The 56,206-nt window shown below is 46.4% G+C and overlaps 4 protein-coding genes and 1 pseudogene across 6 annotated transcripts; 1 reads left to right on the top strand and 4 right to left on the bottom strand.

Moving 5' to 3' along the window:
- Positions 1-4,446: 4,446 nt before the first annotated feature.
- On the bottom strand, positions 4,447-5,330 carry S100A12 (S100 calcium binding protein A12). Its single transcript, XM_015152924.2, is given in 3 exon segments — positions 4,447-4,706; positions 5,195-5,279; positions 5,281-5,330. Coding segments are annotated over 3 exon segments (276 nt in total). The 3' UTR covers positions 4,447-4,565.
- A 4,801-nt stretch (positions 5,331-10,131) lies between these two features.
- LOC718138 (lysosomal-associated transmembrane protein 4B pseudogene) lies at positions 10,132-18,908 on the bottom strand (annotated as a pseudogene).
- A 939-nt stretch (positions 18,909-19,847) lies between these two features.
- On the bottom strand, positions 19,848-20,892 carry S100A8 (S100 calcium binding protein A8). 3 transcript variants are annotated; one of them, XM_015152474.2, is made up of 3 exons: positions 20,676-20,795; positions 20,210-20,372; positions 19,848-20,059 (listed from the first exon to the last, which is right to left on the bottom strand). In XM_015152474.2, the coding sequence occupies exons 2-3, from the start codon at positions 20,348-20,350 to the stop codon at positions 19,919-19,921; spliced, it is 282 nt and encodes a 93-aa protein (XP_015007960.1). In that variant the 5' UTR covers positions 20,351-20,372; positions 20,676-20,795; the 3' UTR covers positions 19,848-19,918.
- Positions 20,893-26,419: 5,527 nt separating this feature from the next.
- LOC718159 (protein S100-A15A) lies at positions 26,420-31,088 on the bottom strand. The gene is made up of 3 exons (XM_077984573.1): positions 30,581-31,088; positions 29,183-29,412; positions 26,420-26,734 (listed from the first exon to the last, which is right to left on the bottom strand). Exons 2-3 carry the CDS (start codon positions 29,330-29,332, stop codon positions 26,558-26,560), a joined length of 327 nt encoding a protein of 108 aa, XP_077840699.1. The 5' UTR covers positions 29,333-29,412; positions 30,581-31,088; the 3' UTR covers positions 26,420-26,557.
- Positions 31,089-42,262: 11,174 nt separating this feature from the next.
- On the top strand, positions 42,263-49,028 carry LOC714943 (protein S100-A7). Its single transcript, XM_028828825.2, has 3 exons — positions 42,263-42,306; positions 43,894-44,051; positions 44,966-49,028. Exons 2-3 carry the CDS (start codon positions 43,911-43,913, stop codon positions 45,128-45,130), a joined length of 306 nt encoding a protein of 101 aa, XP_028684658.2. The 5' UTR covers positions 42,263-42,306; positions 43,894-43,910; the 3' UTR covers positions 45,131-49,028.
- Positions 49,029-56,206: the final 7,178 nt, after the last annotated feature.

Here is a 56,206-nt window from a genome sequence, read left to right as displayed (position 1 = left end):
GTGCTATGAGATGACCTAATCCTCTCACCAACTCTGGGAGAGGGGTGCTATGGTTATCCCCATGCTACTGATGGGGAAATTGAGGTTTAAAGATTCTAAGTAACTTGTTCAAGGTCTCACAATTAGTAAGTGGCAATGCTAGGATTTGAACACAGAAGTATAAGTTCTAACCTCACACTCTTGACTGCTACTCTTTAGCACCAAGGGACATCCTCCTTCCTACCCTCTCACTAAGTGGCGTTCTCCTTCTAGACCCTGTGCAATGTTCCTCTCTATCCAACTGAAGTCTCTCAGAGTACTAACACTGGGTGGCACCTGAGTATTCACCTAGTCTAAAACTTTTCAAAACAAATGTTTAAAATACCTTTGAATTCTTCAAAAATAAAGAAAACAAAGACCCAGAGAGGCAAAGTGATTTGGCCAAGGTTGTGCCGTGAGGGAGGGTTTTCCCCAAATGCTCTCACATTCTCATTCACATTTGGTGATGGAAGCCTTCCAGGCTTGGACCATTCCAGGACTCCCTTCCCTGGGTCACACACTCCTTCCTCTTCTGTCAATCCGACTTCACCCCCATCTTTAGCCTCTCCCCTCAGCCCCATCCACAGGCTTCTACTTTCTCGCACACTTTCCATGCAACTGCATCTCACAGATGCAGTTGTTTCCTCTGGTGGGGGTGGTCAGCAAACCTCCACCCCAAGCCTATGTGCCCAGGAATCATCATTTGTCACTTGTCCTGAATCCCAGCTTCCCATACACTGTCTCCGCATGGCTTTACAGTAAATAAGCCAAAAGCCAAATCCACCCTCCTGCAGTAAAAAGCCTCCCTTCCCACTTTTCCTCACATCTGTCATGTCCGACCTCCAGCAGGGTATCTAATCTTTCTAAAATTCTTTAATTTTGCCACCTGGCCTGCCCCTGCTGCTGAAGAAGATCCAGAGGTGGAACAGGAATTCAAAGAAATTAAAGAATGTGTAAGCAGAAACTCAGTTGTATGTAAGAAAACCCAGTTCCCCCGAGAAAGACAAAGAGCTGGAGTCCTTTAAAAATTAACTGCCTGTTTTTCTGTGGCTAGTGAGCCTTATCTCTCCTCCTTTCCCAGGCATTGTGAAGACCCTGTTTCTCTAGCTGTGCAGCTGCAAGGTCACTAGACAGATAAACTCAAGTTGTAAAACACGTTTTTCCTTGAAAAGTAAGAAACGATATAATGCATGTCTCAATTAATTGAAATCCAGTGTATTACAATTCTAGCTCATCTCACACATATGACCATTTTTCAAGCACTCAGTAGTCATGTATAGATCATGGCAACCATATTGGACCCTGAAGCCCTAGATCATTTCAGAGATGGAATGGGGCTGGACTAGGGTGGTGATAATGGTGATGACAAGGGGTGGTCCAATTATCAATACATTTTGAAGGTGGAAATGACTTTCAAGTGACTTCCGCTGATTTCATAGTTCAGGGCTCAGTCCTTTGGATGTTAATCCAACTGGACCAGTGCACCTAAATAATTAATAAATATCCTCCTCAACCCCATTGGTCTCTCCTATTTTTAAAAACATCCTTCTATGGAGGGAGCAGCCACAGGAGGGTCTACCAGACCCCAAAGCTATGCCCCTGCTGCCTCTTCTGTGGGTATCTTGATGGTCCCACTAAACAGAGACTGGGGCTGACTTCTGATTTCATGCTCCCCATCAGTGCCAGACCTGATTTTAGTGGTTGGTTGGAGGAGTCAGGGTTTGGAGGACAGGGAGGTTTCCAGTGACCCGCTGGTCAAATTGAATTGCACTCCTCACCAGGGCACAACACCTATCCCTGAGGCCATACTTCTTTGTATTTTCCCTGGGGCCATTTATAGAGAGTTAAGCCTACAGACTTACTGATTTCCACACATTTATTCATTTAAGAAATGTTTCTCAAACATTGTCCTAGTGTCCTCATGCCACTATAACAAAATATCATAGAATGGATAATTTACAAACAACACAAATTTATTTCCCACAGTTCTGGAGGCTGAGAAGTCCAAGATCAAGGTACTGGCAGGTTCAGGTGCCTGGTGAGGGCTGCTCTCTGCTTCCAAAATGGCACCTTTTTGCTGCTTCCTCCAGAGGGGAGGAACACTGTGTCCTCACGTGGTGGAAGGTTTAAAAGGGGAAAACTTGCCTCCTCAAACCCTTTCATAATGCACCAACCCATTCAAAAGGGTGGAAGCCTCATGACCTAATCGCCCCCTAAACCCCAACCTCTTAATACTCGCATTGGGGATTAAGTTTCAACATGAATCTCAGAAGGAACACAAATATTCAATCCATAACAAACAACCACCTCTTTCCAGGCACTATGCTTGTGCTAGTGATTCATAGTGATTCACCACCTGCTCTTTAACAACCTAGTCCATCAGAGAAGATGAATATTAAACAAATAATCATGGCCATGGATCCAGAATCACAAAAGAAGACAAGAGCACCAAAGGAGAGCAGCATGGTCCTTTTGGAGTGTTGAACAAAGAACCTGGCCTAGACTAGTGTGGAGAGTCTAGTCAGGGAAGTCTCCCCCGACCCTATGTTGGATAGGACATAATACTCTTCTCCCTGGTCTCTTGTTCCTTGTTCTTCCCAGCTCCTTTCCATCCCTTTCCTTCTTTAAGAAGACCAAAGACAGTGTTTCTTACTATCCCATGCCCACAGACATGCAAATTCTATATCATCTCCCCCGTTTCAAAGTTCTGCCCCAAATTTTATGACCATGTGTCCACTCTTTCAGGTACCCTAATGGGCCCCAGCCTGCCCCCAAAGCTGGGTCAGTCTCTATTCTCCCACGAAATCCTATACTTACTTCTGCCAAAACATAGATGACATGGCATGGGGATTCCTCCTGATTCAGGCCTTCCCCAACCAAAGATGAACATCTAAGGCAAGGACTTGTTCTTTCATCTCTGTATCCCTAGCATCCAGCCCAGTGTCTTAGGGGAAAACCTTTGGAGTAACCCTTGATTTTTCAATTTCCACCTTTGAAATGTATTGATAATCTGACCACCCCTTGTCACTACCATTATCACCACCCTAGTCCAGCCCCATTCCGTCTCTGAAACGATCTAGGGCTTCAGGATCCAATATGGTTGCCATGATCTATACATGACTACTGAGCACTTAAAACATGGTCATATGTGAATCTTTGGATTTCAAAGTCTTAAAATGAAAGAAAAGAATGTAAACTATCTCAACAATAGTTTTATATAGCTGAAGAGATAATATTTTGGATCTATTAGGCTAACAAAATATGTTATTAAAATTAATTTCCCCTTTATTTTTACCTTTTTAAATATAGTTTCTAGTAAAGTTTAAGTTACACATATTATATTTCACTTGAACAGGGTTGCCCTGGGGAGTCTCTTCTTAGCTGCTTAGCTTCCACGCTTGTCTGTGCCCTACAATCTGTTCTCCGCAGAAGCAGCCAAAGTAATCCTTCAAAGCATAAATGGAATCATTTCGCTCCCCTGGTCAGAATCCCTCAGTGTCTCCTTAGCACATTTAGAATAAAGTCCAAAGTCCTTCCCATGATCTACAAGCTGCTGTTATCTGCTTCCTGATACTTAAAGGCCCATATTCCCCACCACTCCCCATTTCAGTCACTGTACTCCAGGTATACTGGCTTCTGTGCTACTCTTTGAGCAGGTCAGGTATGTGCCCACCAAGGGCCTTGGCTACTCACTGCCAGGAACTCTTGGCCCCTAGACATATGCAAGTCACTCTTCTTCATTTCTTTCAGATTTCTGCTCAGATGTACACCCTGACCACTCCATCTAAACCTACATCCCCTTCCTTCCCTTTCCTCCGCAACTCTACTTCTCTACATTAGTTTTTTTCATATAACTTATCATTAACTACTATTGTATCATACGATCACATCATGTCATATGATATCATGTCATATTATATTTTATATATATATATATGTATATATGTTTAAAGACAAGATCTTGCTATGTTGCCCAGGCTGGAATTCAATAGCTATTCACAAGCGCAATCATAGCACACTACAGCCTCAAACTCTCGGACTCAAGCAATCCTCTCACTCCAGCCTCCTGAGTACTGGAACTACAGGCACACGCCACAAGGGCCAGCCATACAATGTATCTTTATTTGCTTGTCTATTCATTTATTTTCTATCCTCTCCCCAATAATATACAAGCTCTAAGAAGACAAGGACTTTGTATCTTTGGTCTCTGATGCTCAGTGAACATTTGTTGAGTGAATGAATAAATGAATGAATGAATAGTGGACATTCAACAAATAATTCAATCAATAAATAATTGGTTATCAAATGAACAAATGGAGCGGGAGTTCTAAGGGATCTAGATTAGGCTGCCAGAAGAGCAGGCGTAAGGTGTGATCAAGTCTGGGAACCACAGGCATGGAAAGAAAAAAGTGCACAGACACTATTCAAAACTTTTCATGAGTGTATTTATTAACTCTCACTCCCCACAGGCAAGGCTGGGTTTTGGTGAGGGAAAAGAAAGACCCTCACTGATGACATTGCTGGGTAAAAGGCCTTCAGAGAGCTACCTACTCTTTGTGGGTATGGTCATGGGCAGCCTTCAGTGCAATGGCTGACAGGGATATGAATTCCTGAAAGTCGACCTGTTCATCTTGATTAGCATCCAGGCCTTGGAATATTTTGTTAATGACAGCTTTGTCCCTGGCATTCTAGGAAAAAAAGGATAACAGAGACCTTGAGTTCAGAACCTCCACACAAGACCCTTTCTTAGGCCTCTTATCCCTCAGAGCTCAAGTTAGGGAGGCCCAGGCGCATTAACTCATCAGCCAACACTGTGTTGGAGAATCCAATGTAACAAAACAGAGGACACAATGGTCATGAACCACCCGGGAATTAACAAGTCTTGACCTGGAAGGTACTCTTCTGCTCACTCATTCAACCCCTCCCGTGCCCTGCCTCTCTCCATTTTACATATAAGGAAACAGACTCAGAGAGAGGAACTGAGTAGAGCCTTAAGTGAGTTATTGAGAGAGGGAAGCAAAGGCCCTCTCCCACAGCAGTGGGGAAAGCATCCTTTGGGAGCTCAAACTGGGGCCAACTCCACCCCAGTCCTTGTCCCACCATCCTCTGCCAGGCCTTGCCACTCTCCTCAGTGCAGGAGTGTGGGCAAGTTTGCAGTGAGAGGGGCAAAACCTACCTTGATGGTGTTTGCAAGCTCCTTTGGCAGCAGCTGCTTCAGCTCACCCTTAGAGAGGGTGTCAAAATGCCCCATCCAAACTGAGATTGTGGAAGATATTGACAATTCCCTCCAGGTACTCTTCAAGTTTTGTCATCTTCCCAGCCTAACGTTAACCTTCAAGGAAACAAGAGAGATCTAGAGCCAGTTTCTCCCCCACCCCTCAACATCCACTCTCCCCTTTCTTTCTGAATCAAGGGCCTAAAGAAAACATAACATCCACCATATCTATTTGTGGTCTCTCTGCTCTGTCTTATCCATGGTGAACTTCTCATGTATGAATAGGATGAGGAGGAGAAAACATATAATACTGTCTAATGTCTAAAAGAATCAGCCTCAGTTGCCTATGTTCCATACCACCTCATCCACCGGAGAGTATAACTTGGAGAGTATTGCTTACTCAAGAGCCCTTGGGAAGGGTTCTGTGATTGGCCAGGCTGTTTGCTTTCCTCAGGTGATAGCACTATGGCCACATGTCCCCTACAAATGGTCCATAGCTCACCCCTCTTTAGCCATTCTTAAGTCATGGGACTGAGTCTACCTAGCACAGGAGCTGATCTACTTGGGTCTAAAATGCAATGTCACCCCAGAGGTGCTCAGGCAAGTGGAGGGTTGTGGCTTCCAACACCTTGTGATTTCACTGCAGTCACTACCCTGTGGACCACCTAAGAACCCATCCAAGGAAAAGGCACTTACCCCTCAATACACAGGAATGTGGAGCTACAGCAAAAAGCCATCAGTGGTGAAGGGCACTGAGCCAAGGAAGGTTTTATCATCAGTGCAGGCTTCATCTTCGCCCTTGGGTGAAGAAATCTCTGATTCATCTTGAGGCAATTTATGTAAAGTACTCTGTTGCTCAACAGAAGCTTCAAACCTGTGGCTTTGGCTGCCACAGGAGCAGCCCAGATTGTACCCAGCTCGAATTTTACCCTCCTGCTCAGCCTGAAACAAAATCACCCCCACCCCACCCACCCGCACATGGGTGCCCTGCACGTTTTTTAGCACTGAACCAGGGCCCAGCCTTCAGGTTTAGCTCTACTCTGCTTCTCCCTAATTAAAGACCAGGAGAACAAACTTTACAGCATGGGTGTCTTGTTTTAACAGATGAGGTTACCAGCTCCTTTTGGCAAATGGAATATCAACTTAAAGATCTGTATGCAGCTAAGGAGACAGGAAGGGAGATCTCCTCCTAAGTCATTCTGGGATGCAAAGCTCATCACTGGAGCAGAGGATAAATTTTCAAAAAAGATTCCAAGGTTTTCAAAAAAGGAGAGAGCAATACTACTATGCCTTCCTTTTGCGTTCCCAACACACTTTCCAACTTGGCTGTTACAAAGACCTAGAAAGCTGGAGTAGGGTAATCACTGTGTGTGAGGGAAGTTCGCCATGCCTGGGTTACTTTACCATGTTCATGAGTTCAGTAAGACAGAACATTCACGTGAGTTTTAGTAAAGCAACTTTATTATTCACAGAGAGGCAGCAAGGGACAACAGATGCCCAGGATTCATGGAGAGGTGGTCCTTCAAGACTCAGAAACCTGCCCAAAATGGATTAAGTCTCATCTGTACATTACCCATGTCACACCAAAGCTGAGGGACATCCAAAAGCACTCTGCCCTTGGTTTATGCCTAGAGGTCAATAAGATTGCTGAGCAGCCAAGGCCATGCGAGAACCTGTGCTGCCATCTGCCCCACAACCCATATATCCCCCTTAGCAAAGCTAGTTCATTTCATGTGCCCACCGACCTCCCTGGATCTGGAGGCAAAAGTTTGTCTCTCAGATCCGTGTGACACCTTGACTGACACAATCTCAGTGCAACATTGTTGAGCCACTGACAGTATTTGTTTCACTAGGCCCAGGAGGACACCACCACAGCAGGATGATCAGGCCTGTGTAAATCAATGAAAGTGACCAAGGCGAGTCTCAATCATTTTAGGTTTATTTGGCCAAAGTTAAGGATGCGTGCCCAGGAAGTAGATCTATGCCTTTCTCCAAAGATTATCTTGAGGGCTTCAATATTTGAAGGAGAAACAGTGGATATTGGGAGAAGAGGAAGAAATACTTTTTATATGTGTCAGTAGATAAGAGACAAGTGATTGCATCCTTTTGAGTCTTTGATCGATCTTTCACTGAATACACAATTTTCATGTGGGAGGGGAGTAGAAGAAATAGTCACTTATGCCTTCATCTGGCTCAGTGAATCTGCATTTTTACATAAGATCACAAAAATAGGGCAGAGGAAGCAATCAGATATGGATTTGTCTTGGGTGAGCAGAGGGATGACTTTATGTTCTGTTATTTTTCCCATACCTGTGAAGATAAGCTATCAATTACACTGCCAGGGTGAAATTCAATAGAACTGTTTTAGGGTAAGGATCTTGAGGCTCACAAGGAATTTCCTTGTGGGCAAATTGTGAGGATGGTATATGGCTTTTTATCTTTGTAGCTATCTTATTTAGAAACAAACCTCAGGGGGCAGGTTTGCATGACCCATTTCCCAGCTTGATATTTCCCTCTGGCTTAGTAAGTTAGGAGTCCTGAGATTTTTTTTTTCACATATGCCTGGAGAAGGGACTAGCCCAGGATCCCAATCATCCAGGCAAGAGGTTGCTAAAGGCAGATCACGAGATCAGGAGATCAAGACCATCCTGGCTAACATGGTGAAACCCATCTCTACTAAAAATACAAAAAATTAGCCAGGCATGGTGGCAGGTGCCTGTAGTCCCAGCTACTCAGGAGGCTGAGGCAGGAGAATGGCATGAACCCGGGAGGCAGAGTTTGCAGTGAGGCAAGATCTCGCCACTGCACTCCAGCCTAGGCGACAGAGCAAGACTCAAAAGAAAAAAAGAAATCAAACAAGCAGGAACACAGCCTCACACACAAATATTAACCTCCAATGTAAATGGCCTAAACCCTGCACTTAAAACACAAACAGTGGCAAATTCGATTTAACAAGACCCATCCTTCTGCTGTCTTCAAGACACCTGTCTCACATGTAATGACACTTGTTGGTTCAAAGTAAAGGGATGGAGAAAGATTTATCATGCAAACGGAAAACAAAAAAGAGCAGAAGTTGCTATTCTTGAATCAGATCCAATAGACTTTAAGCCAACAACAGTAGAAAAGGATAAAGAAGGGCATTACGTAGTGATAAAGGGTTCTATTTAACAAGAAAATTTAACCATCTTAAATAAATACACACCCAACATTGGAGCACCTAGATTTATAAAACAAGTACTTCTGGATCTAAGAAAAGATTTTGGCAGCCACACAATAATAGCAGGGGACAACACCCCACTGACATCAGCAGACAGATCATCAAGGCAGAAAACTAACAAAGAAATTATGGACTTAAATTTGACAGTTGACCAATTAGACCTAAGAGACATCTATAGAACAATGCACCCAACAACCATAGAATATATTATTTTCATCTGCACATGGAACATACTCTAAGATCAACCACATGCTCGGTCATAAGGTAAATCTCAATAAATTCAAAAACAAATCAAAATTATACCAAGAATCTTGGACCACAGTGGAATAAAAATAGAAATCAATACCAAGAGGAACTCTCAAAACCACACAAATAAATGGAAACTAAACAACTTGCTCCTGACTTTTGGTTAAACAACAAAATTAAGGCAGAAGTCAAAAAATTCTTTGACACATACAAAAATAGAGACATAACACAACATATCAAAACATCTGGAATGTAGCAAAAGTAGTGTTAAGAGGGATTTTCTTTTTCATCTTGGTTGTGGGCGAATCTCATTTTAATTGCAAAAGACTTCATTCACAGCACATTCAATAATGAACCAACAGGAGAGTTGCCGACTTTTGAACATATGAATATAGAAAAATCCCTTGCAATTTAGGTAGTTAAGATAATAAGCACATAAAAGGAAAGCAATCCTCATTTTTCTGAAGACTTTTACATTTTAAAAGGTGATTAGGCGTACTTGGAGTTCAAAGCAGTAGAATGTATTTTGCAGGGGAAGAAGGAGGAAAACATTTTCCATGTCATCAGGCAAATATACAACAAACATATCCCAATTCCACTTGATAAAGTCAGTTGGATGACTTCCTTGAACCAGGCTAGGGCGGAACACTCAGTAAAAGTGCGCCCTGAGTGAGGATGTGAATCCAGAAGAGGAGCACCAGATCCCATGCAGCGCCAAACACATCCGTTTCACCCTCTAACACAGGCGAGGCACACTGCCCCATGACCCTGGACGTGGTATGCAGGAGAACAGACATCAGGTGGTTACTGCTCCCCCTGCCTGGTGCTTTCCAATGGTCTTAAGTCAGGCCATGGAGAAAACCTTTACCACCAAATGCAAACTGTCAGTGAACTTAAGTCAAAAAGGATGTTATGGGGGAAATTCTTGAAACACATACATAAGGACTTCTATTTACCTAATTAGAACAACGATTACACAATTGGCATTCCTGTTTTCATAAGGTATTGTTCTCTACATTGGAATGGTTTAAGAAAAGTTGTCCATCTTTTTGTTTTATTTTACACTTTCAAAAGAGAGGGAACGAAGAGAAACGTGTGACTAATTGCCCAACTTTGGGGTCCCGCAGGTAGGAAAGCAGACTTCTCTGACTCTAGGTCCATCTAGATTTGGGGGAAGTTTCAATGCCTAAAGAAGGTTGGTGAAGCCCTTTACACCCCTAATCCTACAGGAAGTATTCTACAGCAAATCTATCACAGTGTTCTAGCAAAGCATATGTTGAGGAAAACTACAGGTTTCAACTTAGCTTCTAAATTTTTTAAAGTAGCATTTCAGCAACAAACACGCGCAGAGAGCTCACCTCAAGAGTGAAATAACAGAACTACTGCTCAGACTGAAAAGTCAAGCTGCTGCCCCCAGCTCCACCCACTCAAAGGCTTAGGCAGACACCTAGGGTGGTGGCGGCTCCTTGGCAGCACCATTCACAGTGGCATCATCATAGGGGGGTGGGAGCACCGTAGTGTCATTGCTGGTAACATAAACCAGGACATAGGAGGAACTCCTGCCATTGATGTATCGGCAGCAGTTCCAAACACAGCTAATCAAGTAACCCTTAATAGTTAAGATAATGCTAATAAACAGAAGAATAATAAGGACCAAACAGGTAGGATTCACTGACATGACATCATCTCTGCAGGGAAAATTAGGAGGCAGTTGTCGTATGTATTCCTACATGGAGTTTGGATAAACAAGCACAGTGATTGCAACCAAGGTGTTCAGAGAAAAATCAAAGATCTGGTAATAGAAGAATGGGATGATCCAGGTTGCGTTTTGCCTGTATGCTTCGTAATTAGCCATAGTGCATATCAGTATCATAAGAAGATAAATCACAATAGCAATGCACATATTGGCATCATCCATGAACTCAAAGTCGCCTCCCAGTTCAGAACTTGAAAAGTGATACTGATCCGGATCAGCCGGGCACTCAACAAAATCAACAGTACCACGGCATTGATGATCAGGTACCAGACACCGAGCTGGATGGTGCCGGCGCCGACATGGCGGCACAGGCAGCAGCTGTTGGAGTAGAACCGCATCCAGAGCGCCACCGGGGCGCGACAGTCTTCATCGCTCCTGGCGCGGAGGGGCGCCCAAGTTTCCAGGAGCGTTGACCTCCTTGCCCGGGTCCGCTGCGCTGCTGCTGCAGGCTCTTCGGCCACTCCCGGCCCGCTCGCCTGTGCGCCCGCCGGCCTCTCTAGTCTATCCCCACAAGAGGGAATTTTATAGTGCTAAATGCCTATATCAAGAAGATATTAATAAAAAGACCTCAAATTACCAACCCAACCTCACACCTAAAGTAAAAATTAAAAAATTAAAAAACAAGAAAATCAAGAACAACTAAACCAAAGCTAGCAGAAGAAAAGAAGTAACTAAAGTAAGAGCAGAACTAAATGAATTGAGACCCAAAAAGCCACACAAAGGATCAGTGAATGAAAACTTGCTTTTTTGAAAGGATAAACAAGATTGATAGACCATTACCTAGATTAACAAAGAAAATGAGAGAAGATCAAAATAAACACAATCAGAAATGACAAAGGTGATATTACAACAGATTCCACAGAAATACAAGAGATCCTCAGAGATATGAACCTCTCTATGCATACAAACTAGAAAATGTAGAGGAAATGGATACATTGGTGGAAGCCAGGAAGAAACAGAATTTCTGAACAGACCAATAACAAGTAATGAAATTGAATCAGTAATAAAAGACCTACCAACAATAACAACAACAACTATGAAAAAAACCTGTATCAGATGGATTCATAGCCAAATTCTACTAGATCTACAAAGAAAAGCTGGTATCAATCCTAAAGAAACTATTGCAAAAAATCAAGCAGGGGCTCTTCCCTAACTCATTCTATGAAACCAGTATCCTCATGACACCAAAATTCAGCAAAGGTACAACAAAAAAAAAACAAAACTACAGTCCAATATCCCTGATGAGCATAGATGCAAAACTCTTCAATAAAATACTAGAAAACCAAATACAGCAGCATATCAAAAAGTTAATTTCCCAAATAAGTGGACTTTATTCCTGGAATGCAGGGATGGTTCAACATATGCAAATAAATACCTGTGATTCACCACATAAACAGAATTAAAAACAAAAAACTATATGATCATCTCAATTGATGCAGAAAAGCATTCGATAAAAATTCAACATTTCTTCACAATAAAAGCTGTCGATAAACTGGACCTCAAAGAAACATACCTCAAAATAATAAGAGCCATCTATGACAAACCCACAGTTGACATCATACTGAATAAGTATATTTTGGGTGCATTCTGCCTAAGAACTAGAACAAGATAAGGATGTCTACTCTCACTACTCCTATTCAACATAGTACTAAAAGCCCTAACCAGAGCAATTAGACATGAGAAAGATATAAAAGGAACCCAAATTGAAAAGAGAAAATCAAATTATCTTCCTTCACTGACAATATGATTCCATGTCCCGAAAACTCTAAAGATTCTGCCAAAAGACTCCTAGACCTGATAAACAACTTCAGCAAATCTCAAAAAACGAAATCAACATAGAAAAATCAGTAGCATTGCTATACAACAATAATATTCAAGCTGAGAACCGAATCAAAGATGCAATCCCATTTACAACAGTCACACACACAAAAAAAAAAACCTAAGAAAACATCTAACCAGTGAGGTGAAAGACCTCTACAAGAAGAACTATAAAACACTGCTACAAGAAATCATAGATGACACAAACCAATGAAAAAGCATTTCATGCTCATGGATTGGAAGAATTGTTATAGTTAATTTAATACGTCCACATTGCCCAAAGCAATCTATAGATTCAATGCTATTCCCATCAAATTACCAAGGTCATTTTTCAGACAACTTTACAAAACTAGTCTAAAATTCATATAGAACCAAAAAGAGCACAAATAGCCAAAGCAATCTTAAGCAAAAAGAATATAACCAGAGGTACCACATTACCCAATTTCAAACTATACTACAAGACTATAGTAACCAAAACAGTATGGTATTTGTACAAAAATAGACACTTAGACCAATGGAACAGCATGGAGACCACTGAAATAAAGCCACATACCTACAACCAATTGACCTTGAACAGGACTGGCAAAAATAAACAATGGGGAAAGGAAATCTTATTCAATAAATGGTGCTGGGGAAACTGGCTAACCATATGCAGAAGAATGAAACTGAACCCCTACTTCTCATCATATACAAAAATTAACTCAAGATGGATTAAAGACTTAAATGTTAAGACCTTAAACTATTAAAATCCTGGAAGAAAACCTAGGAAATACTCTTCTAGACATGTTCTAGGCAAAGAATTTATGATTAAGTCCTCGAAAGCAATGCAACAAAAATGAAAATTGATATGGGACCTAATATTAAACTAAAAAGCTTCCACACAGTGAAAGAAACTAATAACAGAGTAAACAGATAATCTACATAATGGGAGAAAATATTCACAAACTATGCATCTGACAAAAGGCTAATACCCAGAATCTACAAGGAACTCAAACAACTTAACAAGAAAAAAACAAATAACCCCATTAAAAAGTGGGCACAGGACATGAACAGACATTTCTCAAAAAAGAAACACAAGTAGCCAACAAACGTATGCAAAAACTAATCATCAGGGAGATGTGAATCAAAACCACAATGAAATATCATCTCACAAGTCAGGATGACTATGATTTAAAAGTCAAAAAATAACAGATGTTGGCAAGGTTGGAGAAAAAAAGGAATGGTTATACACTGTTAGTAGAAATGCAAATTAGTTCAGCAGTTTGAAGATTTCTCAAAGAACTAAAAATAGAATTGCCATTCAACCCATCAATCCCATTAGTGAGTGAAAAGACACCTGCACTAGTATGTTTATCAAAGCACTATTCACATTAGCAAAGACATGGAATCTACCCAGGTACCTATCAATGGCAGTTGGATAAAAAAAAAAGGTAGTACATATATGTCATATACGTCAATACTATGAAGCCATAAAAAAGGACATGATCATGCCCTTTGCAGCAACATGGATGCAGCTGGAGGCCATTATGCTAAGTGAATTAATGTAGAAACAGAAAACCAAGTACCAGAAGTTTTTACTTATAAGTGAGAGCTAAACACTGAGTATACACCAACATCAAGATGGGAGCGGTAGACGCTGGGGATTCCAAAAGGAGGGAGGGCAGGAGGGGCACCAGGTTGAAAAGCGACCTAACAGGTACTATGTTCACTATTTGGGCAATGAGATCATTGGCAGCCCAAGCCTCAGCATCATGCAATATACCCACGTAACAAACCTGCACATGTATACCCTGAATCTAAAACAATTTTTTTTTGCAAAGAGACCAAAGAAGGATCCTTCAGATGTCCTCACTGTTTGAAACCAAAGGGCTGGGTCTGCCTCTGGATCCCTTCCCCTGTCTGTACAATCCCTGAGGTGTTTACTCAGGTGTAGCAGGAGGTGTTGGCAACAACCGAAGGCTACTCTGCTCTGCCAGCAGATGATCAGAGGCTGTTCAGGTGTTCATCACCAGCTTAGCTAATGAATTCAGTGAGTTTCATTGGTCCTAAATAGCCCAGGTGGTAGCACTAGTTATCACTGACATAGTCAATGACAAGCTGGGTACCCTTTTTCCCAGGGTATGTACACCTATGCCAGGTAAGGGGATGCAGACAGCAAAATGGAATCAGCTATCAGAATGCCTTCCTGGAAGAGTATCTCAGGCAACCCTACAATGTCAGAAGCCTTTCCAGCTTTTGCACAAACACTTGAGGACCCCAAATTCCAAAACAGCATGCTCTATCTGAGGGTGACAGGTATTCTGCAGTATACCCCACAAAGGAATATTTTAGCCAGGGGAGCACATGTAACTCCGGTCAGGGAGCTGTCATTATAAAAGTCTCTTGTTCAAGTGTACAAAGCCCATGTCAGATTTAGCCATGAGTTAGGTGGCAAGGTAAATTGTATGATGTGCCTAATTTCCGATACCATTGACAGTGTTTAAAATCTGTCTGATTTTATGTCTGTGTTCTAGGTAACCTGCACTGAGGCCGTCACTCTCCAATTAGAAACACTGATGGCTGTTGGGGCCCCAGTCAAATTGGTAACAGGCCACAGATGGACTATTCCAGCACGGAGGTGCCCTGAATACATGGGTGGCTGATTCAGCAATGTTTTAGATCACAGGGGAATTTCCCAATCTCCTAAAACTGGAAGGAAAGCTCCTCCGCCCAGGGAAGAAGACAGAATTGTTACTGAGGCAACCCCTAATAGTTTAGGGCAATCAAAATGCCAATCCTCTTGCTCTATACATAGGGAGATTTTCCTTGCCTAGAGGATTGCTCACACCAGGAAAAAACTACCAATCCTTCAGGCCCTGAGGTGTGCCAGGTAAAGTTCTGGGCAAGGGAGAGTGGCCCAAGAGAGAAGTTCATCTGGTACCTTCTCTCCCTGCTCCTCACTCTGGACCGCAGAGACCCTACGGGGGATGAGGAGAAAGAGGCCAGGTAGTCAGGTGAGGAAGGGCTGTCCCATCCACACCCAGGGTGGAAAACAGCTAGAAGAGAGCACCTTCCTGTTTTAATTAGGGTCTCTTGCTTGGAGACATGAGTTTCTGAGTCTCCTCATGTACAAAATGGAAATAGCAATTACCTCTTTCATAGGGTTGTTATGAGAAATGAGATAAGTTACCACAATGTCTTGAGCTAAAAAGCAAAATCATCAACAAAATCATGGGCCTGTGTCAAAATTTTTGTTTCAGTTCATTAATGAGAGAACCAGCAAGGAAGACTTTTTGAACTGGTTTGAAGGATATTAAGAATATGAAAGACAGTTAGAAAGTAATGTCTAAGATTCTTAATTTAGACACAAGACAAGATACAAGTCTTTTGACTTTTCATAGGGTGACAAAAACCATAACAGTTTTGGGTTTAATGTCTTGACCAGCCCTTAAAGCCATATTGCCCTAGCCAGCAGAGGTAAACCGTCTACTTCATCTGTTACGGATTACTATCAAACATACTTTGCCGATTAGTTTTCTCGAAAGTGTCAGATGAGGACTAGTAGCAAGGACCTGCTTTTATTCAGACAGACTCTAGCATGAGGTCAAAAATATAAGCAATCACCAGTTTGCCTTTTTCCAGGTTTGAGGTGATGGTTTTTTTCTTTCACACTGACACACAGCTGGAGCCCAGTAAGTGTTGGTAGGATTTCCCTCCCCTTTTCAGCCCATTTGAGTTTAGACTGAATCCCCCCCCACCCCCAGCAGGAGGGCAGAAAATGGGCTGGATTCTGGACCCAATCAAAATTGTTCTGGTTCCCAAGTGGAAGGATAAACAGGAAAATCTTTTCCTTTGGAATCAGGCCTTTTACTCAGCCACCGTAGACGGACTGCCCAAGTCCAGATCCTCTCCATGCCTTTTAAGACTTTTGTCACAACCACTAGGAACACACCTGAAGTCAGGACCCTTGGGCGAAGAACTTGGAAGGAGAAGCAAGATTTCAGAGAGGTCATCCTTATAGGAACCAGAAATCATAGTGGCCGGATCTGCTTCAATTGGTGAGCCAAGCTCTCCTTTGTGGGCTCAAATGTTACATGCGATTTCCTGCTAAACTACTTATTTCTAAACTTCCCACTCCCTTGTTCTTCTTTTGCAGCTGGGGAAACAGGAAACAAAATCACCTTGCTCTGGGCCGCGAGTCCTGTCTGATTCTGCCCAGTCAGTGGTTTCGGTAATGGGCACAGTCTTGTTTGTAAATCATCATCTCCAAGCCTGCGTCCTGCAGGAAGCTTCCAAGGCCTGCCTCTCTCACTTCTCTTCTCCAGATGGCCAGTGACAGCTGTGCCACCTCCCCTGCCCCACTGTGCACTCAAGAAGCAACTGTTGACCCAATTCTTCACAACCAGTACCCATCACTTATGGTGAAACTCCAAAGGGCACTGTGGGCCACCTTCCTCTTCTGGTGGGCTCAAAAAAAGAAGACTTATTGGACTTTCAAGTGATGGCAGACAACTGAGAATGGTAACTCTCCCCAAAAGAATCCACTGACAGCAAGTCCAATAGTGCACTTTCAAGGCGAATCAAAGGCACTGAGATAGGTTGCCCCTCACCACCCTGACACACACACACACACACACACCCCACCACCACCACCAATGTGGATAGCTGAGAGGCAGAATCGGGGTGCTCGCTCCTTTTGTGTACTCCTTTTACTATCTTTTCTCTTGTGAGGTCCCCTAAATGTTGAGTTGATCTGAGATGTGGCTTGGTGAACCCTGAGACCTTTTGTACCTTTTTCAGCCTGGGCCACATTCAGGTCAGCTGCTCACCTTTAGACTATGTATTGCAGAAAATTATAGCAAGATCACTGTGGTGTCTCTCAGAGCTCCATAATCTCCGTTTCTGCAATGCTGAGTGTATTCCACACTCCTGACTTAAGTAGAAGCACTGGCGTAGGGGGATGCATAGATATCCTTCAGCAAAACTGAGAAGAAAGCAATTTAATGCCTAGGCTTTCCTCCTTGCCCCAGGAGAAGCCCATCTCCATATTCTGATGACTAGATTTTCTCATCCCATCTTAGATCCCAATCTTAACTTTCAGCTGGCTGCCAACCATTTTCACTAATATGTTAGCTGATAACAAATAAAACTGGCTGGTAATTAAAACATCTGTGAATAAGGGCTTAAACTGTTACCTTTCCCTGCTCATTCACATTTTATATGATTAAGGTATACTACAAGAAAAAAGCTCAGTGACCTGAGCTGTGTAATCTTCAGCACTGGAAACCAGTTAATCTGAGTGGCATTTTGCTAGTGATAGGAAAATGTTTGGCTCCTCCTGAAATCCTAGGGAATTGGTCACCTCCTCTTCTCCTCTTGGGCATGAAGCATGTCTAGCTTCTCCAAAGAACCTCTCCCCTCCACTACCCCAGAGTTAGCTTCCTCTCTTCAGCCCGTGATCCTGGGGTTCCAAGCACAATAATTATCCCAGAGAGGGTGGAAAGCTCCCTGCTGTATTTAGTAACTCTTCCTGCAAAGAATCAATTGACAGCAAGTCCAACAGTGTACTTCCAAGGGGGAATCAAAAGCACTGAGATAGATTGCACTCCCACCCTGACACACACACACACACACACACACACACACACACACACACACACAGAGAGAGAGAGACCCCACCATACCCCACCATAAGTGTTGGTAGCTTTTTCTCCCCTCTTCAGCCCATTTGAATTTAGACTGAATTCTGCCAGGCAGGAGGGCAGAAAATGGTCTGGGTTCTGGACCCAACCAAAATTGTTCTGGTTCCCAAGTGGAGGAATAAACAGGAAAACCTTTTCCATTGAAATAAGGTCTTTTGTTCAGCCACTGTAGCCTGTGCTTCGGCAATGGCTGGGGCCCTTGTGTGGTGCAGAGGGACACCAAGCAGCCTCCATCTTCCAGGCCAGGGCGTATCCTCAGCTTCACAGAGCAGGAGAGCTGTGGAGGACTGTGGGCAGCAGGATAGGAACTGGTTTAACCCTTGGCAACAACAAATGTCCCCACAAAGCATCCACCCACCCACCCAACATAACAATAGCAATAAAAATACTCCACCTTTTGGCCACGTGTGGTGTGGATCACACCTGTAATCTCAGCACTTTGGGAGGCCAAGGTAGGAGGATCTCTTGAGTCCAGGAGTTTGACACTAGCCTGGGCAACATAGCAAGTCTCCATCTCTACAAAAAAATAATTTAAAAATTAGCCAAGGGCAGTGGCTCATGCCAGTAGTCCCAGCTACCAAAGAGACTGAGCTGGGAGGATTACTTGAGCCCAGGTGTTCGAGGCTACGGTGAACCATGATCATGCCATTGTACTCTAGTGCAAGTGACAGAGCAAGACCCTGTGTCTCAAAAAAAAAAAAAGAGAGAGAGAGAGAGAGACAAAGAGAAATACTCTGCCTTTTATTACTAAAAGCCAGTAAGCAGGACAAGCGTTCTTAACCTTTTTGAGGTGTTGGGCCTTTTTGAGACTCTGATGGAAGCCGTGGAGGAATGTTCTCAGTACATGCACTCAAAATGATGCACTCAACTTCAACGCAATTTCAGAGATGTATAGACAGACAAGTTAAGAACCCTGGTTTAGTGATTCTGGTGACAGCTTCCTACCTCTTCACCCATCGCTAACATCATTGCCCCAGCACCTAAGTGAGGACAACAGAAAATTCCCCACACCACAGCATGGAAATCCAGTTTGGGGTGACGTTCTTGTCAAAAGGTTCCCCTTCATTTTCTTCTTTTTTTGATGCACGTCTCAGAGAATAACTATTCATCTTCGGGCCTTCCCCTTGTACCAGGCCTTGGGAAGTTTTTTTTAGATAATTCTCTGATCACCAAACCATAGAATCCCGTAGGGCAGCGTTTGAATAACCTATTCTTTGACTTAAGTTTTACTAATTTATTTTCCTACTTGTCTATTCCTTTATCATTTAATTGAGTTGGGAGCTTGGGAGTGGAGAGGGAGGAAAAATTTTCAAAATTCCCAAGGACAAACTACAGGTATGGGGCCAGGTGTGGGGATTATCCTATTAATGGAGGACTCTAAACATTGTCCACCTACATCACACCACACACAGAATCAGCCTTTCCCTTTCTCGCTCTCTCTTTCTGTCTGTCTCTCTCACACACACACACACAGACACACACACACACACACACACACACACACACACACACACACTCTTCTATGTAGCTATCAACCTAATTTCCCAAGAGCCACATCTAAGACATTTAACTGGAAACTAAAATTTAGCTTAGAGAACAGTATCAGTTGTTCTTATACCACCCTGTTCCCAAATCCCCGATCCATTTCAGAACTACTAGTAAAATCATCAGCTATAGTGTCATGGACTTTTTGGAATCCTTAAGCCTCAAATCCAATGGCTCAATATGGTGGAGCTGGAAGGGAGTGTGGGGTAGAGGCCAGATGAGGGGTAAAGCAGGAAAGGCTTGTGAGAGGTGGGATTGGGTAATATAGATTACTTTTTCTTCTTTTGGGTTTTCCAACCCTCCCTCCACACCGAGGAACCTCATCCCACAAAAGCACGAATGAGAGATGCCTGAGGTATTGATGATTTTATTATTCTGCAGGTATATGTCCAGGGGCCCAGCCCCTGGGCCCAGTAACTCAGCTACTCTTTGTGGTCTTCTTTGTGGCTTTCTTTGTGGGCTGCCACGCCCATCTTTATCACAAGTATGAGGAATTCCTGGAAGTTAATTGCACCATCGGTGTTGATGTCCAACTCTTTGAACCAGGCATCTGCACCCTTTTTCTGTCAAGATTGAGGAGAAGAAGCCAGAGTTTAAAGATCTCAGAGACAACCAAGGCGTGGCCATCTACAAAGGGCAGCAGGGAGGACCGCTGGCCCAGGGCAGCCCCAGGACCAGGCAGAGAGCCCCCACCACACCCAGCCCCTCCTCACCCTGATATACAGAGGACACTCGGTCTCTAGCAATTTCTTCAGGTCATCCTTGTAAATAGCATGGTAATTCCCCTTTATCAGGGAGTACTTGTGGTAGACGTCGATGATAGAGTTCAAGGCTTTCTCCAGATCGGTCAACATGATGCCCACGGACTTGCCTCACCTGAAAAACAGAACTCTCTTGGGAATCCCATGGCAGGGAGTTTGCATCTGCCCAGGGCAGTAATCAGAAGGTTCATGCCCCAAGCGATGGCCTTGTCCTGGCCTGCACTCTCCAAATAACCAAACCAGCAGATGGTTATGGCTCTGGTGGGAAGGAGGGGATGATAGGGATACAGGTGTGGGAAGCGGAAGGGTCCGTTCACACAGAGGCATATGCACACACACGGGACCGACCTGTCGACTTTCCTTACCACCCCACCCACTGCCCAAGAAAGGTCCAGCCTAGGAGACAGTGTGCCCTTACCCACTGGAAGGTGCTGGAGGATGCACTCCTTCCTTATCCCTGCTTCGCTCCCCACCTCCAGGAGTATCTTTGCTCCAGACCTCCCTGAGCTTTCTCTCTCCTCTCTCAGGAAGGCCGCTCCTCTTTCCTGACCCTCCCCAAGGGAAGCCCAAAGTGTGGGGCCAACCCAGACAGTCCCACTTACCAGGTCTTCTGAAAGACAGCAGACAACAGACATGCAGAGCTGAGAGGCAGCTCCCTTTTATAGCGGTTAGGCTTGGCCAGCTGCCCACAGCTTCAGGCCATCAGAGACAGCTGCTCCCTGCCAGAGTTGCTACAGTCTCTGGTTTCTCAACCAGGTGAATGTGGCAATCACTGTACAGAATGAAAATTTTGGGTGGGGAGGTAGGAGAAGTGGAAAGAGGAAGGCATTTGCTAGGCAATAGTGCCCAGAAGGAAAAAGCAGGAAGTGGGGCTCTTTTTCTGGGCTACTGACATCCACTTGCTTGATCCACCAGATTCCCACTCCCATTCCCTCTCCACTATTGGGACTGCTAATCCCCTTCTTTGTTGGTCAGGATGTACATCCCTGAAATTGAAATGAAGTTGAATGCATCATTTTGAGTGTATGCACTCAATGAGAACATTCCTTCATGGCTTCCATCAGAGTTTCCAAGGGTCCAAAGACGGCAAAAGGGTTGAGAACACTTGTCCTGGCTGATGGCTTTTAGTAATGAAAACTATTGTTCTCATTACTAAAAACTAAAACTATTGTTGTTGTTCTTTTTGGTGGGTGGGTGCTTTGTGAGGAAATGTGTTGTTGCCAAGGGCTATATCCATTCCTACCCTACTACCTACACTCCTCCACAGCTCTCCTGTTCTGTGAAGCTGGGGATGGACCATGCCATGGGAGATGGAGGCTGCTTGGGGTCCCTCTGCACTGCACAAGGGCCTGAACCTTTGCATAAACACAGCAGGGAGCCTCTCACCCTCTCTCGGTTAATTATTGTGTCTGGGACCCCAGGATCACAGGCTGAAGAGAGGAAGCTAACTCTGAGGTAGTGGAGGGGAGGGGTTCTTTGGAGAAGCTAGACATGCTTCATGCCTAAGAGGAGAAGAGGAGGTGGTCAATTCCCCAGGATTTCAGGAGAAACAAATCCTCTCCCCACCACTAACAAAATGCCACTAAGATTAACTGGCTTCCAACCCTGAAGACTGTGGTGTGTTTCTGTTGTTACAAAGAAAATATTTGTAAAACAAATATCTGATAATGGATTAATATCCAGAATATAAAAGAATCCCTATAACTCAACAACAAAAGACAAACAAACCAATCAAAAAATGGGGAAAAGACTCAAAATTAAGATATACAAATGGCCAATAAGCACATGAAAATTACTAATCATTAGGAAAACATGGAGCAGAACGACAATGAGATACCACCTGACACCCACCAGGATGACTACTACTTCTTTTAAAACCCAGAAAATAACAAGTGTTGGCGAGGGCATAGAGAATCGGAAGCCGAATGCACTGTTGGTGGGAATGTAAAATAGTGCAGCTGCAATGGAAAACTGCAAGTTTGTTCCTCAAATAAATAAACACAGAATTACCACATGATCCAGTAATTCTGCTCCTGGTATATATGCAAAAGAATTGAATGCAGGGAGATTCAAACAGGTGCTTATACCTTCATGTTCATAGCAGCATTATTCACAAGAGCCAAAAGGTGAAAGCGACCCAAGTGTCCCTCAACAGATGAATGGATGAAGAAAATGTTTTGTGGGGACGTGTGTTGTTGCCAAGGGCTAAATCCATTCCTACCCTGCTGCCCACACTCCTCCACAGCTCTCCTGCTCTGTGAAGCTGGGGATGCACCATGCCCTGGGAGATGGAGGCTTCTTGGGGTCCCTCTGCACTGCACAAGGGCCTGAGCCATTGTATAAACACACAGGGAGCCTTTCACCCTCCAAAATAAATCCAGCTCTCTCTGGATGTGAGCCACTGGAGACCCAGCACAGAGTCCAGCACACACGATAACAGCAGCCACAATCACTGATCAGAGCAAATCATGGCAAAATACTAGTTAACACTCACTGGGCATTTTCCACATCCAGGAACTATTCTAAGTGCTCACTTAGATTAGTTGCATTATTTGCATTGATCATTTAATTCTCACACTAACCCAGTGATGTATGTACTATTACAATGCCTATTGTACAGATGAGGAAACTGAGCCCCACAGGGAGACTTAGTAATTCAGCGTATCAAATGATTGAGTGACTCATGATGTGATGTGACAGCATCCACTTCCTATTCCCGCCTGTAATGTCTTTTGTCCCGGTAATGTCCTCCTCACCCTTCCTGATCCAGCTCAGGCATCATCCGCTCCAAGTCCATCCCTGATCTGCCTGCCTTCACGCCATCAATGCAGAGTTAATTCTTCTCTCCTCCACACTACCCAAATCCTTACCCATCACAGCATTTGCCCTGCTATGTTATGATTCATTTGTTTATTTTCTGTCTTTTCTCTGGGACCAGGAGACCATTTAGAAAAGAAATCACATTTCTTTTCACAACCCTAGGGCCTGGCACCTACTAAGTGTTCAATTAATACTTATTGAGGGGATAAATGAATACAAAATTAAGTTTGGCCTTTCCCTTATCCAAGGCGGAAATTCTCTTTATCACACTCAGCCATCTTAAATCATTTCTGGAAGAAGGCAGGGTATCAATTCATCAACCAAATGCAGTCTAACTTCCTTGACAAAAGGTGAATCAAGCTCTTATAGGAAAACAACGCCATATCTGACATGACAAGTTGTCAACCAAGGATCCACCCTTGGTTAATACCTATTATTCACCACGTACTGTCCTATGTGACCTGGCCTAACAGGACCTGCCTCAAAGCACCGCATCATATTTTCAAAGTATTTTGCATCCACTGACTCATTTGATATTCCCAGAAACCTTGTGATGTGGACATTACAAGCATAATTATCCCTATTTGGCAGATGGGGAAACTGAGGCATAGGGCATTACTCCAAGTCCTTTCCCAGGTCCATTGAGGGAGTCCCGAGTGGTGACCTCCTCCCCACACCATGTACAGGTTGATCGGCAAGATCATGGAATGTCGCCCCCTCCCCAGAAACTGTGCCCCTGGACAGACAGCCTTGGGTGCTTTTGGGGCAGCAGGAGCCAGGCTGAACTGACCTTGCAGCAAAAGGTATCAGGACTTGGGTAAGCATATGGGGGGAAAGGCAGAGGCTGTAAGCAGCCTGGCGGACATGGGGCAACCTAGAGGGAGCAGAACCTGGTCATGTTTACAGGAAAGGGCTCAGTCCCTGGGTGTGTCCCAACAGACCTGACAGGCCCAATCCTGGGGCCAAGGAAATGAGGACAGAGCAGGCAGAGCTGGTGAAGAAACCCCCAGAAGGGGGCAGGAGAGGGGCAGGGAGGGCTCAGGCTGGGCGCCCCTGCTTCGTACTCAATGCCTGTGGAGCCCAGCACCTCTCAGGTGAGACAGACATTTCTCCCCTGGGCCTGGAAGAAGAGTGGCCTAAGTAACTCAGGCAATGGTCTTCATGCCTCTAGACACAGCCAGGGGCCTGCGGGAAGGAGCACAGATCCAGGTCATCAATTCCAGTCCCATGGGCTCCAATTCTGCATTCCTTCCCCAAGCACCTGCTGAGCGTTTATGGGGACGCTGAGATCCTGTCTCGGTGGAGAGTACAAAACAAGCACAGTGCAGCAGAAGATGCCCCTCCACAGGAGAGAATGAAAAGGGGAATGGGGTGCAGACATCTCCCAAGGAGGGTCCTGAAAGGCAAACTAAGCTGATGGCAAGTGTGGGAGGGACAGCAGGCCAGGTCTGGAGCAAACGGGGGCAAATTCTGCCCCAGAGCCTGACTGATGAGAAAAAAGGTCTCCAGCTCAGCTCCAGGGACAACCCACCACGTTTGGCGCAAAGGACCAGATGGAGAGGGAACCAGACCAAGTTTCTTAAGTGACCCTGCAGTCCTGTGCACAGGTGGTGCATCACCTTCCATCACTCTTTCAAAATCCATGATTTCTATCTCAGTAAGCTCAGGACACCGGTTCCCAGACCAACCCTCAGAAGAAAACAACCCATTAAAATGGGCTCTGGCAGTTCCTGAAGGCAGAGGAGACCCTCCCTAAGAGATTCTGCATTAATTTCCTGATGTCCCAGGAGAGAGGAAGAGGAAAAAGAAACAGAGCAAGCGCAGGGGCAGGTCTCAGGTGGGTGGTGTCAGGGACACCGGAGGACTTGGATCAGTGGGTCATGAATAGCCCTCGGTGAGAAGTAAGCCTCACATCCATCATCATGTTGTAGAAAAAAACAGACTCAACCCTTCTCTCCTCCAGGAAGCCTTCCTGGGTTGACTGTCACCCAGGTTCTACTCATTGCTGTTCCCTTAACAGGTTTCTGTGGTTCTGCCAGGCTGGATTGTTGGCTCAGCTCCTGTCAGTGTCTGACTCAGCATGTGCAAACCCAGCACACAATTTTCCCTGCAGACTGGCTCCCACCCAGGCACCAAAGTCCCATGCCAATCGCCAGCGCCTGAAACCTCCAGCTCATTCTGGATCCTCCTCTCCCTCAGTCTGTGCCCAGGTCTGGGCTTTGACGTTCTGCCTTTTCTGATGCCTCCTCGCTTCCGTCCCCATGAAGCTGTTTACCTCTTCTTCACAGCCTCCAGCTAGCCTCTGCAGGTCTGCTCTGTCTTCCTCCACCCCAAACCCCCACCACTAGTTTCCTAAAGCAGAGCTGGTCCCAGGGCCCTCACCCCTTCCCCACACTTAACAACTCAGGATCCCTTACCAAAAGGATACCGTCCAAATTCCAATGCTCAGTTTTCAGGGACTTCCAGACTCTGGTCCTAACCCACCCATTCAAGCTGACTTTCTACTCTTTTCTCCATGAACGCTAATTTCTGAGCAAACTTTCTGTTGCTCCCGGACATACTTTATGATTTTCTACTGTTGTTCCCTCTGCTAGAAATGCACCTGCCTCCTTATCCTGGTCTCGTCCCAGGCTCAGCCCCACCCTTGCTCGCCGGTTCTTGAGGCTCTCTTTCAGAGTAGGGATGCTGTCAGAGGGGCATGTTAGTTCACCCCTACCCTCACCCCGTGCTACCACCTGCGTGGTGGGTGAGTGAGTGACCATGGATGAGGCCTCGCTGTCTATCTCCCCAGGGAAGGAGACTCTTCCTTCTCAGGCTGAACACTGCAGGTGGGGACTGTCTCCCCATCAGATGGGGCCCCCTGGAATCAGACGTGGTGTCTCCCCCATCAGATATAAACTCCCTAGAGGAATAAGCTGTGTCTCCCCCTCAGACAGGGTCTCCCTGGAGATATAAGCTGTGTCTCCCCTTCAGACAGGGGCTCCCTGGGGATAGGAGCGTGTCTCCCCCCTCAGACAGGGTCTCCCTGGGGATATAAGCTGTATCTCCCCCTCAAACAGGGGCTCCCTGGAGATATAAGCTGTATCTCCCCCTCAGACAGGGGCTCCCTGGAGGTAGGAGCGTGTCTGCCCCCTCAGACGGGGCTCCCTGGAGATAGAAGCTGTTTCTTCCACTCAAACAGGAGCTTCCTGGAGGCAAGGGCTATTTCATTCATCTAAAATAGATCTTTCCCAGGTTGGGACTGAAACTTCTTTTTCTGGATTGTAGGTGAAGCCCAGAACCACATACTGACAAATCCTTGGAAATATGTATGAAATTGCTTTATTCTCTCTCACACGGCTCTCCTTTCCACAGACAGGTACAGACATGTGCACACACACAGAGACACACACAGCTGGGTTCTCCTTTCAGTTCCTGATAGCCAGGCCACACCTCCTCCTGGGTCAGGCTCCGGTGGGCAGGAGGCTGCCTGAGCTCCCTCTAGTAGAGGCTGTGTCGAGCACAGTGGTGAGCGCACAGCTGCCGGTGGTACTGCAGGTGGTAGTCCTTCACCAGCTTTCCCAAGATGTAGAGGAACTCATCGAAGCAGATCTGGTTGTCCTTGTTCTTGTCTGCAGCCTGGAACAGTTCTGTGATATAGTACGGCTCCTTCCGGCCCTGAGAAGCGGGCAGAGTGTCAACCACCCACCCAGGCCTGCAGCCCACCTGCCAGGCTCCCCACAGCCCACTGGGAGGGGATGGGGTAACTGTGGCCTGGCCTTGCCTGCAAGGGCTTACAGGAAATGACTCCTCACTCCAATAGTCAGTGACTAGGACTCTGAATGCTGCAAAATCAGGCTCAAGAGACAGGGGCATGGTGGGTGCCCCCATAACCAAGCCTGGAGCCAGCTGCATGTGTGCAGACAAAGGAGGTAAACTGGGCACCACTGATGGTTAACTGTGTTCAGTGCCCAGGCAGCCCTGGCATCCCAGACGATTTTGCATCCACCGGCAGCAGCTGTTTATGCCTCTCTTCACAGCTGGGCTGGAGGCTCCTCTGGAGGGACATCCCAGCCAGGGCTTCCTCAAGGCAGGGCGGTGCCTTCCTCCTCCACACTGGGAGCTCCCCAGGAGCAGAGTCGACCTGGCCCTCAAGTCTGCATCCCCAGCGCTGCTGCAAGGCTAGTGCCCAGGGGGGCAGAGGTTTGCATGCCTGTGCATTTGCCTGCTTCGGGAGCAATTCCCAGGCAGAGGCATAGCATGCGAACCTCTGACCCCCGGGCACCGGGCCCACATAGAGCGCAGAACGAGGGAAAGGACAAAGCCAGGAGCCCTGGAGCTGTCCAGGTTGTTCCGAGGCAGGTGGCCCAGATATGGCCCTGAGGGCTGAGAAATGGGGATCGTAGAGGAGAGGAAAGACGCATTTGAGCTGGAAGGAACAGCATGAAGAAAGTCACAGGCCAGAGCACAGCACAGGGACAGAGCGGGAAGACACGAGGTGGACATCGGGAGCACTGGGCAGGGCAGATGAGGCAGCTTTCAGCAAGATTTGGCTGGTGGGCATGAGGAGCCAGTGTGAAGCCCTAGAAACCATTTGGGGGAAGCAGCTGTGGGCAGGTTTGCAGCCTCTGTCTCCTCAGGGCCCACCCCCACCACCTGTTCCTGTGTTCTTAACTGTTCCACAAAGCTGGTCACCCAGAGAGGAGCTGGAGGCTTCCCGCCTGGGACAGGCTCTCACAGCTTCCCTCACCTCGGCCCACCTTCCCCAGGGCTGCCCTGTGTCCAGGGTCTGTCCCCAAGGGCCCTGTACCCTGGTGGGGCTTTGAGTCCCATGAGTGCAGGGTCCGGGCCGTCCTGGTACAGTTTGCCCTAGAAAGGACAAGGTTTCCTGGAAACAGGACCACCCACAATCACTTCCCCCTCGCTCCGTCCCTCTCTACAGCCCTCAGAGTAACACTCCAGTAAGCAGAGGCAAGGCTGGGCAGACGGGAAGTGACCAAAGAAGAGCGTTTTCCTGGATGGAGTGGCCTTGAGTCAGGATGGACCAGAAGTCCTCTGGAGATGACAGTCCAGACACCCCGGGGCATGGCTAGACAGGAGCACCCCCACAGACACCCTTGCAGGCCTTGCAGGTCCCAAGGAGCCCAGTAATCATGGGTCTGGGTCTGATGACAAAGAAGATGGGTAGGGCCTGAGGGCTGTCGAAGCCTGGATTTGGGAACTGGGCCTGTCCAGATCTGAGAGATTCTGGGGACAGGAGGTGGAAGGGGAAGTAATATTTCCTAACCCCACCCCACCCTACTCCTACTCTGGTTAGGGGGGCCACTGCAGCTCCTGCTATGCCTCCCCCATGCATGGGAGCAGGAGGCCCAGGCTTGTGCAGCCCAGGAGAATGGGCTAAATTCAAAGGGCTTGGAAGGTGGCATGGGGTGAGGGGCAGAGGCACTGCCTCGATGAGCCTGTGGGCAGAGGGGAGGTGGAGGGCCTGTACTCAGGAAGTAGATGGGCAGAGGCATAAACAGGTTTGGAGTTAGGACTGAGTTCCAGGAAATCAGCTAAGTTTGGGCTGGAGGGAGGCCAGGCAGGGAGTTCTGGGAGAGGGAAGGACAAGAAACACAGCTGTGCTGGGGCCACTCCACTGTGGCCACAGATCCCGCCGTCCCGTGAATTAAAGATTCTCAGGGCCAGGCACGGTTGCTCACACCTGTAATCCCAGCACTTTGGGAGGCTAAGGCGGGTGGATTGCTTGAGGCCAGGAGTTCAAGACCAGCCTGGCCAACATGGTGAAACCCCATCTCTACTAAAAATACAAAAAAATAGCCAGGCGTGATAGTGGCCGCCTATAATCCCAGCTACTCAGGAGGCTGAGGCACGAGAATCACTTGAACCTGGGAAGCGGAGGTTGCAGGGAGCAGAGATTGCGCCACTGCACTCCAGCCTGGGCGACAGAGTCAGGTTCCATCTCCAGAAAAAAAAAAAAAAAAAAAAAAGATTCTCATGAGAGACAGCGCCCTCTGTAATAACCTCAGCATTTGCTTTCAACACTCACTTGCCACCCCAGAATCCACCCTGTATTGGTGCCTGGGCCCCACTTCAACCCCCACCCTGATCCCAGACCCTGCGTACCAAGCTGTCCATGAAGCGGGGCACGTTGTCCACGAGCAGGGCCTGCAACTCCTGCAGGGACAGGGTCTCCACATCGCCTTGCCGGGCTGCATACTGGTGGAAGCAGTGGATGATTTGGAAGAGGGATTCCTCCACTGGGGTGTCTGTCATGACTGCTGGGCCCTGGCCCCGGGCAGGGGGCAGACGTGGAGGTGCAGGGGTGCAGCAGCCGGGGACAGTGGGTGGAGAATCTGGGAGGAGAGAGCAGCACCTTGTCCCAGCCAGTCCACAGCAGATGGTGCTTCCTCCAAGAGCCTTCTCCCTCTTGTACCTGCCCACATTCCCACACCCAGTCTCAGGCCACCAGGACCCCTGCACTCATCCGACCCCGTGCAAACGTGACGCAAAGTCGCTGCCCTGCAAGATGCTTCCCTGAAAATTCTCAAGACAGGACTCTGTTTGCTGGGACTGAGGGGTTCCTGGACACAGGAGCTGCATCCTCCTCCCTCCAACCTACCCCAATTTAGCAGATGCCTCAAGTCAAGAATGGGGAGAAACTAAAGACTCTGAAGCAAGTCAGTGTTTGTGTTGTTTTCCAATAGAAACACTTTTAAACCCTTGAAAAGGCAGAATCTGCACTACCATAAGCTGTCTTGTGCGACAAACAATATTAGAATAACCACACTATGTGGAAAACTGGGCCCTGCTCCTGAGCGATTGTTTTCTTTCCCAGTTGAATGTACAGGCAGCAAGTGGATCCCACCTGTCTTCCTGCTGCCACCACACTGTGCCACCCTCTCCAAAGGGAGTCCCCATGCCATCAGCACCATCCCTTCAGCCCTTACATCCCACGGCCCCCCCGGAGCCTCTGTGCCGCTCCTCTCTGGTGCCCTGATGCCTGTGACCTTCCACTCCCCACTTCCTGTGGAGATGAGACCCCAGTTTTCGGGCGACAAGATCTCCCTGTCAAGTCAGCGGTGCTCCCTGGACTCTGCAGATAGGAATCAGGACAACTGCTGCTTCCACCGCTCGTGGAACCAGCCTGGCACCAGGTGAACACTTTATACAAATTATCCCATATCCCACGTAACCCTCACGCGGACCATAGGAAGCAGGCATCATTACTCCCATTTTCCTAAGGGAAAAATGAAACCCAGAAAGGATGAGCAATTTCCCCAAGATCACACAACCGATCTACCTGGAGCTTTGCTCAAACCCATGTCTTTGGGAACAAGCCCAAAGGCTTGCTTTCAGTTCAGGTCCTACACCCCGCTTGGGCCACAATTGTACTGTTAGGATGTCCATCCACACTGTACATGTTCTCTAAAACAAGTAAGCTGTACCCACCTCTGCTTTTTAGAACCTGCACAGACCCAACACAGACCCTCACCCCACAATTCTCTTGGAAGAGGCACTGACCTGTCACTGTTGAGGTGAGGATCCAAAACCACAGATCCAACCTGTAGTTGATCCCAGAGATTCCCCAGCGCTCAGGCAGGAGGCAGCTGTGTGAGCCGGGAACCCACCACCAAGCCCCACATCCCACCCATCCTCAGCGCCTCCAATTATGGCAGCCAGTGTTGTGATGCTTCACAGGTCCTTCAGCAGCAGGACTGAGCCTTAATTGCATTCCTCAGGTGACATCACAACACTTAACTTGCTAAGATTAACTCAACCAGTTTCAGGAGCCCACATCCCTGGGAGCAGGATCTGAAGCATCTAAGAATCACAAAAGGTCCCATTATCGTCTCCCTGCCTCAGAGCTTGTCCTCCCACCTCCAGGGCTTTGGTGGGGTCAGACACACACTTAACTACATCTCCCTGGGGTGTCCTCCCTCAATTAGCGAACCCCCAAACTCCACCGTCATGAAGCACATTCATTCCTTCATTCATTCAAAAAACATTCTTGAGTGCCTACAGTGTGCCAGGCCTTCTGCTAGGCAATATGCATCAGACACAGGGCCAGCTCACAGGGTGGGGACGTGTGAGGGGACAGTCACACACTGTCACTAGGCACGTGGAAGCCAACTGAGTGACACAGACAGGTGCTCCAGGCACCCAGAAAGGAACACCTTCCGCCTGGGGAGTTGAGGGGGACTTCCTTAGGGAGGTCATATTTCAGCTGCGACTGGAAGAGACATTTTGAGTTGCACGGAGGAAAGGAGGACCAGGCGCTCCAGACAGAGGACACGGCACAGGCAAAGGCCTAGGGTTGCAAAAGAGACGGTGTGGTGATTCCTCAAGGATCTAGAACTAGAAATACCATTTGACCCAGCCATCCCATTACTGGGTATATACCCAAAGGATTATAAATCATGCTGCTATAAAGACACATGCACACGTATGTTTATTGCAGCACTATTCACAATAGCAAAGACTTGGAACCAACCCAAATGTCCATCAATGATAGACTGGATTAAGAAAATGTGGCACATATACACCATGGAATACTATGCAGCCATAAAAAAGGATGAGTTCATGTCCTTTGTAGGGACACGGATGCAGCTGGAAGCCATCATTCTCAGCAAACTATTGCAAGAACAGAAAACCAGACACCACATGTTCTCACTCATAGGTGGGAACTGAACAATGAGAACACTTGGACACAGGAAGGGGAACATCACACACTGGGGGCTGTCAAGGGGTGGGGGGAGCGGGGAGGAGTAGCATTAGGAGAAAAACCTAATGTAAATGACGAGTTAATGGGTGCAGCACACCAACATGGCACATGTATACATATGTAACAAACCTGCACATTGTGCACATGTACCCTAGAACTTAAAGTATAAATAAAAATAAAATAAAATAAAAAAGAGTGCGGCCTGCTCAGGGGATGGAGTCCACAGGGTGCACCATAAGAAGTTAGAAGAAACAAGGCTGGAGAGGCAGGAGGGAGACAAGACCGGAAGACTCTGTGCCAAGCTATAGCTGGGACTTTATCCTATCCAGCTCATAGTCTGTCAGTGGAGGCAGACATCTAGTCAAAACTCCGAGGTACTGTACTTAGAAAAGCACCACAGACTTGGTGCCAAACATGCACCCCCACCTCACAACCCCCACCACCCACGGCCAGGGCAAGACTGTGATACACAAACAAGAGAGGAAGCTAATAGAGGATTTTTTAAATCAGTTGAGTGATGGATGGGAGGTGAAAGAGAAGTGGTAGAACCAGATTTGTTCATTAGTAAATCACCAACTGCAATGTGGAAGTCACCCTACTCTTAGCGGGCCAGACCTTCAGGCTCGACATCCTTACAGATGCTACCTGGGCCCTTGTGTGAGTGATGGGTGGGGTCCCCTCTGCCAACTCACCCCAACACAAGACTTCTCCCAGCTGGCCCCTTCTACTTGGCCCCATTTCACCCCACACAGCTCTCTTGGGAGGGCCCACACAGGCTGATGACTGAGTCTTCCAGAAGGGGGCGCCAAAGGACAGGTCATCAAACCAGAGACTCCATCTATGCATCCCTGAAGGTTGGAGAGAAAATCATAGGTAGATACTGAAGCCAACAGCTTTTCCAGTTTGCTGAGTGAGCCTTTATCTACTCAACATAGTGATTTCCCCAGCAAACAAGTGCTTCATCAATACACTTTGTTTCTAAACTAAAAACATGACTTGAATTTCTCAGCATTGCCAAGCTAAAGCCACAAAAGATTGCACTGAATTTTTTGATTCAGCCAGCATTACCCTGGCAATTTATCCCGAAACAGTTAATTAAGCAGATGTTAAAAACAATAATCAGAAAAATGTCCACCATGGCAATGTCTATAACCAAGAAACAAAAATAAAAACAAAACCTTAAAACTATCTAATTAATAAATTTGGTATACCCATGTGGTTCACCATTGGACAATTGCTGGATAATAGCTTGTTGTTCAGCAGAAACTTCATTTCTGACCTATGGCTGGGGATGGGGGGCAGACTGCACTCCTTTTCTCCCTACCCTCTGTTCACTCTGGGAAAAAACAACCCCTTACACCATGCCAATACCCAGTGATGATCCCTTGCACAGCTGCGCTGTAACTGCACTTTTTGCTTGATGTTATGCTGTGAACATCTCACATGCTTAATCAATGCTAGCCTGATTTTTAGCGAGTACATTGCGATCATCTGTTTGCATTTATCAGAATTTGTCTTATGAATCCATTATTGTTGGACATTAAATTACTTTTATTTATACATTTTAATGTCAACTCTTCCTTAATGTTTATCAGAATTTTGCCACGTGTTAGGTGCTAGGTGCCCCTGTGCTAGGTGCTGTGGAGAAAGGGGGTGGAAATGAATTGAATAACTCATAGTCTGTAGGTGGAGACAGACATCTAGCCAAAACTTCAGGGTACTGTACTTAGAAAAAAGCCATAAACATGGTGCCAAACATGCATCTCCCATGTCATAACCCAACCACCCATGGCCAGGGCAAGATTGTGATCTTGACAGACACAATCTTCATGTCTTTCCAGTGCGCAGACCAGTCACTGAAAGCAATGTCCTGTGACATCCAGAAGCCAGTACAGCAAAGGAGTAGCGCTTTCTGGTGAAATTGAGAAAGGAGGTTATCTGAAACTGGTCCTGAAGCACCCCCACCCCCGCTCCTGCTGCAACCAGGGTTTTAGACACCTCAAAGATTGGAAATACTTCAAGAAGGATAATATTCAATTTCTGACTAAGACAGCGGTGAGGTGGTGGTGGAAAGGATCAAGTAATTACCTTAAAAAGTAAAGAAATGTCGTATGGTACTTGACGATGAAGCGGGTTATACTGATGGCATATTGAGGGATTTTTGCCAGTTCTCACCAGCATATACCTATTTGCTTCTCTCCAGACCTGTATTATCTTTAGGATTGGAGCAACTTGATATCCCAGTCAACAGCCTCAAGAGTATCTGAAATGTGTGTTAGATGGGCTGTGCTTGAAGGGGGAGCTGCTAGATGCATTAGAACCCTCACAGAGAATGTGATAAAGAGAAAGAAAGGGTGCGTTATTGCCGTGTAGGGAATAAGAGTAAGATTCGAGCATAGGGAGTCCCTAGGCTGCTTCTGTAGGACCAGGAGGTTGCTGGAGAGTGAGAAGATGATTAACAGTATTAAGTTCTTCTTCTTTGCTGAGCACTGCCCCATTACATCCACCCATTCATCTTGTCTTCTTAACAATTGCTGAAGAAGACCAAAGAATGACAATTACAGGAGCATGATAGGGACACAGCTAGTAATGCAGAGGCACGTTTCAAACCCAGGCCCATGGGCCCCACATACCCGTTCTCATCCACTACATTACCTTGTCCCCGAATAACAGGGAATCCAACGTTGGGGAGAGCAGGAGAAGGGCCCCATGGTTAGAGGAAAGAGCTGGAACAGAGGTGCTCAGGTGGGAGCCAGCCTGGGCTGATGGACGGGCAGAAAGAAGGGCTGGAGTGGTGTAAATGGAGCCCAGAGAGACAGGAGATGAGGTCTGAGGGGCAGGCAGAGGACAAGCCAATGAGGACTTTGCAAAATTTGGACTTTAAGCAGGATAGGAAGCCACTAAAAGATTTTTAGTAAGGGATATGCCATGTTCATAGTAGCTTTATATGCTATTGTAAAGCTGGCATTTTCCCAAATGTAACATAGATTCAGTGCAATCCCAATCCCAAAACTCTTACTGAAATTATAGAAATTGACAAGTTAACTCTAAAAAGTATATAGCCAGGCCAAGAGTAGCCAAGAGAATCATGAAAAAGAAAAGACATGGGAGGATCCACAGTACTAGACATTAAGATTTATCATAATAACTCCGGTAACTAAGATACTGCCCGGCAGGTTCAAGGACAAACAGATCAACAGAACTAAATAGAGGCCTGGGAAAAAGACACACACGTGTAGTATATTTATTCTGTGACAAAAGTGGCACTGCTGAACACAAGCTTTTCGATACATTTTATGGGATCAATTGGATGCTCATTCTCATGAAACTAGACCTCACAAGCAGACAAAACGACAATTCCAAGTGGATTGTAGGTCTAACGGTGGAAAGTAAAGTCATAAAGCCTCAATAGCATATGCAAAGACATTCAAGCCCTCCGTCTTGAACATTTACTTCTATATTTTCTTCTAAGAGTTTTAGTTGTAGCTCTTATGTGTAGGGCTGTGACCCATTTTGAGTTAATTTGTGTGTACGAAGGAAGGAAGGGGTACGGCTTCATTATTTTGCATGTGGCTGCCCACTTGTCTCGGCACCGTTTATTGAAGACTATTCTTGCTCCATTGAATGGGCTTGGCAGGCTTGTTGAAAATTAATTGACTGTGAACATGAAGGCGGAGAACACTTTATCACGAACTCTAAGCTTCACCTATGTAAAGATATCTTCTCTCTGTTCTGCCTCCTGTCAAAATCTGACATGACTCTTGCTCAACACAAGCTTTGTTTCCCGAGTTCCGTGGCCTTGTCTCACGCAGAGCAATCATGTCCCATTAACCCACTCCCCACCCCCACTCCAAGTCCACCCTGTGGGCCACGGCCTTGTCCTTTCCCAGCTGCTTTATCATCTGCTTTTTCAATTAGGACTATGTTTAAAACATTTCCCCAATTCTTAAATATTTTTGAGTGATTGATTCCAAACAGCTACATTATATGGAATTTCTGAACCATTCTGCCTAACACCACTTCTGACTCCAAATGTGTGGGAGTTATATTTCCTTTTTTTAAAAATCCCCACACCAACCAATTCTCCAACTCTCTGAACACCACCGGGGTATCCTGCAATTCCATTCTGACCCTAACTACCTAGAGTTAGCACAGACCCCACAAGGTGAAGGCTCAGCCCCACAACACTGCCCCCAATTCAGATGCCAATCGCAGCACCTGACCTCCCATACTTCTGACTGACTGGCTAAAATTGGAGGTTCCTAAAAAACCCTCCTCAGGTTGGATAATCTGCTACAAGGGGTCACGGGACTCAAGGAGGCACTTTAGGCATAAGGCACTTTACAAATAATACAACATAGGAAAAGTCACGTGGAAGAGACACAGAGGGTATGAGGGGCAGCACTGAGCTCCCAGGCCCACCCCAGGCGCCCACCCTTCCGGCACCCCACCCGCTCAGCAGCCCGACAGCTCTCTGAGCCCCATTGATTGGGGTTTCTATGGCAGTCACTTTATTTCGGCATGGTTGATTAAATAATTGGCCACTGGTGATTGAAGTCCTGCCCCAGCAGCTCTCTGGAGGCCCAGCCTGGGGCTGAAAGCTCCAGCCCTCCAATCACATGGTTGCTTCCTCTGGCAACCAGCCCCATCCTGAAGCTGTCTAGGGGTCCACGAAGAGTCACTTCATTAGCACACACTCAGTATGGCTGGAAGGGGATTGTTATGAGTAACAAAAGACGCTCCCTCACCCCTGTCATTCAGGAGATTCCAGAGGTTTCAGACGCTCAGCGTCAGGAACAGGGACAAAGACCAAATGTCCATTTCGTATCATCACAGGGATTCCATGTGTACAGGCATCAAGATTTACTTAACCCACCATTACAAAAAATTTAATTATCTTAATTTGTTCCTGTTTCTACTTACTCGATTAACAATTACATCCCCAGTATATGATTTTGTGCAGTGCCCTCTGGTAGGCATTGGAGAGAGAAAAGAATACAAATTAATTAAGAAAAGCCCTCTGCCTTTCAGAAGCTTTTGGTGAAGATCTCTTTTTTTTAAAGGTGCAAGATTGGTGCCCGACGTGGGACTCACAACTCGAGGAAGGGCGGAAACCGCGAAGGACCCAGCTACGTGGTGCTGCCTCCCTCGGCAACCGGGCGAGGTGGGTGCTCGGTGGGTGCTCGGTGGCGCCACCGTGTGGAAGTTTGGGAAACAGAAAACCAAGTCTCTGCGCTCAGGGCCAGAGTTTCATCCTGGGCCTCTGACTGGGGCCAACTGTAACAGGAACAGCCCTGACTGTAAGTCAAAATTGTAAGGTCCCCCTTGGCCAGAGAACCTTCCTGCAGTGGCCTCCACTGCTTTCTCCAGCTTGCCAGTTTTAACCTACAGGGCCCAGCCTCTTAAACTTGGGTGAGGTGAGGAATGATCATGGCCAACGTGAAATTTGGTTGAATAGATACATTTCTCGGGGTACACAAGGGTCACTTCCCAGCACTGTCTGTGTGTGTGGCCTCCGAGAAAGCAACCTCCTTTATCAGGCGAACAGAATTCACACTAAATCCTCCCAGCAAACCCATTCTAGACGGGATGGTGGGTGTTAGTCCAAACTGCACCATTTTGTAAGCCCCCTGCCATTTTGCGGAGCCTCGTCAGAGTGAAACATTCCATGTGGATTCGGGCCTGACCACAAGGCACAAGAGCACCCGTATCATACCCTGCCAGGCAAAGGCCCAACTGAGGGAACATCCCTATCGTATCCTGCAGGGCAAAGGTCCAAGGAACAGCCTATCACATCCGCGGGAAAAAGGTCCAAACCACCCGATGGTGTGAACATCTTATCAGTATCCTCCCGGCGAGCAAGCCATACTGCCCAGACCCCCACCTAGACCTATAAATTACCCCAGCCTGTAAGCGGCAGGGGTTCTGGCATTAAGCTGGTCCCCCACCTCCTCAGGTCTTGTGCTGGACAGAAAACCTGCCTTGCCATAGAGCCGCCGATTCTCTCTGTGTCTTTCTTTAACCCTTGCCTTCCCTTCAAAACCTAACAGTGGGACCACAGGCTCTGGGCTGCAGCTGGGTGTCCTCTTCCTCCAGTGTGGATGGATCCTCCACTGTAGGTGGCTCACAGCAGAACTGAGTCCGAATAATCTCTTCTGAACACCATGGAACTCTCTCTGTCCCGCTCTCCCAACTGCTGCTCGAGTCTAGACATGCAGCCGGCCAACACCACCCAGAAGGACCCCAAACAGAACAGCTGGCTGTCTCTGAACATTCCTGTGGCTCCCTCTGCCCTGTCCCTCTCACCGTGGCTCCTGGAAGTGCTCTATGGCCTATTGAAAGGGCGCCCCGACAAAATTCCCCTGGCTCCCCCACCTGAAAAGTGATTTCCCCTGTTCTGAATTCCCACACACTTTATCTGAACCTTTCTGAAGACACCTGCCTCACTTGCTAGTTCGGCCAATGTTTATGGAGTTCTCTGCACTGGAGGCTGGGGGCACAATATAAGTCATGGCCAGGTGGCAGCAAACATAGTGTATGTGCAGCCAGGGCTGTCACTGAGATGCGCAGGGACATGGGGATGATGGCTCTGCCTGGAGAAGGCTTCACAGAGAAAGTGACCACTGAACTGCCTGGGGACCTGGGGCTTCCTGGCTCTGTCCCGCTCCACTCTCTCAACACCCAGTGGTTTATTGGAGTTCTCTCCTGGGACCAGAGCATTGGTCAAAGCACGGTCCACATCCATTCCATCTCCCTGCCACCCCAACATCCGCACACCCAGAACAGAGTCAGCACTCATAGCATAAGTGAATGGATAAAATACAGCAAAAAGAACAAATTGTTTTCTGTCCTCTTCCCTCAGCAACTTGAGATCTTCAATAGATCCAGAAGGATGTTGACGCTATCTCAGACTGGGGAGAGGGGAGCTCCCCCAAAAGAAGGAGGAGATGAAGATACCAACCAGCCAGATTCCTGTTCAGGACCAGCCTGTTGTGAGCTCTCCTGGGGATCAGCAGTGGCTGGGAGGTTGGATGTGTGATGGGGCGGGGCAGGTTTATGGAGAGTGTTTGTTCCAGACATGACACAGGAGAAGGGCTCACAGGGTACAACCTGATCAGCAAGTGCAAAAGATAAGGCCCCTATTAAAGCTAATTTGCTGAGATTTTCATTTTAGCAAAAACAAATGATCAGTTTTTTGGATGTCTCAAGTATGTTTGAAATTTATGTGTATTCTCTATGGTTGGGCACGAATTTATGAATGTATGTGTGTGTAAATAAATTTAAGTGTGTTGTTCAAATAGTTTATATCAGGAATCATCAAATTATGGTCTTCAAGCCAGATAAAGCTGGCCACCTGTTTCTGGAGGTTAGTGTTTATTGGACACATCTGCGGGGCCTTGTGTCCGGGGCTGCTTCTGGGCTGTGGCAGTATCTGTCGGTCCTGCTCTGTACCATTACTGGTGTTTTGTTATCTGACGACTCTGTTGAGTTTCTGGACAGAATCTGCCAAAACCTGCCAGGCGATATAAGTTTGTCAGTTTCCATTAATTTCTTTCAGTGTTTGCTTTATATTATTCAAAATTATGTTCTTGTGTGTATAAGGTTAGGACTATTATTGCTGGGCCTGGTAGCTCACACCTGTAATGCCAGCACTTTGGGAGGCCGAGGCAGGTGGATCAACTGAGGTCAGAAGTTCGAGACTAGCCTGGCCAACATGATGACACTCCCCGTCTTTACCAAAATTACAAACATTAGCTGGGTGTGGTGGCGTGGGCCTGTAATCCCAGCTACTCTGGAGGCTGAGGCAGGAGAATCCTTGAACCCAGGAGGAGGAGGTTGCAGTGAGCCAAGATGATACCATAGCACTCTAGTCTGGGTAACAAGAGTGAAAATCTGTCTCAAAAAAAAAGAAAGAAAGAAAGAAAGGAAAAAAGGATAAGATGATTATAATCAATAACACTAATCAATAAGAAATATTCTTCTTTTTCATTTAATCCATTTTCTTAGAATTCTTTGATGTCTTGTATTAATATTGTTGTCCCTCATTCCTTTTGTATTGCTTTTCCTCTGGTCCTTTTTTCTAAACAGTGATGATACATAACTCAAAATGAATCATAGACCTAAATGCAAAACACAATATTACAAAACCCCTAGATGGTAGCATAAGAGGAAATTTGATCATCTTGGTTTTGGTGATGACTTTTTAGATGCAACACCAAGGCACAATCCATAAAAAAAGAATTTGTAAGCTGGACTTCTTGAAAATTAAACATTTCTGCTTTGTGAAAGATATTGTCAAGAGAATGAAAAGACAAGCTAAAGACTGGGAGAAAATGTTTACAAAAGAAATATCAGACAAAGGAGTGTTATCCAAAACATACAAAGAAGTGTTATCCAAAACATACAAAGAACTCTTAAAACTCAACAATAAGAACACAAACCAACCAATTAGAAAATGGGCCAAAGACGTGAACAGACATCTCATCAAAGAAGACACAGCAGGTGACAAATAAACGTATCGAAGATGCTCCACATCATAAGTCCTCAAGAAAATGCAAATTAAAACAACAATGAGATACCAGTAAACACTTATGAGAATGGCCAAAATTTGGAACACTGACAACACCAAATGCTGAAGAAGGATGTGGAGCAACTGGAACTCTCATTCATTGACAGCAGGAACACAAAATAATACAGCCACTTCGAAAGACAGTTTTTGGTGCTTTCTTAAAAAACTAAACATACTCTTACCATAGGATCCAGAAATCACACTCCTTGGGATTTACCCAAAAGAATTGCAAACTTATGTCCACACAAAAACCTGCATACAAATGTATATGAATATATTGCACAGTGGTGAAGTCCAGGTTTTTAACGTAGCCATCCTAAATAGCAAGCATTGTACCCACCAAGAAATGTCTCATCCTTCACCCACCACCTGACCTCCTGCAATTCGCAGTCTCCAGTGTCTATGATTCTACTCTCTACCTCCATCTGTATGCATGATGTAGCTCCCACTCACACGTGAAGGTGCACAGTATTTGACTTTCTGTTTCTGAGTAATTTCACTCAAAATAATAGCCTCCAGTTCCATCCATGTTGCTGTGAAAAGCATGATTTCATTCTTTATTCATAGCTGAGCAGTATTCCACTGTGTGTGTGTGTGTGTCTGTGTGTGTGTATCTTTTGCCACTAAAAGTAATATTGCCATCATATGGGGAAGTGGGAGAGGGAGAAACAGGCCCCCCTGGTTACGTAAGTACTGATGGAGAAGGAACTTGAAGAAATATGATGGGTGGAGAAAATAGGTCCCACCTAGGGAGACATCACATCAGCTCTATGGAGCCCCAGAGTGCTTAAGGGGCTGGCACTAAATGAACCTGGAACTCTCTTGTACCCTAAAAGGAACATTGGAAGGGGTTAGCAGAAAATGTCCATGTCAGTGATTCATCATCTCCCTTTCCTCACCATGCCCCAGGGACTCCCATGCCTTCCCAATCCTCTTGCCCCTACCTGGGTCAGCCTTTCCACAGCAGGGTAGGGCACATTATAGCCAAAGGCACAGCTCCCAAATCCTACACAGGCTGTTTTGCACAGGAGGAGGAAAAACGCTGAAGACTTTCTGGGAAGTTAGTGCCATGGGGCAGGAAAGAACTTTTCCCACTCCCTGCCTCCAGGCTCATTCCACGGGGGGTCTCTCCGCCACCCAACCTAGATAGTGGGACCTTGACCCCAGTCCCCCCACCTGAGTCCAGGGCTTCTGTGAGGGGCTGACCAATGGTTAGCAATGAAGTAACCCTGCTTCCCTCCCTGGACTCTGAGTTCCCGTAGGGCAGCCCCTGATGTGACCCAAGACCTATAGCACAGGGCACACGAGTAAGGATTTGATTTTGCCTCTTCTGTGTTCGTATGATGATTTGCTGTGTTTACCAGCTGAGTAAACTTGGGAACATCTCAACTGCTCCTTTCCTAAAATAGAGATTGCAGCACCTGCCTCTTAGGACTATGAGGGTTGAGGAGGATACAGGAGCAGCAGGTATCTTGATGTCTGGACATTAGAATGCTCAGTACATGGTGGGGTCATAGAACAGGCTGTCACAACAATTGTGTGGAAGGACTGAGAGAGGGAACAAACAAGACCATGCTACCTTCAGGAGTCTGAAACTCCATCCTCTTTGGGTCCAGAGGCCCAGTGCTCTTTTCTCCCATTTCCTGACTTGCTGCTACACATGCACTGGCTGCCTTACCCTCAAATCAAGGTTGAGCCAGGGAAGACCCCAGGTGAGGTCTCTGGGGTGGGGTGGGACCTGGTGACCTGGCTCCCTGGTCAGAAACCCTGAGCACAGCCTCCTGGGTGTGTCCCACCCACCTGATGTAGGGCAAGGCTCCAAGAAACAGATGACAGAGGTGGCCCGAGGCCTCCCAGCCCCTGGGAAGAGCCAGGCTGAGCCTTATAAAGAGATTGCTCTTTTTCCAAACACACACATCTCACTCATCCTGCTCCTCGTGTCGCTTCCCAGCTCCAGTAAGTCTCACCTACGTCTTTGCATTTTCTAGAAGTGCCCAGTGCCCAGAGCCCAGTCTGCTGTGCTGCCTCTAGGAAGGGAAAGGGCTGTGGACGAAGACTCAGGAGCCTGGGTCTAGGCCAGCTCTGCCATTAGCTGGGCTGTGTGACCTTCACTTGACACCAAAAGCCCACATCTGTACAACCAGTTGGCTGAACTAGACTTGTCTGTTGCTCCTTTGGGATCTCCTGAGACAACTCCTGTGGAAATGTCCCCAGTGGGACCTGAGCACAGGACCTTCCCTGTCTTCTTCCTCCCTGGATTCATCCGCCTGTTGGGGTCCCAGCTGTTGAATCCCCTCCCCAGCTCTGCCCCCACAGAGGGTGGAGGGCTAAGGATCCCCTGTGAATGCTTTGGAGGCTCTCCAAACCCCAAGGCCTGGGACCCCGACACAGCATAGCCCTGGCCAGATGGCTTGCCCTTACCTGGGTAAGGTATTGAGCAGCCAAAGCTCCCTCACTCCCTACCACAACCTGCAAATTCTCAGGCACCCTCTGGGCACAGGGCTTGGCATCTAGCTTTGGCCTCAGAATCAAAAAAGCTTTGGGTGGCTCCTCTTAGTCAGTTGCCAGCATGGAGCTTTCTCCTGCGTTGAGAGGAGTTGGGGGTTTATTGTCAGACACCCACACGCGTTAGCCAAGGTCCTTTTCTGGTTCTTTGGAAAGTGTGGGAAGTGGGAGCTGCACTGTCCTATTTTTCAGGCTTGGGGTGCAGGCCAGCCCAGACTGACCACCGGCTGGACAATTTGCTTTGGGAAGTCAGACCTTCTTATTTAAACAGGGTCAAGCCTTGGTGATTCCGAGGGTGCAGATAATTCCCAAGAGCAGACATGAAGCGACAACCACCTCACTCCCATCCCATCCAGCAGCTTAAGAACCAGGGAGTTATTTCTGTTCCTTGTAACAGAGGCCATTCCCGTTTCTCATTCCCAGGGGAATGCAGGAAGGGCCCCCCTGTGCTCGGGACAGGGCTGTGTTTCCTGTTCACACTCACATCCATCCTCACATGTGCACCTGGAGCCTGCATACACCATGTCATGCAGGGCTTGCACTGGAGTCAAGGTGGGGCCCACGGTGTCTGGTTCCTGAAGCAGCCCAGGAGGGTCGGAGACCAGATCACCAAGGCTATTGTCCTGCCCCTGTGACTCTCACCCCAGCTGTGAAGCTGGAGGAGATGGATTTGGTGCTGTTTTAGGAGTGGGGTCTACGATGTGCTGGGAGAGGCTGGGGGGGTCCCAGCTCAGTTCTTCCATGTGTTGCTGGCCCCCGACTCTCTCTGCTTCTCCCTCTCCAAAGCTCTGCCCACAGCTGGACTTCCGCCATCCACCTGCATCTCCTCTTGGCCCTGGCCAGGGTGGGCCAGGTGTCAGACTTGGTCCTACCCTCTCATTTTTGAGCAACTTATCCCATCACATTTTTAAAAATCGAGTTCCTTCTGTTCCATCTTAGGGCTGTTTTTCCTCTGTCCTCAGCCCTCCTTCCAACACCCCCACATAGAGACCCTAACTTAAATGAAGGGAAAAAAATGATTGTCTTTATTTCCTGAAGCCTTTCTGAAAGCCAAGATGAGCAACACTCAAGCTGAGACGTCCATAATAGGCATGATCGACATGTTTCACAAATACACCAGACGTGATGACAAGATTGACAAGCCAAGCCTGCTGACGATGATGAAAGAGAACTTCCCCAACTTCCTCAATGCCTGTGTGAGTCGGGGTTTAGCTTCTCAATGTTGGTTGGACGCTGGCATGGCTGAGGATATATTTTACTATGTGTCTTTGGATGGGTCACCCTCATCCTCTGATTAAAACATTTCCCATTTGCAAATTTATTGCTTGGATCATATGGGAATCTAAGGATGATAGGCAAAAAAGTATGAAAATGGGAAAGAGTTATACAGGTATAAATGAGGTTATGAGATGGTCAGCAAAGTGTGCAGCTTGAGGGCGGTGCACAGTCCCCTCCCAGTGCTCACTGACCCCCTCTCTGTGAGACTGAAACTCACATGCTCAGGTCCTGCTTCCCAAAGGCCCCACATCAACATCCTTGAGATTAATGGGAAAGCACTGGAAGTTCCATTGCTAGTAGAAATCAATAGCCCTCTTTGCAATAAACAAGACTCATTAGCAAATCTGAAAAAAACTGTGGGCTACTAGGTACCAAAGGGTCTAGACGACCAAGAGTAGGGAACCCAGAAGATGAGTTTGGTGGAAAAAGAGAAGAAAGAAGAGGAGATCAGAGAAAGAAGAGAACGAAGGATGAGGGCCAATTTGGGGGCCCTGGGTTAGAACTAAGGTAGCCAGTGCCCTTAAACGCTGGGGACAGGTGAGAGTGAGGCTGGGACAGGGGACTGCTCTCCCCAAGGTCACTAAACAGAGCGCCTCGGGACAAGACCTGCCTCCCATCTGAGGTTTGAGACAAAAAGTCTCCCTAGAGAACTCCAGGGATAACATTCACATCCTCACCCCAACTTGACCCACTCGCCCGGCACTCCCAGCCCCGCCACAACGCCTGTGCAGATCTAGGCATTTGTCTCTGTTTCTGCCTCCTCCTCTCCCCTCCCAGCCCAAAACTTGTTTGTGATTGAATTTTTCTTGTTTGTATGTTTTTCTCTTCACAGGACAAAAAGGGCATACATTACCTGACCAATGTCTTTGAGAGAAAGGACAAGAATGAGAATAAGAAGATTGATTTTTCTGAGTTTCTGTCCTTGCTGGGAGACATAGCCACAGACTACCACAAGCAAAGCCACGAAGGGGCACCCTGTTTCAGGGGAAGCCAGTGATCCAGCCCCACCAAGGGGCCTCCAGAGACCCCAGGAACAATAAAGTGTCTCCTCCCACCAGACACTTGCCTTATTTCCTTCTTCTCTTTGGTGACCTACATTGTCAAAACTGCCAATTCCAGGCTAACTTTGTTGGAGAATCCCCACCACCCCCATCCAGTGGGTCACCCAAGAGTAATGTCCCACCACCAATGTTCTCCCTGTGGCCTCCAGCAGCGCTGAGCTGCCTCTCACACAGGTCCTGGTGTCCGCCTCTGCCCCACTCCCTAAATGCAGCCACCACAGCAGGTTACAGGTGGAAGCTGGTAGAAGGCCTCTGCGAGGTCACAGCAATGCCCCTCCTTGTCAAGGCATGGACCAGGTCATTCAGATGTATTTAGATACTGCACTGAGAAGGAGCTGGCATCTCTCAGTGTGCTCCTGCCCTCCTGCTCCCACCCCAGCTGTTCTCCAGGGCTTGGGGAAACAGAAACCACTCACATAGGGATTCCTGGATGGGATCAGGCTCAGGGCCCATGTGACTACGAATGGGAGGCTCAGTAGTTCCCTGAGGATGGGCTCCCTTGTCCTGTGGTCTGGGCTCCAAGGTCTGTGTCCTCTCCCTGTGCTGTGTGCTTGTGTGCATGTGCCTATGTGGGTGACCCTGTGGAAGTGAGAGAGAGTCACTCTGATGCTTAGCTGTTCTCCATGATGGTTTGCTCAATGCCAGGACTGGGTTTCTGATGATGAATGAATACTCTAGATTTTGAACAGCTCTAAGTGGTCCAGAAGCCCTATTAAGGAGGCTGGCCTGAATAAGGCAACATCACAGAAATGCCCTAAGGACTGACACAGAAAGCTTATGCTGACTGTGATGAGAAATTGCAGCACCTCTATCTGGTGGGTAATGGAGTGGTTTGTTATTGGTAGTCTACTCCAGGCCAGGCACTGTGCTATGGGCTGAGGATGCAGAAACAAGCAGGACACAGTGCTGTCCTAGCAGAGCACTGACGGGTCTCTCCATACAGGCCACAACACAGGGTTAATGTTCACCCAGTGTCACTTCAAGACCATGTTCCATGCAGCTGCTCTTAGTATTCCTCCTTGAGTCTCACATCATCTGTCCATATCACGCTTACCACCCTGGTCAGTCTCCAGCTAACCTCTCAATGAGGCAAACATTCTTCTTGGAGAAATCAGGCAACAATCTCAAAAATTCTCTTTCCATCCAACCAGCAGAAGTGTGTAGGATGGGTTATTTGCTCTTGTGAATGACTGCTGCACTCCACACTCACACCTCTCTTCACAGACCAGCATCTCCTCTCCTCATCAGGAATCTTCCTTCCTGAACATACTCTGCACCTCATTAGCATTCAGGACTGATCTGCAGTTTTCACCTCCAAATCCCAATGTCTGACCATTAGGTTTCTTCTCTCTCCTTCTCCCCCTTTCTCATTCTCATTCCACCTGTTCTTGGAACTCACAGAGACCTGCAGTCCCTGGGATTTCATTTTCTCTTCCCAGTCTCCTGCTGCCTTCTCTGTGCAGCCTGCCCCCCATCATCCACCCCAGAATTGCTCTCTTTCCTCTCTTAGCTCTGTTGCCCACTTTCCTTGGGCCACACCTTCCCTGCAGATCTCCAGCCTAGAACCATCTTCCCCATTTTCCTCCTCTCTCCTCCACCAGGACTGCTGGTCACTGCCCAGAACCGTCATGCCAGGGTCCTAAGGGTGGGTGCCTGACTTCCTGTCTGCCCAGCACTCTCTGAATCCCTCCTGTTCACCCAGCTGCTGTTATTCCAAGTATGCGCAACACACCCCTCATCAGTATATCTCAGTATTTCATGCCTCTATACCAATCTTCCAAACTGCTGCCTCTGCCAGAAATGTCTTTTAATATTTCATCTGTCTCATTCACATTACATTTTAAGACTGACCTTAATGTCAATGTCTCTTAGACATTTAGAGGGTGAACTACCATCTCTTCACCCCAAAGAAATGATCTCTTCCTCATTTGCGCCTCCCTCACCCTCACCCCACTCCTACCATAGTGGCTGCATTACCTCAGATTCCCCTCGTGTCTTTTCATCCAGACTTGGAATCATGGGGGGAAAACACTATTACCTCAGATCTCCTGGTTACCCAGCAGATAGCAGTACTGGATCCCGGCTCATAGTGAGTACTCTATATCATTTTTTATTATAAAATACATTTGTGCAAATTCTAATCAATACCACCTCATGTAAACAACAGTGCAAAATCTAAAAACTTCCAGTCCTGGAGGAAGGTTGTGCAGCTTAGGAGAGGACCTCAGAATCTGGACCCCAGAATCTGGAACTAGGCCAAAAGGAATAATGCAAATGACTGAAGAGCTTCCCTAAGGACTCACTTCCTGATCTCCCAAAAGAAGAGAGGGTCTCCCTTGGGTGGGGTTCTTGGACTTTCAAGTCCATCGGTAGAGTCCAGAAGGCAACTGACTACCCCTAATGTTGCCATGCCCTCCCTTTATTTTTCCAGTTCATATTTCTCCTGATAATATTCCGTGAATTGGCAATGGCACATACTAATTAGGATGGAGTGTGTGGACAAATACTTCTTGATTTTCTTGTCTAGGATTAAAAATCACCTTCTCAAGGGACTCTTGTCTAATGTTCCTGAGACTATTTCACACTCTCCATGCTTATGCCAATGCAGAACTCATCACATCTATTAGGATATTCTGTTTATACATCCATGTCATCCCAAGAGGTGATAACAGGACAGGGACCCCACGTCTAGCATGCAGTTCCTAGTTAAGATCCCAAATCCTGAGATATTGCTGATTTGCTATGGCAGGTCGTCAAGAGAACTGTCATTCCAAACTCACCAAGGTGGCTTATAGAACAGAAGCAAATGGATATAAAGAGGAGAGGGGACCAGGCCATCTCCACAACCACATCCCAGAGCTCCAGTCATCAGATAGAAAATTGATTTGATTTCACCCAATATTCCTTCAAAATAGTTTCAAGGAATAGGGTGTGGGCAATGTGTCATTCCACATTGGAAGGAGAACATTTTATAGCAAGGCCTAAGGGCACAGGTATTAGTGTCATATTGATCAGAATTCAACCTTTGTTCTAACACACACTAGAGCAAGAATTGACTTGATTTGGAATAAGTAATAGCTACTGTGCATTATATTGATACTAAAGAGAAAGAATAATTGACAGCTCTATGCCCACACTCACATGACAGTTGATGTGAAAGAGATTCTGGAAATCCAAACGGTCCCAAGAAATTCTGATATCAAAACATTCCAATAACTTTTTTTCTTTCCGACGAAGTCTCACTCTGTTGCCTGGGCTGGAGTGTCGTGAGCTGTCCGTGGTGCTGAATTCACTGTGACGTCACTCCTGCCTCTCTTTGCTTTCTTCTGACTGACATTTATTCAACCTTCTCTACAGAAATCTCTTATGTTACCCCACATGCAGGTGGTTTTTGAGTAGGCTCCTGAAGAGTGATCTCAACTTTCCAGGAAGAAAAGAGGGCAAAGGGAACAATGTGAAAGGAGCAGAAAATCATAAAAGACCATGTGTTTGATAAACAACCAGATTGTTTCCAGTACCCTGTCACTATAACCACACCATGGCAGCATATTCACACGTGTCCCCTTATAAATCTGTGAGGTAGTTTTTTGGTATTCTTGCCCAGGAAAGGGATTGATGCATCATAGATTATATATATATAACTAAGTGTGAGATAATATCTTATTGTTTTTGTAACTTGCATTTTACAAGAATTATGACCAGCACCAGATAAGTTTCAGTGCTCTCCTTTCTTTGGCCTCAATATTATTGGATTAAAGAATTAATGCTTCTCACTAGGAGCATCATGTATTTACCATTATTTTCAATTTTATATTAAAACTGAATTTCTAGTAGGACCTTTGGTTTCCTTGGTTTATTTTTCTATTTCAGTATTTTTTATCTTTTATTATTCTTTAACCATGTTTCGATCTAAATTAAAGCAGTTAATGTGAACCAATCAGCTTCTTTGGGAATTGTATAGAAGAGCATGAGAGCCTTTATTTCATACAATCCAGCAATGTAACTTTAAATAACTTTACAGTGGAACTCCAACTCATATCCACATTGCTCTATGCACTGTTAGCATTATTACCTCTGAGTTGCATTTACTTTATAATGTGCTACCAGTGTATTTGTCTACCCACTTCTCCACAAATACCTTCCCCACCCTCATATTGCCTCCCACTCCTTACCACCACAAACAATACTATGAGGAACATCATTATATATATTTCCTTATGTATCTGTGTGAATATTTTTGGAACACACACATATATATATGTGTATATATATGTGTGTGTTCCAAAAGGTAGACTACCTGGGATACAGATTCTATGTGCTCTTGGCTTGACTATTGTTTTCTTACCAACAGAACCAAGAGTTCCTGTAGTTCAGCATTACTGCCAATATGTCTGCTTCTGGTTATGGAATTATCCCAATAAAACATAGAAATAGACCAATTATCCCAATAAAACATAGAAAATGTGGACAAAATCATAAAATTATCTGCCTCAAAGCATCAAAAAGCTACCAAAGTAACCAGGACTTGAAGGCTCTGGTTATCCAAGAGAAAGAAGACTCAATCAATGTACTCAACATTAAAGCTGTTTCTCTTCCTGAGAAATTAATTCTTAAGTAGTTTGAACAAAGAAGTTAACAAACCAAACAGAAAGTAACTTCTAAGAGACAAGGAAGATTATTTGCAATTTTAATAGTCATTCAGGACTGGTGAGATTGAAATTAGTGTTCAGGACTTCCAACACAGCCAGAACTTGAAAAGACAAAAATTTACATAAAAGAGAAGCAACAAATGGTGAGCTGATCACTCGAATTTTCTCCCTTTTAGGCATGTGTCTTTTCACAAGTTGTACAGGACAAGAGGTAGAGCCCATCAGAAAATCTTTGTTAAAAACCTAAATAGCTAGTAAGAGCCTTTAGGAGATAAAAATCAAAGCTCAGAGGATTTCCAAGGTAGAGGTACCCTTCTAAACATTCCAGGATTTCAGTTAGAAACCCTCAATTGCTACTCCTGGGAATAAGTATATGGATCAGAAATATAAATCCTAGAATTCAGTATTGAATCAATAAATCCAGATCGGATTTAAATGATCTGCTACTCTAATTCCTTTCCAGAAGCTAAAGAAAATTCTCTGGAGGGAGAGAAAATCATCCATAGTCTGAAATTAAAAAATTTTCATTCTTAATGTTCAGCATTCAAAAAATACAAGTACACCAAGAGAGAAGATGAAAATAGGAAATGGAAACAAGAGAAGATAAAAATAGAAAATGTAAACAAACCCAGAGATGATAAGCCAGGCACAGAAAGACAAATATCACATGTTCTCCCTCATCTGTGGGAGCTTAAAAAAAAAAAAAAAAAAGTTCGTCTCATGGAGGTATAGGGAGAATGATGGTTACTGAGGCTGGGAAAGGTGAATGGGTGGGGTGAAGGGAGATTGGTTAAATGAGTAGAAACACCTAGCTATATAGAAGGAATATGATCTAATGTTTTATGGCAGAATAGGGCAACTATAGTTAACCAGAGTGTATTGTATATTTCAAAAGATCTAGAAGAGAGGACTTCAAATGTTCTCACCACATAAAAATGATAAATACTTGAGGTGATAGATGTCCTAAATACCATGACTTGATCATTATACATTCTGTGCATGTAACAAAATATCACACATGAACCCCTTAAGTATGTACAAATATTATACATCCACAAAATTTTTTAAATGCTGTAAATGGAAGCAGAGAATAGAGAAGATCACAGAGGAGAATGAAGTCAAAATTATTATTTAAGGTCAGACAAATAACAGTGTATTTGTATAGAATGAGAAGACCAGAAAACAGAAAAACTGAAGGTGCATAAGAAAAAGGGGAGAATTTCTGTAGCGGGTGTTTGAAAAAAGCAAGGGGGATGGGATGTAGTGAAAGAGGACGGATGGACCTTTGCTGGGAACATAAAAAGTTCATGGTAGTTGGGGGAAGGCAGAGTGTATGGCCACTGATTCTGATAAGAGAGTAGATGGGGTAATTGAAATATGCAAATACTCTCTTATTTGTATTGAATGCGCAGTTGGATTAGTGGTCATGAATTTGAAGTGTGACCAGTCAACAAGGTAAGCACATTTTTCTCCAGACTTGTTTATCTGCAGAAGTGTAGGCAGAATTGGATTTACCCAGTGTTGGCAATGATCATTCATAGCTGATACATAAGAAAAAGACACTGAGACATGTACTCTTGATAGACAACTCCACATATGAAGCAATCTACTTTTAAAAACCTGAAACCTGAATATGCTTAAGACTCTAGATCTACAAGGTTACCAAGAGAAGAGAGAGGCTGAGGAATCTGTTACAATTAGGAACTCCAGACTGCAGGAAATTCTACAGGACAAATGACCCAATTTCTACAACAACAACAGCAAAATGAAAGGAGAAAAAGAAGAAATGGAGAGTGAAGTTGTACATTTAAAAAGTCTTGGGTGAGTGCGGAGGCTCACGCCTGTCATCCCAGCACTTTGGGAGTCTGAGGCAGTGGATCAAGTGGGTAATCCTAACGAAATATTTGTTAAATCAAAAATAATAATTCCTGGCCTTGCATAGTGGCTCACACCTCTAATCCTAGCACTTTGGGAGGCCAAGATGGAGGATCGCTTCAGCCCAGGAGCTCAAGACTAACCCGGGCAACGTAGTGAGACCTCCATCTCTACAAAAAATAAAAAATTAACCAGGCGTTTTGGCACTTGCCTGGAATCCCAGTTACATAAGAGGCTGAATCAGGATTACTTGAGCTAAGAAGGTGGAGGCTGCAGTGAGCTATGATCCTGCTGCTGCACTCCAGCCTGAGCAACAGAGCCGACCCTGTCTCAAATAATAATAATCATTTTAATAATAATCATTAAAAATAAGGGACATAATTTTTAAGGAGAGTTAAAAGGCTGGAAAACAATAGCATATAAGCTGGAAGGGGAGTCTCTGAATTTAAAATGAATTATTTACATTGTTTAGGAGGAGAGTAGAGATATTGATTAGCTCTAGTCTAGTATGTATTGCAAGTTAAAATTTCAAAGGTAACCACAAAAATTGTGTGCCTGTGTGTGTTTGTGTGTGTATGTCCAAACCTATGATAGATGGGGATAACCACATAAAAAAGAACAAAATATGGCTCACGTCTGTAATCCCAGCTCTTTGGGGGACCGAGGTGGGCACATCACTTGAAGTCAGGATCCAGGCAGATCAGTTGGAGACCAGCCTGGACAACACGGCAAAACATTGTCTCTCCTAAAAATACAAAAATTAGCTGGGCATGGTCGCAACCACCTGTAATCTCAGCTACTTGAGAGGCTGAGGCAGGAGAATCACCTGAACCCAGGAGGCAGGGGTTATAATGAGCCGAGATCACACCACTGCATTCCAGCCTGGGCAACAGAACAAGACTCTGTCTCAAAAAAGAAAAAAAAGAAAGAAAGAACAAAGCAGCTAAGCAGAACCCACTGCGTTGCCAATATGTATGACCAAAGAGAAAGAGGAAAAGAGCCTAGCAACCAGAGCAGGGGACCCATTTACTGGCTCTTGGTGTCTGCTAAGCCGGGGCCTGAGTGGAGGGCCCACGGGCTGGGCTGGGCTGAGATGGGGTTGGGTCATCCATAACCTTCAGAACAGGGCTTCTGGCCACGGGACTGATGGTGTAATTCCTTAGCAACTGCAGGAACACTGGAGAAAAACTCGGAAAAATTGATCTTCTCATCATGATTCCTGTCCTTCTTGAACAACTTTTCTAAGAAATCCGGGCTCTTTCTTTTCCTGTTGGGAGAAGATATCAAACAAAAGGAAGGTTACAACCTGGGGCTGGACTGGGAGGGTGAGAAGGAGATGGCAGAGGCTAAGGGGAAATATGTAGGGGGTGAGGTGGAAGTTGTAGAAGGGTGGGGGTTAGGACAGCCGTAATGGATGCAATGGGGAGACCTGACCCTGACGTTTTAACTGGTGACTCTTGGCTCAAATGAGAGCATGCATAGGAGATCCCAAAATTCTGAGGCAAGGTCTGCCTGTGCCCCTTGGAATGTCCAATATTCATTCTGCCCGGGCCAACACGCTTTGGACCCTAGTCTCAAAACTACCTCCACTCCTCTTCATTCCATCAAAATACACCAATTCTGAATCCCCTCCTTGTCGGAGCTCACTCTCTGTGATTCAGTCTGTTGCATTATTTGTGCCAGTGAGTTTAGCGGGTGTTAATGGTTTAATGGTGAAGTTAGATGTCATAGTGAGGGGGAACCAAAAACTCCCCAGGGTTTTAGGGCTGCCCCATTTCACTTGGCATTATGATTCTGTGGTATTAACTGCTGCTCCGAGGGGTACATGAAAAGAAGCTTCCAGAAGGAGCAGATGAACCCAGAGTTGAATTTAAAGGGGGAAATTTTTTTGCAGACAGAAGAGAGATAGTTTAAGCCAGGAGACCTTCTCCCGACCCACAAGTCACGTAGCCTGCTGACTGTCTAATAACACTCGTTAACATCACGGTCCCTCTTCCCATCTTACAAAGCATCGCACATGTTTTACCTCATTTAAGTGTTCATGACAACCCCAGGAAATAAGTGACATTGTCCCCATTTTTACATCTAAGGTAACTAAGGCTCCCTGAGTTGGTGTTTACGTATTTGTACGAATGAAATAAGTAAACAGCAGGGGCTGTGCAGGAAATCGGGTCTTCTCACCCCATCCTGGACTCTGTCTACTACACCCCTTCCAGTCAGGAGTAGAGGTGCAGTGGCTGGGGGGAGGTGCGAGGTGCTCGCCAGCCTGCCACGCCGGTGCCTCTCCATGAGCTGGTTCTCAGGCCAGTGAGGTCCAGGGGTGCCGTGCACTCCTGCCCCACTCCCACCCAGCTGCTGGGTCCCTGCTCACACAGGCCAACAGGTAGGTGGGGAAATGCGTGACGTTGGACAGCCAGATCTGCAAACGGCATCTGAATCTTGGGTGTATTTGTGACATAGGTTGAGTAAGTCCTTCAGCAGCTCCGCAGCTCCTGTTTCCAGTAAGCTGCAGGAAAGGGCGCCAGTCGCCTGGCTTGCTTTCCAACATCTGAGACTCTGGGAAACAGGGATGAAGGGAGACAGGATACGCAGGGAATGGAGTAAGGGCCGGGGCTGCAGGAAAGGGTGCTGGCCATCTGGCTTGTTTTCCAACGTCTGAGACTCTGGGTAACAGGGATGAAAGGAGACAGGATAGGCAGGGAATGGAGTAAGGGCTGGGTCTGAAGGGAAGGTGAGAGGCAACCCTGAGATGGAGCAGAAGGAATCTGACAATCCTTCAGTCCAGGTGAAATCCAGAGGAGGGAATAAATGTTTGAGGAGAGGGAGGGGAAGTCGTGGAAATTGTAAGGCCCAGGGTGGGATATGTGGCCAGAGGAGGAGGGGGTCGGCTGTAGGGGTGGAACAATGAGGTGGTAGCGTCTGAGGGACCCTGAATTTAAGGTGCTGGGGAAAGTAGGAGTCCGCTTATGGATCCATTACTGCTGAAATCAGCAGTCAGACTCCCCAGCAAAACACTGACATGAAGAAAGGCACTATCACCCCTCGCTTTCCCAGAGCTCTGGGATCTCAGATAAAATATAAAGAACCTGGGTGGTGCCCCGTCCTTGTGGAGCTACTGACAGGTCAGCAATCAACAGCCCGGGGGAGGCCTGAGCCACCCCACTCCGTGTGTCTCCTGGATCTCTGGGCTCAAGTCCTCTTACAATGCTCCAGTGGGCACTGGAGGACTCTGCCAATCCCTACACATTTGTACCATCCCTGTGCTCCCAACTCTGGGCCCAGCGCTGGGAGCAAGGGGAAATTAAGGGAATGGCACAAACATGAAGGATTCACTCTGGGCCTCTCCGGTGCCTCAGAGCATCTTGAAGAGACCTGAGCCCAGGAAGCCGGGAAATGGACAAACCTCTCAGTAGAAAGAAGGACTGCAGCAGGCAGAGGCGGCGCTGGGGATCCTGGACTCGGCTCTGGCCTCTGTAGTGGTCTACAGAGACATTCTCTGCAGTAGCTCCTCTGTGAGGCTCCCTGGTGTCACAGGACCACCAAAAGTCAGAACAGAAGGGATATAGATTATCCAGTCCAGCCCCTCACTGCCCAAAAGAAGATGCTGAGGCCTGGAGGGAGAGGACAAATGACTTCCCTGCAGGCCGCACAGGCCAATCAGGAACAAGCTGTAACTTGAACCCAGGCATCCCGACTCCCAGCCCAGGGCCTTCCTCCTCATGAATAGGCAGCAAGCAGGCTGGGGCATTGTGCCTTCAACCTAGAAGAAGCACATGGGCACACGGGGACTCACCAGACCCCGCAGAGGAGGCAGAGAAGGGAGGTAAATGGGAGAAGGTTGTTGGGAGGAGAGCAGTGCCTTTGATGATGCTCAGATCTAGGCTGGGACCAGGACTGGGCGCCTGGCGCTTATTCCATCAGTTGCCTCAACATGACGCTGGTCCGGGTGGAAACTCACAGCCGACACTGCCCTAGGGCTCCGTTGTGCCCGCCCAGCGAGCCCCCAGCGGAGTCCTCTTGCCTTTCTAAGTCCTTTGGGGCTGGAACGGAGGGTGATGACAGAGGGAAGGTGAGAGGGATGCTGTGCCGCCAGCACATAGGGCATTTGGGGATTTGCAGGTGGAATCAGAGTCCCTGATTATGGATCCAATGAGTCATTTGAGGAGCTTTCATCACCTGTCGGTAAGGTAAATGCGGCTGTCATTTGTGACAGGTTACCACATGCCAGGCAGTCTGCTAAGAGCTTTGCATGCATTGTCTCATTTAATTCTCAGGAGAATCCTGTGTGGTGGGTATGATTATCTCAGTTTACAGATGTGAACCAAGTTTAGCTAGATTTGCCAAGAGGACACCCCTAGAAACTGGCAGAGCCAGGATTTGAAGCTAAGTCCTACTGACTCTGAAGCCCACTTCTAGCCGTCTGTGGAAATCCAGGATCTGTGCTGTCAGTCTTGGCTGAGCATGGGGTTACCTTGCCCCGCAGGAGCC

Source organism: Macaca mulatta, chromosome 1, assembly GCF_049350105.2.
Source record: "Macaca mulatta isolate MMU2019108-1 chromosome 1, T2T-MMU8v2.0, whole genome shotgun sequence".
Lineage (NCBI taxonomy): Eukaryota > Metazoa > Chordata > Mammalia > Primates > Cercopithecidae > Macaca > Macaca mulatta.
Note: the sequence above shows the minus strand (reverse complement) of the source record. Positions and strands in the feature narration are given on the sequence as shown.

Bases quoted from the DNA above. Each gene is read 5' to 3' on its own strand.
- LOC718159 (XM_077984573.1), bottom strand. From the start codon at position 29,332: ATGACAGACACCCCAGTGGAGGAATCCCTCTTCCAAATCATCCACTGC. The intron at 26,735-29,182 runs GTACGCAGGGTC...CCCGCTTCTCAG, and splicing joins CCCGCTTCATGGACAGCTTG to GGCCGGAAGGAGCCGTACTA.
- S100A8 (XM_015152474.2), bottom strand. From the start codon at position 20,350: ATGTTGACCGATCTGGAGAAAGCCTTGAACTCTATCATCGACGTCTAC. The intron at 20,060-20,209 runs GTGAGGAGGGGC...CAATCTTGACAG, and splicing joins AGTGTCCTCTGTATATCAGG to AAAAAGGGTGCAGATGCCTG.
- LOC714943 (XM_028828825.2), top strand. From the start codon at position 43,911: ATGAGCAACACTCAAGCTGAGACGTCCATAATAGGCATGATCGACATG. The intron at 44,052-44,965 runs GTGAGTCGGGGT...TTCTCTTCACAG, and splicing joins CCAACTTCCTCAATGCCTGT to GACAAAAAGGGCATACATTA.